This window comes from Oncorhynchus clarkii, chromosome 27 (assembly GCF_045791955.1).
Source record: "Oncorhynchus clarkii lewisi isolate Uvic-CL-2024 chromosome 27, UVic_Ocla_1.0, whole genome shotgun sequence".
In the NCBI taxonomy this organism is placed as follows: Eukaryota; Metazoa; Chordata; class Actinopteri; order Salmoniformes; family Salmonidae; genus Oncorhynchus; species Oncorhynchus clarkii.
Window position 1 is genome coordinate 29502231 of NC_092173.1, and position 72089 is coordinate 29574319.

Genomic DNA, 72089 nt, shown 5'->3' on the forward strand with positions numbered 1-72089 from the left:
TCCGGCGTCATGCCCCAAAACCCGTTCTCATCCTTTCCTTCAAATCCTCGCTTCTCAACCTGAATTTCAGCACAAAAGCCTTCAAGATCCATGTGGTAGAACACCAGTTATGTACCCTTCTGGTAATGGGCAGGTAACTATGGCCCCGCAAGACCATCCTTACCAAGCCTTCCTAGAGGGAGGATGATTGTAACCATTTAGGGACATTTTTCCTTCCCTACAACAACACTCACAACTTGCGGTAAATCATCTCATCATGACCACTTTGCTGTTGCTTGGCGCTCTCGTCCTGGTAAGCGCACGCACTCGTCCTGGTGTGATTTTTCTACAGTATGATCAAAGACAGATTTATGCTGTAAACCATGAAGGGTTTTTTGAACAGTAAAGCTGCTTTGTCTGAACTGTGAACGCAACAGGCTTTGTTCAGCCTACCTGCCCCATGGGACATCAGGTTCACAAAACATTACTGAGACTAAATATCAAATACATGCAGCCAACTACAGCATCAGATTTTAAATCACAGTTAGAGAAATTCAATACTATAGTTTTGGTTCAAAGGCTTAGTGTGTGATGGTGCTGGGCAGCATTGCGACTTCCCTTCATTTGGATGACACTGACACGCTGAGGTGACAGTAGGTCCAATTGGGGAAAAAACACCAGTATGTTGGGTTCAGTATTTTTTTATTCACATTTAAAAAGATGCTCATTGCAGCACATTCCTCGATCAGTCTCTCTCAGCGAGACTTCCTGTCTCAACCGGGTCACTTCCTGTTCGGCAAATAGATCTTAATACAATAGAAATAAACAAAAGCCTCATTCATAAAAAGAGAACTTATTTAAAAGAGGAATATCACCATCGGGATAAGAACAGGAGGAGTGAAAAAACAAAGCAGCATATACATTTTTTTAAAACAGTCTCCTGTGACAGAGGTGTCGTGTGCTTTCTCTGCGCAGGCACATAAACAGTAATAGCAGATTGGCCCTCTGATCAACTTCAATCAGCTTTAACACACACTGACTGACAACATCCCAGGGTATGTCCACAACGGCACCCTATCCCGACGTAGTGCACTACTCCTGATCAGGCTGATCAAACGTAGTGCACTACGCCTGATCAGGCTGATCAAACGTAGTGCACTACTCCTGATCAAACGTAGTGCACTATGTAGGGAATAGGGTGCCATTTGACACAGACCCAGTCACTCACCCAGACAGAGACCTAATGGAAGCCTGGATCCAATGAAATCCGCTGAAAAATAAAGAGACTGCCAGTTGAGAGGGAGGTGTAGTGCAGCAGGGCACTAAAAGATATCAGGGCTGCAGTGTCCCCAAACTCAGTGGAGTCCGAGTGGGTCTGACTGATGCCTCGGGTTGCCTGTTGCGGAGCAAGGCCGACACGCACCAACCCACACATGCATAAAACCTCACGCCACTCACACTGAAAACAGCCCCTCTGAGCATGAGCGAGTGTTTGCATATGCATGCATGCATTCAAGGATGTTTGCCTGCCTGTGTGTTTTCCATCCTCTAACTCCCTGTGGCTAGGGGCTGGTGAGTCTCAGTGGAGCCTGCTATAGGGTCTAAATATAAATATCTAACTCCCTGTGGCTAGGGGCTGGTGAGTCTCAGTGGAGCCTGCTATAGGGTCTAAATATAAATATCTAACTCCCTGTGGCTAGGGGCTGGTGAGTCTCAGTGGAGCCTGCTATAGGGTCTAAATTTAAATATCTAACTCCCTGTGGCTAGGGGCTGGTGAGTCTCAGTGGAGCCTGCTACAGGGTCTAAATATAAATATCTAACTCCCTGTGGCTAGGGGCTGGTGAGTCTCAGTGGAGCCTGCTATAGGGTCTAAATATAAATATCTAACTCCCTGTGGCTAGGGGCTGGTGAGTCTCAGTGGAGCCTGCTATAGGGTCTAAATATAAATCTCTAACTCCCTGTGGCTAGGGGCTGGTGAGTCTCAGTGGAGCCTGCTATAGGGTCTAAATATAAATCTAGATGTTCCGAGAGCCTTCCAGAGAATCTGTATAGATGTACAGTAACTATGTATGATGTCTATATGCATCATCCCCAAACGCCCTGTTCCTCCAGGCACATATTCTAGAAGCACTACAGACCCATATACCCAATGAGAAGTCAGCATCATAGCCCAACACTTCTGCTACAGTCCAGTCTCAAGCCCACCCCCCTCCTTTCCATCAACCATCACAGCAGTGAGCAAATAAAAAAAATAAAAAATAAAAAACAGACAAATCCTAAAAAGAAACTCGGAACTCCTTCATAGGCTTCCTCCAGACCATCATAATTATCCTGAGTAGATGTCCAATGGGTCAGGGTTTCATTTTTGGGGGTTGACTGTAGTGAAATGTAGCTGCCGTCAAGCAGTCAGTCGTTCGTTGTCCTGGTGAGTGTGTGGGGTCACTGGTACTGGAGGTAGTTCTTGAGGGTCTCTGGCAGAGGGAGGGTGTCTATCTGGTTGAGTCGGTCCCGCCCCAGAGCCAGCCTGGCCACTCGCCTGCACAGGTCCATCAGGGGGAGGGGCTCCGCTGTGACAGACAGGAGAGAAGAGGACATTAAAAAAGGAATGTTCACACAGATTTAATAGATGCTATTTCAGAAGGAATGGCAATGAGTGCATTTAATATTGGTGTAGACTAAGCAATATGATATCATTCTCAGAAGGGCTTTTAAGTGCATTTGTTTGTGTCAGAGATCTTCCCACACTGAGAAACTTTGATAATGAGAGTGCCCTTCACGGACGTCAACTTGACTGGTCCACCTGCCGTGACCATCTGTTTGTGCTGGACTTACAGAGCAGACACTCCTGAGCACTGTGTGAAGGTGATGCTCAGGAGCTCACCACACACAGTCTCCCTCACTAAAGTACACATACACAATCTGCTGAGTCACTGGCCACATGGCTTGGAATAGACAGAGTGGGTGGTGTCAAGGGGGACCCTAGGGAATCCTCTAAATGGACTGGTGCCCTTGTAGCTACGTGACCACTAGACAACACACAGCAAAATATATTAGACACAAACTGACATTGGACTCTCCTGTATTATACACTAAGATGTTTCTATAGGAAGGATGTGATACAAAAGCAGGCTTGTTTCCATAGGAAGGATGTGATACAAAAGCAGGCTTGTTTCCATAGGAAGGATGTGATACAAAAGCAGGCTTGCTTCCATAGGAAGGATGTGATACAAAAGCAGGCTTGCTTCCATAGGAAGGATGTGATACAAAAGCAGGCTTGCTTCCATAGGAAGGATGTGATACAAAAGCAGGCTTGCTTCCATAGGAAGGATGTGATACAAAAGCAGGCTTGTTTCCATAGGAAGGATGTGATACAAAAGCAGGCTTGCTTCCATAGGAAGGATGTGATACAAAAGCAGGCTTGCTTCCATAGGAAGGATGTGATACAAAAGCAGGCTTGCTTCCATAGGAAGGATGTGATACAAAAGCAGGCTTGTTTCCATAGAAAGGATGTGATACAAAAGCAGGCTTGTTTCCATAGGAAGGATGTGATACAAAAGCAGGCTTGTTTCCATAGGAAGGATGTGATACAAAAGCAGGCTTGTTTCCATAGGAAGGATGTGATACAAAAGCAGGCTTGTTTCCATAGGAAGGATGTGATACAAAAGCAGGCTTGTTGGCAGGCTGGCTTTTGACATGATCTATTTCACCATATAATGAATGTTCTTAAAACTAACAAAGATCCAAAAGAAACGTGCAAAGTGATGATTGACTCAACTTCCAAGAAACTACCGTAAAACATAGACACACACAGACAAATACACACGCACTTCCAGATGTCGACTTCCAGGATCCGGCCTGCCTATCTGACTCACTAATGGGCTAAACAGGTCACATGGTCACAGCCTACACCTCACTTGCTGCGCAGAGGGATTGTGGGAGATGGATGGATGGATGGAATCTCCTGTCTGCATGTTTCTTCTGTTTGTCTGACTCCATGGTTATATGGGCGTAAGACAGTCATAGGGCGTAAGACAGTTGGGCACCACCTGGAGGATGTAAAATCTACAATTCCTGTTAGAGAGCCTGGATATGTTAGGTGACCTCTGAACTCAGTAATGAAAGGTAGCTCTCACCACCTGCACACACATGGTTCACACACTGGTGTGTCATTACCTAGGCTTACTAAAGGAAGACGATCATCTCACTGTAGCCGTGTGTCAGGAACACACACACAAACAAGGCAAGCCTATTAACATGGAGAGCCATAGTTGAGTCAATTGAGAGGAACAGTAACATAGCATGTTATTCAGTGGAGCTATGGGAATTGCATAGGAGGGATCATAATTATGATGCTGCTGCTGCTGCTTCCTGGAAACTGTCCAATCGTCCAGCTGGTGCGCCCTCTCCCTGCGTTGCCACCAGCGACAAGTGGTCCCATCAAACAGCGGGAATCTGAGCAGGAGTCTGTTAATGTCTGCTGTCAATCAACAGTCTGGCTGAGCTATCAGACTCCACACTGCTCCGGTGAATGTAGGTGTGTTTGCAGGTTGAGGACTCGTATATGAGCATGGAGAAACCTGTATGGTGCGTATCTCTTGGGTATCATGATTACCTTGAAATAGTCTTCACAAAGAAAGAGACAGAAAAGGGAGAGGTAGGGGAGAATAACAGCTACATGTTGGTCAGTATTCTATGCAGAAGCATGTCTGCCTCGGCTTGCTGAACTGCATGCCATGTGGGTTCATAAAAACCCATATTACACTTCAAAACATGGGATGAAAGCAAACAGGACAGGGTGATATTAAGTATTAATGGAAGCAAATTAGCTGGAAGTGGTTCAGTTAAAGGGACTAGAAAGTAATATCAAGCAAGCCACTCATCTCCAGCCCTCTCCTCCTATCCCGTTTATGTCCATCCATCCATCTTTCTCTCCCCTGACTCAGTCCCCCTCTCCCCCACTGCTCGGTTAATAATGGTGAGATACAGGTTTGTGTCAGTAAAGCAGGTCTGGGTCTGTCTGATTCAGGCATAGTCCAGGGCTCTCGTTCTGGGACAATCGGGAGCATGCTCTAGGCCTGTATGTAGACATGCACTCAGGTGGAAACAGAGGTAGGGCACTGATGTTGGATGATTAGGCCTGGCTTTCAGTCGGCGTTCCAATTCAACGCACATGTGTTCGATGGGGTTGAGGTCAGGGCTCTGTGCAGGCCAGTCTTCCACACAGATCTCAACAAACCATTTCTATATGGACCTCACTTTGTGCACGGGGGCATTGTCATGCTAAAACAGGAAAGGGCCTTCCCCTAACTGTTACCAAAGTTGGAAGCACAGAATCATCTAGAATGTCATTGTATGCTGTAGCATTAAGATTTCCCTTCACTGGAACTAAGGGGCCTAGCCCAAACCATGAAAAACGGCCCCAGATGATTATTCCAAACTTTAAAGTTGGCACTACGCATTGGGGTACGTAGCGATCCCCTGGCATCCGCCAAACCCAGATTTACCCATCAAACTGCCAGATGGTGAAGCATGATTCATCACTCCAGAGAATGCGTTTCCACTGCTCCAGAGTCCAATGGCGGCAAGCTTTACACCACTCCAGCCGACACTTGGTGATCTTAGGCTTGTGTGCAGCTGCTCGGCCATAAAAACCCATTTCCCGAAGCTCCCGACGAACAGTTCTTGTTGTTGCTCAGACATTTCCGATTCAAAATAGCAGCACAGTTGATCAGGGAAGCTCTAACAGGCCAGAAATTTGACGGACTGACTTGTTGGAAAGGTGGCATCCTATGACGGTGCCACGTTGAAAGTCACTGAGCTCTTCAGTAAGGCCGTTCTACTGCCAATGTTTGACCTTGGTGATTGCATGCCTGTGTGCTCGATTTTATACACCCGTCAGCAACAGGTGTGGCTGAACTACCCGAATCTGCTAATTTGAAGGGGTGTCCACACACGTATCTTGATCCTGCTGTCTTCTCGCGCTCTCCCCATCTTTGTTTCGAATCCATCTCTCATTTCCTCTCAGACTCACAGTCTTTGCGTGCAACCAGGAGAGATGCCAATTGACCTGCTGTCAGGATATTCAGTATGGACTTGTTGATTCCAGACTCAGAGCTTATCTAATCAATATGGAGAACTGTGCCAGTGGAGATGGATAACATCTCAAACTGTGCACCAGTTCCAATGATTCCACCTCATGATTGGGAGTGGGAGCGTGTGTGTGTCAGATGTAAAATATATGAAAAGACTGACTTATTATGGCAAGTAGTGTGTGTGTGTCACACAAATGTATAAAATGACAATCTTGTGACAAGACGTGTGTGACGTCAATGCATAAAATGAGCAGCTCATCCTGCGTGATTGATTTTTCCAGTAAGTAAGCATGGCAAAGAACGTACAACAGTGACCAATCCCCAAGAGCACATCACAGGGAGAGTGAGTGAGCGCCCATCAGACAGACAGGACAGACAGAACATCACAGGGGGAGAGAGAACGAACACATCACAGGGAGAGAGAGAGAAAGGACATCACAAGGAGAGTGTGAGAAATAACGAATGGAAACAGCAGTGAGGAAGAGAGAGAGCAAGAGAAAGGGCAAGCCTCAGCCTCTCTCAAATTGGAAATGTCAGCGTCCAAATTGAATCGCTGACTTCAGCTGAATCCAATTGCTCACTGAACTAACGGACACCAGTCGTCCGTTAGCGCTTTATTATCAGACAGAACCAAATGTCCCAGCCACTGATCCCCAGACAGAAGCAAATGATCCAGTCCGTTTAGCCACTGATCCCCAGACAGAAGCAAATGATCCAGTCCATTTAGCCACTGATCCCCAGACAGAAGCAAATGATCCAGTCCATTTAGCCACTGATCCCCAGACAGAAGCAAATGATCCAGTCCATTTAGCCACTGATCCCCAGACAGAAGCAAATGATCCAGTCCATTTAGCCACTGATCCCCAGACAGAAGCAAATGATCCAGTCCATTTAGCCACTGATCCCCAGACAGAAGCAAATGATCCAGTCAATTTAGCCACTGATCCCCAGACAGAAGCAAATGATCCAGTCCATTTAGCCACTGATCCCCAGACAGAAGCAAATGATCCAGTCCATTTAGCCACTGATCCCCAGACAGAAGCAAATGATCCAGTCCGTTTAGCCACTGATCCCCAGACAGAAGCAAATGATCCAGTCCATTTAGCCACTGATCCCCAGACAGAAGCAAATGATCCAGTCCATTTAGCCACTGATCCCCAGACAGAAGCAAATGATCCAGTCCATTTAGCCACTGATCCCCAGACAGAAGCAAATGATCCAGTCCATTTAGCCACTGATCCCCAGACAGAAGCAAATGATCCAGTCCATTTAGCCACTGATCCCCAGACAGAAGCAAATGATCCAGTCCATTTAGCCACTGACCCCTGCAGTGCCCCTATACACTCGGGTCCTCAGCATAATAAAGCCTGCTATACCTCTGCAAGACATTGAGTACGGTTATATGCACACAACACCATTATTGTGGATAGTCAGATTAATATAATAGTTTGTTTAAAACGTGTACATACTTTGCAAGAATAACTATTTCCCTAATAATCCTGTTGACAGCAGTAAATCACCAATGAAAATAAACGTTCTACCACAGTGACAATGTTATTTTTGCGAAGCCTATTATAGTCAGAGTTGGGACATATAAAGTTTGTATCTGAAAACTATTTCTAAAGATGCACACTCTGTTATTCTAAACTCACTTCACTCGTGCATAATAAGAGGGAGGCTTGCAATACCCGGTGCTGGCACATGTGCAGATCAAACATCACTGGAACGCTGATTAAGCGGTTTACGTGTCCTAATCATTCTAAAGATCGCAAAATAAAATGTGTGTTTAAAATCGCTGTATGCTTACCTCGATTTTGACATTAAACCAATTCAGATAAGCAGAGTAAGGTGTTTGTGACTATTACCATACTCGGCCTGCTGACATAATCAGTTTAATATCTAATTATTAGTGTTCATGTAAACGTACTCACTGTCTGTGAATCTATTCTCCACACTATCAGGAGACTTACAGCAGAGTTTCATGGCTCCAAACAAGAGGAGCCTCCATTCACAACCAAGATGATCCAGTCCCAGACAACACACCATCCCCATCCTAAATCTCCCTCCCCAAGCCAGCACTTGCTGTAACATCTCCTCTCCCCATTCAGCTAAACGGTTTCTTCGGCAACTCCCCTACATGATCAGAAGTGTAAATATTGAAGCAGGGATTTGAGGGTAAACGAAAGAGTGGGAGTGAGTGAGAAAGAGATATCGGGGGAGAGAGCGAGTGAGAGAAAGAGCCAGCATGAAATGGTGTGCATTTGTAACAGAGGTTTTGCAAAGTGCTCACCTCTTGTTATTCTCTTGTTAAGCTCTGAATGAGTTTGGCTGCTGGTAGCCTCCCTATGGCTGTAGTGTTGTGCCATTTTGGTATGTGAAGAACAGTGCTATTAGAATATAGCTAGCAGGACAGCCTGATCCCCACCTCTCCTATTGTTTTCTATTTACAGGCTTTATGGAGCAACAGAAACACTAAAGAAATCAATAAAGCTTCTATCAGTGTGAAAGTCGTGTGGAGAAGAAACTATGTGTTCGCTGAGAAAGACAGGATCAGAGAATTGCATGAACTGTGTTAAGGGACAATTAGAGAAAGTGATGGAAAAGTGGAGGGAAATCTCTCTCTTCACATGATTTTATTGCAAGAGAAAGAGAAGACTCCTTTACCACAGTGCGTCTAAAACAGAAACATGGAGAAGCTACCTTGGGGAATACAAGCCAATGCCTGGCATCTCAGTGTATGCATACTCATATTACTGTCTGCATGTTCCTGTGCGTGTGCCCCATTTCCAAAGCATAATTAAGCAATAAGGCCAGAGGGGGTGTGGTAAGGGCTGTTCTCAGACACCCCTGATGTGCCTTATTACTATTATAAACTGATTACTAAGATAAATAGAATTCATGCATGAGACCAGTGGTTTATTGTCTGATATACCTCTGGCTGAAGTGCTGTTTCAGCCATAATAGCATCCAGTACCCAAACTACCCAATTTATAATATACCATGCGTTCCTCTGGAGCATTCCTACAGAACAAATAAATACTATTAACATCAGTGTAGAGAGAAGATGACACACACAGGATTCCTACATAATGAGGCTACAGAGTTGTGACAAAGCAAGGACATGGGGTGGACAGAGTTATGCTTCAGAAGCTGCTTCCATTAGCTTCTCTTACATTATAAAACTTCATTCCCTTAACTTTCCTCCATCTTCATTTAGTTTGGGAAAACACAGCAGAGGGGAGAGAGAGCTGGAGAAATAGAGGGATATTGTGAGGGAAATTGAGAAAAAGGGTAGAGAGAAATAGAAGGGGGAGAGTGAGACAACCCCATGCCCTATAATAAACCAACACTAAAACCCCTTCTTTGTCCTCTTGAAAGTAAACCAGTTGATGAAGAATAGGGCGTGTGTTCTAATGGGCTATAGAATAATGCATTAATGTCACAAGTTCCACACAAACATCCCAGTGTGTTGGTCTGTGAGATAGAGACAAGAAAACCATGCAACAGAGGGTGACTGTATGGGGCACAATACACACACACCTTCCTTCGCAAGGCGAGACATTGAGCTCTGCGCCACACTGGGACTGCCTCCAGAATTACTCCACTCCTGGCTCCCTTCCGTGAACTTACACAAACACCTGGCTTGCGGCCATGAAAATTAGTAGTTAATGTCTGACCGTCTAAGGGGGGGGGGGGGGGTTGACTGAGGATAGAGCTTATGGGTAAGCTTACTATGGGTAAAGACATCTTTTTATAGATCAGAGCCGAGAAACACACACCAGCAGGCCCTCCCCCACTTTCTCTCCACAGTAGCTGAGGCAGTCACTACACACAGAACTGTATACAGTCGACCCAGGCAGCCTGAAGTATAAAACACTATCAGCTAGTCTCGCTGTACTGACATGCCACTGATTAGTGTACTGGAGGCTATAGATTGACAGAGACCAGTGGCCAACTCTAGCTCCAACACAGCTGATGCAGCTAATCTAGGTCCTGATGAGCAGCTGATTGGTAGAATCTCAGTATCCAGTAGGTCTGCAGGAGGAAGGTAAGCCACCACTGGTATACAGCATCTCCATGCTCAGGCTGTCACTACTACAGTATTATTCAGACAGAGTCTCTGGGACTAACATAGTGAGGAAACGGTCACTTACTGTCTGTCAACACACAGCCTCATAGTCTCCAGTCCATTATGTCCAAAACCCATGACTGACTGACAGACACACAGATGATTAAATCCAAATGTCTTTCTCCTTCAACCTTTTTCAGTAGTTGTCTCCAGTGGTTAGCGTCAAGGAGGACTATTCTGGACTGATGTGCAGTGTGCTTCTCTGACACCTTCCTGAGTGTCATAGCTTTACCCAGGTGGGTACTACACATCGGTAGTGGAGGGGTTCTACCCATGGAGTCTGACTTCAGAGAGTACTACTGAGAAGCGCTGCATCAGCGACAGCAAGGGCGCCCTGATGAACGGCTCTGGACCAATCTGAAACCCCCTGGATGTGACCTCCCTCCATTTCATCTCTGAACTGCCTCTACTCTAGCCTTCCTCCTGGCACCGACTATGCAAGCCATTAACTAACTACCCTGCCTGCCATGACAGTCCATCTCCTGTTTTACAAAATTGCATTATTTTGTTTTGTTGTTGCTTAAAGTGCTATGAAATTGTAATAAAAATCACTATGAGTTTAATTTACAATTATTAACCTTAACCACTCCCTCCCTTTCCCCCATTCTCTTTTCTTCCTCCAGCTCTGTCCCTCCATCTTTCCACCCCTCCCACTGGTCATATTCATGTGCTCTGCGCATGTCGATTCATCAGAAATCTCCCCTGGGCGAGAGGCTGCCTCAGCACTTCTAAAATAAGCCCCAGCTCCAAACACAATATAATTGTGCTGTTCAACATTTCCTACAGACGCCTCCCTCGTCCCGCCTGCCTCCCCTCATCAACACAGTAAACAATGAAAAGCGAGCGCTCCAACTTGGTTTTATATTCAGAGATGGGGAGAGTATGGGTGTATGAGTCACTGGGTTTTGACATTGTGCTTTATTGTTTTCTAAACAAGAGAGAAAGGAAAGTGAGCGCCCTCAAGGTATAATGCAGCATTGACTTGCTGATATTATAGTTGCTTTGAGCTACAATATTAGAGAATACATAGCCTTGTCGGAGTATGCTATGCTGACTGAGGTATGCAAAACCACAGCACAGACTACAGCAAACCTCACAATATAAATGTAGACAGAACAAACAGAAGGCAAAACAGCCAGAGAGAGAGAGGTTTCCCACTGTCAAGGCATAAGGGCATTGACTTACGATCCAGTCCATTGACGTAGCGGATGGAGACCTCACAGTGTCCCCACACGGCGCTGACGATGGGGTACAGCCTCTTGCCCTTTAACCCTCTGAAGGCCACGCCCAGGTACTGGCCGTCCACCATGAAGCTGAGTGAGCCCTCGTCCATGTCCAGCACCACCAGCAGGGCATCTGGCAGAACAAACGACTCGTCTGCCTCCAGGAAACACGGGTATGTTGGTGCCGAGGTGGAGGCCGGACGGTTCTTACTGTCATGGTAGAGTCTGTTCCGGCCCAAGTCCCAACCCCACGACTCACAGTCCGAACCCACCAGGGCTGTGTAACCCACAGAGTGTAGAAGAGCGTCAGCCGTGCCCACCCCTACGACAGCGTGTGTTCCTCGTTGTCTCACCGGCCAGTGGATCCGCCAGACATGGAGCCCCCGTGTGTAGCCCACCTGGCCGCGGATGCAGTCGGTGCTCTGGGCCACCGGGTGGCGGTGGAAGGTCAGCTTGTCGTCCTCCTTGACAAAGACATTGAGCGAGCGGTCTTCGGGGTTCCAGGCGTGGTGGAGCTGCAGGTCAGAGGTCGCAGGGGGCATGTCCAGAAGCAGGTCCAAACGAGGAGGCCGGCAGAAGTCTGGACCCCGCAGTTCACGGCGGACCGGCCGGTATGAAGGCTCACCCCGTGCGTCCACTGACTTGATGCTGCCTGAGATCTTCTGACCCATCGCTGCAGAGGGGGATGGAGGGAGAGGGGGATGGAGCGAGGGTAGTATGGGGCTTCCCGCCGTTACCTCATGGACGCTGTAGCCAGAAGAGCAGTCGTCCCAGGTTGAGAGACGCTCACAGAGACACTCAGTCCACTGTCAGAGGAGTAGCCAGAAGAGCAGTCGTCCCAGGTTGAGAGACGCTCACAGAGACACTCAGTCCACTGTCAGAGGAGTAGCCAGAAGAGCAGTCGTCCCAGGTTGAGAGACGCTCACAGAGACACTCAGTCCACTGTCAGAGGAGTAGCCAGAAGAGCAGTCGTCCCAGGTTGAGAGACGCTCACAGAGACACTCAGTCCACTGTCAGAGGAAACTCGCAACTAGAGGAGAGACAGAGGAAAACATTACTTGACTTTATCATGACATATTCTCACTTTCCCAAACTCATGTTACACACAGCAGCTGTGCAAAGACAACAAAAACATTTTTTAAAGGCCTTTTCCTCACATATTGAAAATGTAGCTCTCAGACAGGCTGCTGCAAAAGGCTTCCTTTACCCAAATTAAAAACAATGCATCAGAAGAGTAGAGGGGGAGGGGAGGAAGACACGAAAGAAAGATGTACCAGTCTGAAACAGCCTCCGGTTGCCCTGTGGTTCCTACCAGCCCTCTGGAAGAAGAGGGAACATCTGAGCAGCCTCACACTCAAAGGGCACCAGACATGAACGTTCACAAACTACACACCAAACAAGAGGAGACTGCCCCACCACCCCAGAAACGTAGTCACTCAACCACACACTTACCAGATACTGAACAGAGAAGACCAAACATTGTATAACAAAACACACCATGACAAACGTGGGGTCACTCACATGCACACAATGAAAAGGCCTTTGTGTGTTCTTAAAAAGGAAGGATATTCTAGATGGAACACTAACATTCCTCTTGGTGGAGACTAAACAAGACCAAAAAGATGAGAAATCATTCCACAAAGATGTCAAAACAGTCAGTTACCGTGCCACAGATTTTACATAACTATCTCTGGAACATTCACCCTGCCACTACATTTCCCATAAACCCACCGACTTCATCTGTTTCCACCTGTTCCAAAATGTAGTTTCAAATACTCCCTCCCTGTTTGAGGAAAGAGACCCACTCCACTTATAGAGAACAGAGAGAGAGAACACTTAACTGGCAACCTGCAACTCCCTGAGAGAGCTGAGCTGCTGCTGGGACACAATGGCGGGAAGTGGTCACATTCAACCCAAACACCAGGGCGAGGCAGAGGAGGCGAGGCAGAGGAGGCGAGGCAGAGGAGGCAAGATTTAATAACCACATAACAAACACTGAAACTACTGTCTGTGCGAAGCAATACACATGTGCCAGTGTGTTTCAAACCTCATTTCTCTCGCTATACAAATTAAAGCTACGTCTTCCATTTACATTAGATTTGTGTACATTGTGAAATTGTTAGACAATACTTGTTAGATATTACTGCACTGTTGGCACCAGAAACACAAGCATTTCGCCACATCCGCAATAACATCTGCTAAACACGTGTATGTGACCAATAAAATGTGATTTGATTACATATTAATTCATTTATAAGTTTATAAATGACTCATGGTGCCATTTGTGCTGGAATGAAGAGTCCTATTTACCACAAAGCATAACGCAATGAGGCCCACTGAGACTCACTGATCGCACTGTGTTGTATGACATGCAGACACTTGCTGACGGAGATAGTGCTAAAGATGGGTTAAGTGGCTTGTCTCGTCTGAGGGAAGCTACTCGTCATCTTATGACCCCTGGGGGGAGAAACATCAAGGCAGACAATTAGATGACAAACATTGAATGGAAAAGGAGTGACATTCTCTCCTGCTGATCTCAACTTCATTACCAAGATGTCTGCAGTCACATGTCAATAGCATTAGCAACGCGCATGCACACACTTCTGAGCCTATGTGCTGCTGGTGTGTGTCAGTCTCTCCATCCTGTGAGTGAAGTAATGTCTCTCTGTATGGATGTTGTGAGTCTTCTCTTGACCCCTGTGGCCAGTGTGTGAGGGCACACATACCAAAAAATCTGGTGTTTGATACTAATCTGGGCCTCTGTCCTCTTCAATATAGTTTGAGCTGTGGCGGATAGGAGATGGGTGTGAGAGTGTAAGAGCGCACCCACTACAACAAATGTCAATATGCCGCTCATTTGACGTTCGTTCAACATTAGTTTTAGGGACCACCCACCCACCGTCTGACTGCCAATATTTTCGTGTGATTCTACATGTAGAAATCGGTTTATAAATTACGGCTGGCACTCTGAACAGAGGTGCTAAGTCTGCAAGATGGCGGCGGAGAACAAGGCTGATGTTTTACGTATTCCTAATGAATTGTGTTTTTTTGCGTTGCTTCTTACATATTTTGTAACTTATTTTGTACATAATGTTGCTGCTACCGTCTCTTATGACCGAAAATAACTTCTGGACATCCAAACTGCAATTATTCACCACGGACTGGCAGAGTCCGACGAGCACCACAACGTCAATGATATACTGCTTTCCTGGGAACAGGCCCAGATCCCGTCATTTGCATGAGGAGGAGGAGGAGAAAAGGGGGCCAGAGGTTGGGCTGCCTTCTGAGAATTCGTAGGCGATTGAATAAACCCCCACTTCCTTCCATTGTGCTAGCAAACGTGCAATCTTTGGAAAATAAAATCGATGACCTACGCGGAAGATTAAACTACCAACGGGACATTCCAAACAAATAACTTATGCTTCACGGGGTCCTGGCTGAACGACGACAATATCAACATACAGATGGCTGGTTATACGCTGTATCGGCAGGACAGAATAGAGGCGTCTGGTAAGACAAAGGGCAGCAGACTATGTATTTTTGTAAATAACAACTGGTGCACGATATCTAAGAAAGTCTCAAGGTTTTAATGATAAGCTGTAGACCACACTATCTACCTAGAGAGTTTTCATCTGCATTTTTTGTAACTGTCTACATACCACCACAGACTGATGCTGGCACTAAGACCGCACTGAATGAGCTGTATTCCACTATAAGCCAACAAGACAACGCTCACCCAGAGGCGGCGCTCTTAGTAGCCGAGGACTTTAATACAGGGAAACATAAAACCATCTTACCATGGAAAAAAAAATTCGCTGGACCACCGTTACTCCACACATAGACGCATACAACGCATACAGCTCCCTCATCCCCCATTGGGCAAATCTGACCATAAATCTATCCTCCTGATTCCGACATACAAGCAAAAAATTAAAAGCAGGAAGCACCAGTGACTTGATCAATAAGAAAAGTGGTCAGATGAAAAGCTACAGGTCTGTTTTGCTAGCACAGACTGGAATATGTCCCAGGATTTATTTGATGGCATTGAAGAGTAAACCACATCAGTCATTGGCTTCATCAATAAGTGCATCGATGACGTCATCCCCACAGTGACCGTACGTACATACCCCAACCAGAAGCCATGGATTACAGGCAACACCTGCACTGAGCTAAAGGCTAGAGCTGCCGCTTTCAAGGAGTGGGACTCTAACCCGGAAGCTAATGAGAAATCTTGCTATGCCCTCTGACGAACCATCAAACATGCAAAGCATCAATACAGGACTAAGATCGAATCGTACTACACCGGCTCTGGCGCTCGTCGGACGTGGAAGGGCTTGCAAACCATTACAGACTACAAAAGGGAAGCACAGCCGAGAACTGCCCAGTGACACGAGCCTATCAGACGAGCTAAACTACTTCTATGTTCGCTTCGAGGCAAATAACACTGAAACGTGCATGAGAGCACCAGCTGTTCCAGAAGACTGTGTGATCACGTTCTCTGCAGCCGATATGAGTAAGACCTGTAAACAGGTCAACATTTACAAGGCCAGACTGATTACCAGGATGTGTACTGTGAGCATGCTCTGACCAACTGGCAAGCATCTTCACTGACATTTTAAACCTCTCCCTGTCCCAAGTCTATAACACCAACATGTTTTAAGGAGACCGCCATAGCCCCCAGGTGATAAGGGTAGGTAACAACACATCTGCCACGCTGATCCTCCCAGGGATCCTCACAGGGGCCCCTCAGGGGCGCGTGCTCAGCCCAACCTGTACTCCCTGTTCACTCACCGACAACGACGAGACTGACCTCCTCCCTATAGGCTGAGACCTGGCTGCATGGTGCCAGGATAACAAACTCTCCCTCAACATGATCAAGACAAAGGAGATGATTGTGGACTACAGGAAAAAGAGGACCAAGCACGCCACCATTCTCATCGACGTGGCTGTAGTGGAGCTGGTTGAGAGCTTCAAGTTCCTTGGTGTCCACATCACCAACAAACTAACTAACATGGTCCAGGCACACCAAGACAGTTGTGAAGCAAGCACAACAAAACCTATTCCCCCTCAGGAGACTGAAAGGATTTGGCATAGGTCCTCAGATCCTCAAAAAGGTTCTACAGCTGCACCATCGATGCCTGGTATGGCAACTGCTCGGCCTCCGACCGCAAGGCACTACAGAGGGTAGTGCGTACGGCCCAGTACATCACCAGGCAGGGCCAAGCTTCCTGCCATCCAAGACCTCTCTCTATACCAGGCAGTGTCAGAGGAAGGACCTAAAAATTGTCAACGACTCCAGCCACCCTAGTCATAGACAGTTACCGTATGGCAAGCGGGTACTGGAGCACCAAGTCTAGGTCCAAGAGGCTTCTAAACAGCTTCCACCCCCAAGCCGTAAGACTACTGAACATCTAATCAAATGGCTACCCAGACTATTTGCATTGTACCCCCCCCCCCTCCTTTAACACAGCTGCTACTTGTATCATCTATGCATAGTCACTTTAATAACACTAGTTACATGTACATATTACCTCAACAGGTGCCCCCGCACATTGACTCTGTACCGGTTCCCCCCGTCTATAGTCTCTCTATTGTTATTTTACTGCTGCTCTTTAATTACTCGTTACTTTTATTTCAAACTTTTTTTTTTAACTGCATTGTTGGTAAGTAAGCATTTCACTGTAAAGTTTACACCTGTTGTATTTGTCGCATATGACTAATAACATTTGATTTAATTTGAAGTGTCCATACCTTAATGGAGGAAATCTGGAGTGATGAACAGAGGCGAGAGGAGGGAGATTACAGGAAGGGGGGAAGAGATGGGTACAGGAGGCAGGGATGATGAGCAAAGTAGAGAAATCAGAGGAATATGAACATCACTAGTTATTCTGGTACACCTCTCCTCTGTTAGTATAGGTGAGAAGAGCTGGCTGGCGTTGGCAGTGTCGTTGTTAGCATAGCAAATACAGAGACTGGCAGGACAATACAAGGCCACACAGAGACTCATACATGCCTTGCAGGCGCATTATAGCAGACAAGATCAAACGAGTGACAGCAGCTTTGAACCGACACATGCACAGACATGCAGTTTTCCACATGCACACCATCTGAGTTATACAGCTAATAAATAGCAGATTATCTGATTCTAAGTGGATTTTAAAACCGTGCATGTCTTTGCTAGCAACCCTTTGTTCCCATACATCCTATCATATCTGTCCCCTTAGCACGCCTTTCTCTCAGCCACGTGCTATCCCTTGGCGCCAAGATTGTTGTGCCTCCCTCCCTCCCCTGTTCCTCCCCTCCATCTCATGTGCTTTGTGGAGCAGCAGATGCCCGTCACACAGTCCTAACTCAAGAGTAAATCGTTTCCCATTGCATTGTGTTGTCTGTGTCGTGGGCCATTGGCTGGCCGGGGATCAATACAACTCCACGGGAGAAAAACCTCTCTAGAAATTACTATTGAGCAGAGGGGAAAACACCAGTGATATGTGGGCGTATTGGAAGATGAGGGGTTACACTTATTAATGTGAGATTCTGAGGATAACTCCAATGTCACACAAAAGGTGGGCAGAGTTTGAGCTATTTTAGTGATCCAGTCCATCTGAGCCAGGACTAGCGGACACACACGAGGTGTGAACGAACTGCGTTAGTGATAGGGTGAGCACATCACTAGTCGTACACACTCGACCTAACACAAATATTACTTGCTCTAACAGGAACTTAAAAATACAACACTGAGGGATTTACTGAGAGACTGAATAATACTCCACTACCATAGTGCAAGTACGACAACAAACCATAAGATACTGTTACAGTGAGAGCCAAGATGAAATCCAATACTTCCAAGACAGAGCATAACATCCTGATAATGAGTGTGCTTTACTGCTTACTGTTAAAAAAGCAGCGCACGTCATCTCACAGGACAGAAAAGACAGTGACTCTCCTACTCTCCAGACTTGTATAACCCCAAACCTACAGGAAATGGCTTCTTGCTCTCTGTGTGCCAAACAGCTGTGGAATGCTAGAGTACCACACAGATCCCTTCATTTTATATTTCCTATACTGAGTCCCTATAACATGCTAGCACAACCTTGCTTGAACACAACTGTGCCACACACAGAGAACTAGAGACAAAGCGAGACAGAGAAAGACAAGGAGAGCGAGCGAGGGAGAGCAAGCGCCAACATGGAGAAAGAAACAGAATGAGAGGAACTTCTTACCATGCGATATCCAAGGTCAAGCTGGTGTCAGCAATTAGATTTCTCACGACTCAAGGCAATGTGTACGCAAACACTAGAGGAGAGAGGAAATCCTAAAAGCCTTGTCCAACTGTGGCCAGAATAGTGGATCGAGAGAGAAATACAGAAAGCGAGAAATAGAATAGAAATGTCAGTAAGTGACGCCACAACAGGAAAACAGTCTTGCCTCAGTCAGTTCCCAGCTACGACAGGAAAACAGCCACTGCAAGGAGAAAGGGGGGGATGAGCGAGGGAGGTGGCTAAGCATAAGGCCACAGAAAGTCTTTCCCAACTATTAGAAAACACCCCAGTCTCTCTTTCGCTCTGTGCTTCAAGTGGAGCGATGGAACAAAGCAAAAGAGCAGGAAAGAGAACAAAGAGACTGGTAAACAGTCCCTCACTGACTAAGTGACTGATGCAATAGGCCAGTCCTGAGGACGACGAAAAATGAGAAGTGAATAGAGAGTAGAGAATCAGAGCAGTTGTTTTGGGGTAAAGGTTTTGTGGACATGCCACTGACCAAACCTTCCAGAACTCAGAGCGGAAAGCAATCTTGGCTGGACTGTACTTTGCTGGTTGCTGCGGAGGCAGCCTCATTAGGAGTGAGGGAAAGAGAGAATGCTCTGTCTGTAGTGTTCCTTCAGTAGGAGAGACTGAATAGAGGGAAACTAAGGGAGAAAGAGGGAGGGCTCAATGATGGTGGGAGAGCTGTATCATGTTACTCCTCCTCTCACAGACACATAACCTTACAAGTATGGAGAGAACATGACATACTTGTTCATATCAACAACATGTCAGCCCTCTCCCACCTAACCTTCTCACTGTTCAGCTTTGCAACCATGCCCGCCTCTTCTCTAGCCTTCTCAGTGCCTATCCATCCCCCTTTCCCTCTCATGTTTCTCCCCTGAGAGACAAGAAAGCCTTCCCACCATATCTGCTCCTACCCACACTTCAGAGCGGCATTCCTCTCACCATGCCCTTTCCTCAATCTGGAGTGGCTTAAATCACAAGCTGTAGAGTCCAGTCAAGTCTCTATACCACACACACAGAGAGATTCTACGACCACCTGCTAATACATTGGAATGCATTCTGTATAAAAAAAAGTTTGCGTAAGAGAGCGCACAGTAGGACACTATAACCTGTTGTTTCTGCTTTGTTTTGACGTAGGCTCCTGTTGAGTGACAGCAGCTGTGTGTGTGTGTGTATGACCTCTGTGTTAGACAGAAGACCTCCCCTCGTCTGAGCAGAGCAGGACAGCACCGAGCACAGGCTGGAAACCCTTTCAACGCCACTGTTTTTACATTCCGGTCAATTTCAACCCTCACCACACACACACACGTCAGTCAACTAGCTAGCTACAACCTTTGCTTCACAACTGTCAAAAGCACAGTCCCTTACAGAGAAGGCAGCATGATTCACTGAAATTAAGAGAAAGAGGGAGAGAAATTTGGAGGTGGAGTGAGACAAAAGAGATAAGTTTTACTACTGGAGGTTCCATTCACTCCATCACCAGGAAGTGAGTAGAAAAGGCAATCATGCGACAGATCAGAGAGTAAGGAGAGGAAAAAAGGATGGCTAAAGACAAGGAAGGCAGAGTGGGGGAGGGGGGAAAGGTTGGGAGATGAAAGAGAAAGCAGTCAAAGAGCAACAGAGAAAGAGGAATGGTAGAAATAGATTACAGATCAGACTGTGTGCGTGCACATACTACATAAAAAAACTTGCAGGATGCTAGCTATAAAAGAGTATCTCCTTCACAACACCGCATCACAAACAGCCATCTTGAAAGAGTAGTGCTACTTTTATCTCCTCTTAAAAACAGACCGACAGACAGTGAAGATGAATCACTTTACAACAAAGATCAAAGGGGGTTGGCCAGCCAGGGTTGGTAAATGAGCAGCCATTTGTCCAAATCAATTCCCGTCTCATACACAAAGGAGACTGAAGAGCACAATCACACCCTAACCCACTGCTTCAGTAATCCAGCTCCTCCAGATATGCACCCAGCCAAGAGCAGAATGGCCAGTATAGAGCTGGATAACAGAATAGCTGGCATCATACCTTAGCACTGCTCTGGGGGCCAGTAGGTGCATTGCCACTAGTTGGATCCAGATAGTGAAGTTGAGATCTGGCCCCAATACAGACAAAGCCGCTCGTTCAAAGTCCAGTCAGACTTGGCAGGAGTCGTTTTACTGTAAGCACAAGGTGTATTCTGGAGGCATAATCCACTGGGTTGAGTACACACACACACTCACAACCAATCACAAGACACATTCTGACAGGAGCTATTTATGAAGGTTAGTCAAGGTGAGCAGGGCAGGACATATAGTACCAGTCAAAAGTTCAGACACACCTACTCATTCAAGGGTTTTTATTTATTTTTACTATTTTCTACATTGTAGAATAATTGTGAAGACATTCAATCTATGAAACATATGGAATCATGTAGTAACCAAACAAATTGTTAATCAAAATACATTTTGGATTTTAGATTCTTCAAAGTAGCCACCCTTTGCTTGACAGCTGTCAGTTGAGGTCGGGTGATTGTGGAGGCCAGGCATCTGATGTAGCACTCCATCACTCTCCTTCTTGGTGAAATAACCCTTACACAGCCTGGAGGTGTGTTAGATCATTGTCCTGTTGAAAACAAATGATACCTCATCTGGTTTTCACCTATTTGGACTGGCCTATCGCTGCAGAATGCTGTGGCAGCCATGCCGATTAAATAAATCACAGACAGTGTCACCAGCAAAGCACCCCCAAACATCCTCCTCCATGCTTCGCGGTGAGAACCACACATGTGAAGATCATCTGTTCACCTACTCTGCGTCTCAAAGACACCGTGGTTGGAACCAAAAATATCAGACCAAAGGACAGACTTCCACCGGTCTAATGTTCATTGCTCGAGTTTCATCGCCCAAGCAAGTCTCCTCTTATTGGTGTCCTTTAGTAGTAGTTTCTTTGCAGCCTTTCGACCATGAAGGCCTGATTCACGCAGTCTCCTCTGAACAGTTGATGTTGAGATGTGTCTGTTACTTCAACTATGTGAAGCATTTAATTGGGCTGCAATTTCTGGGGCTGGTAACTCTAATGAACTTGTCCTCTGCAGCAGAGGTAACTCTGGGTCATCAAGGCAAAGGGAGGCTACTTTGAAGAATCTCAAATATATTTGGATTTGTTTAACACTTTTTTGGTTACTACATGAAACGTGTTATTTCATAGTTTTGATGCCTTCACTACTACTCTACAACGTATATAATAGTAAAAACAAAAGAAAACCCTGGAATGAGTAGGTGTGTCAACTTTTGACTGGTACTTTACATGGCCGCGTTAGTTATTTTACTTTTAAAATGTTGTTTATTTAGTACATGTTTTTTAACTCCATTTCTAGAACTGCATTGTTGGTTAAGAGCTTGTAAGTAAGCATTTCACGGTACCAGTTGTATTCGGCGCATGTGACAAATAAAATATTTGTTGATGACTCTTTCACAACTCCTCTCATAAAATCCCTCCCATCAGCCAACAGTTAGGCAAATCAATGGATAAATTACAGACAATGATACTTGTCATCACATCACCATACAGGCAACAAAAAAAAACTGAAAAACAGGTTTGGGTAGCGCTTGGGAACCGACCGTGGCATGTTGATGCTCCACGTGGGTCGAACTAGTGTATGAAGCCAGAACCTCCTATACACTTTATAAAAGGGCTTGGGGTACATTGATAAATCATGCTCTAGAATGTAATTCATAATGGGGTGACGACGGATAGCGACTTAGCCTAGCGCTCACTGTATTGTCACTGTGGCACTAGTAGGTTAAAACCCAAATCAGTCTCTCCATGTTTACAGAGCATTTCAGCTGATTGGGCTGGACCCTGTTCAAATATTAATAAGTACCCAGGCTGAAGGCTCTGGTTACCTGGGCCAGCAGTTAAGTAAGCCCAAACAGTTCTGATCAGGTTCCTCACCCTGGCCCCTGGGTCATAGAAATGGGAACAATCTATTAAATAGCACATGGGTGAATCCATCAATAGGAATGAACAATCAAAAGCACTCAGCAATATTTGGCATCATGACATGTACAGGATCGTTTATTAGTATCTCTGAATAAAACGACAGCACCTCATCTCTGCTGCTTTTGTTGGAAGGTGTAGTGTTTTTATAGCATGCGTAATCAAAGTCCACTCTTGTTTTGTGCCCGTTTTACACTTTGAATGGTTCTGGAATGCAGTCAATGTCCAATGAAGGAGTTGAATTGGGTCCATCAACTGTAAGGAGCAAATTATTAGTAGACTAGTGTCTGCTGGTTGTATGTGAGTTCACCTGTTAATTAATCTGAGACCTGGAGTCTGCAGCGAACAACCAAATCACCAAGTCCAAAGGTCACAGGTCAATCACCTTACTGTGGCCTGCCTACTTCCTAAGGAGAAACAGAAGGGGGGGGGGGGGGGGGGGGGGCAACGAGACAGCAGGTAGAATCAGCACAGTACATATTAGACCGTGTCTGGAAACATCATTAGCAGTCGAATCCTTGCTTCTTTAGTCGGTGTTTCCTCGCCTCTCTCTTTAAATTGGATTGGAGGAGAGGATCAGATGTTTTACTTTATTTAACATTTATATAACTAGGCAAGTCACTTGAGAACAAATTCTTATTTACAATGACGGCCTACCCTGGCCAAACTCAGACGACGCTGATCCAATTGTGCGCCGCCTTATGGGACTCCCAATCACGGCCAGATGTGATAGAGCCTGGATTCGAACCAGGGATTGTAGTGACGACTCTACACTGAGATGCTGCGCCACTCGTGAGCCCCATGAGACAACCAGTAGAATAAGACAGGACACCGGCCTAGACAGTGACGTGGAATAAGGCAGGCGCCTTGGGAGGTGAAAGGACACTCAAATGTAAGTGTACTAAAGTTGAGTGTAGGGGAATTCAGAGTCAAACAGTGACCTAGTAAAGTTGAGGGTAAGGAACTTTAGTAACCTGGATGTGCAGTACAGCTACTTTAATAGGCTTCAGCACGGGACATTCCCTCAAACCTTAGCCAAGATCACAGGACTGAAGGCTCTAATCATTACATAACCAATGTGGACCTGCCTACAGCAGACACGAGGCAAGCAGGTGACATTACACAGGGAGACATTCTGTACCAAGTGGGAATAGCTCAATACCAATCAACCAGAGGGAAGGTAAGTCAGAGAGAAAGGACAGCGAAGGAGGAGGGAGGTATAGAGAGAGAAACCATATGGGGCATTGCAATCTTAATGTTCATCAAATTTTCAGGCGCCTCCTCTTCAAACATTAACCAGGCGTGTAGTGCTGCACCGCCTGTCGTTTGATGGCTAAATTGGCCATTAGGCCGGGGCGGAATTGATGAAACGACTCTGTGGGCTGCGTCGCTGTAGTACATTTCTCAGCCTAAGGAAAACAGCCTCTAATCACAATGTGACTACAAGGTCTCTCGTGCACGGAATAATTCCCAGCCTCCACACACACACACACACACACACTATCCAGACAACGAACCTATTCTCACGGTGCCCCTGCTGCTTCCGCCAAACTAGACCCAAAACACACACTTAACTCCAAAATAACACCAAACCAGCAGTAACTTCAATCCTCAACCACCTGGTGAACCACTGGAGACGAGACTACCCAGCCAAGACCACATCCATCTGCTGTGTAAAGTGCTGCTGCCTCCGGTGTCACGAGGTGAAAACCTGGTTAACAGGTGGATAAACTCCCCATTTTGAGTCCACAGATGTTGCCGGGCGGAACTGGGAGCGCTCTACCACTTGATGAGATTAGAGGGGATGAGAGACGTCAGGCCTGATTAATACATCACGCCTTTCTCATTACAGCTACCTTCACCTCTCCCTCACAATCTCCCTGTCTATCTCGCTAGGCCGGGGCTCAGCAGCAATTAAGCTAAATGAGGATTGGAGAGAAGACCGTTTGGTAGCTAAGGCGCTAAATAAAAACTTCAGTGAAAGCAGTGGGAGAAGGGGCAGGGTGTGATGTCTATTAGCTGCTGCTGAAAAGCTGCAGTTCCATAGACTGTAAAAGGAAGATTGTATAAGCAGAGGCTTGTTAACAGTCAGACAGCACAGCTGAATAGCAGCAGCATCCTTTTCACTACACAAAAAGGTACAGTGGGGCAAAAAAGTATTTAGTCAGCCACCAATTGTGCAAGTTCTCTCACTTAAAAAGATGAGAGAGGCCTGTAATTTTCATCAGATCAGATGAAACCAAAATAGAACTTTTTGGTAAAAACTCGTCGTGTTTGGAGGACAAAGAATGCTGAGTTGCATCCAAAGAACACCATACCTACTGTGAAGCATGGGGGTGGAAACATCATGCTTTGGGGCTGTTTTTCTGCAAAGGGACCAGGACGACTGATCCGTGTAAAGGAAAGAATGAATGGGGCCATGTATCGTGAGATTTGGAGTGAAAACCTCCATCAGCAAGGGCATTGAAGATGAAACGTGGCTGGGTCTTTCAGCATGACAATGATCCCAAACACACTGCCCGGGCAACGAAGGAGTGGCTTTGTAAGAAGCATTTCAAGGTCCTGGAGTAGCCTAGCCAGTCTCCAGATCTCGACCCCATAGCAAATCTTTGGAGGAAGTTGAAAGTCTGTGTTGCCCAGCAACAGCCCCAAAACATCACTGCTCTAGAGGAGATCTGCACGGAGGAATGGGCCAAAATACCAGCAACAGTATGTGAAAACCTTGGAAGACTTACAGAAAACATTTGACCTCTGTCATTGCCAACAAAGGGTATATTACAAAGTATTGAGATAAACTTTTGTTATTGACCAAATACTTATTTTCCACCATAATTTGCAAATAAATTCATTAAAAATCCTACAATGTGATTTTCTGGATTTTTTCCCCTCATTTTGTCTGTCATAGTTGAAGTGTACCTATGATGAAAATTACAGATCTCTCATCTTTTTAAGTGGGAGAACTTGCACAATTGGTGGCTGACTAAATACTTTTTGGGCCCACTGTATCTTGAAAAGAGTTCCAGGAGTGCCAATGTACTCCAAGAGATAGTGTTGTTCTCAGTTTCCCGTGGAGAATAATCCAATGGATGCTCAACATCAATGAGCAGAAAATGGATTTAAGAAGAAAAAAAAGCAACAACCTTTTAGGAATCTTAATCTTCCTCCGAGATCAATACATGCAAATGTTTCCATAGCAGGGCAGACTATAGTGCATACGATAAGGGATTTTAACCTATAGAGGGCACTTTGCATCATATGGGAAAACGGCAAAGTGGAAGTGCTGGGCAGATTACAGTGCCCTTCCCTCAGGCCTCCAGTCCAGCATCATCATGAATAATCTACTGATTAGAGGAGTCATCTCTCCCAGCTCATCAGGCCCACAGGCAAAAACACACGAACACACACAGTGATGTGATAGATAGGCAGCAGGTTGGAACGGCTAGAGTTGAGACTGATGTCTCTTATTGCTCTTCCTTCACAATTCACCACCTGTTCCCTCCACTTCTCCCTCATTCACTAACTGAATCTTCTTCAGAATGGGTCTTTGTTGTTCCATTCTTCCCCACAGCAACACACACACACACACACACACACACACACACACACACATCGAGGTTACCCTGACTCCAGCAATCAAAACACTCGTTTTGTGTGGACAGACCGGTATGAGAGTTGAATGGGCATCAAAACGAGAATGACACTAAGGTCATAGCGAAACAAAGTGGAAAAAAGGTCAGATTCCTCCTTGTTAGTTTGGGTACTGGTTTCTCTCTACACTAAAACAAGGAAGTCATTATCTTTAGGTAAGTCCCTGAGTGACAGGTACAACAAATCACAGCAGGTTTGCACTACAACAAGCCAATGATGCTTTGGCTTGGGGTGCATCAAGCTCACATGTGCCAACTGGGCAAAACAGAGAGAACTATAGGAAGCTGCTTTTTTTTGATTCCACAATTATGGGCAAAACTGTGAACTAAAAGAAATATCATAACACTCTTCATACATTTTATTTTGACATTTATTTTCAAGTAGCTATAGTTTACCAAATAGCAGTTTCTTATTTTTACATGAAGTGTATAAGGTTGGTAATCATTTTACGAGCACACGGGGTTAGTGTTGGGCCAGTAATAAAAAGATTGTAGACCTCCACAAGTCTGGAAATTGCTCCCAAGGATGAACCAAATGCCTGAAGGTACCATGTTCATCTGTGCAAACAATAGTACGCAAGACTAAACACCATGGGACCACACAGCCGTCATACCGCTCAGGAAGGAGACGCATTGTCTTCTAGAGATGAACGTACTTTGGTGCGAAAAGTGCAAATCAATCCCAGAACAATTGCAAAGGACCTTGAAAAGATTCTGGAGGAAACAGGTACAAAGGTATCTATATCCACAGTAAAACGAATCCGATAGACATAACCTGAAAGGCCACTCAGCAAGGAAGATGTCACTGCTCCAAAACCGCCATTAAAAAAAGCCAGACTACGGTTTGCAACTGCACATGGGGACAAAGACCGTACCTTTTGGAGAGATGTCCTCTGGTCTGATGAAAGAAAAATATATTTTGGGCCATAATGACCATCGTTATGTTTGGAGGAAAAAGGGGGAGGCTTGCAAACCAAAGAACACCCATCCCAACTGAAGCACGGGGGTGGCAGAATCATGTTGTGGGGATGCTTTGCTGCAGGAGGGACTGGTGCACTTCACAAAATAGATGGCATCATGAGGAAGGAAAATTGTCAGATGTTTCTTCAATATATCCACAAGTTAAAGCTTGGTCGCAAATGGGTCTTCCAAATGGACAATGACCCCGAGCATACTTCCAAACTTGTGGCTATTACAAAGCCCTGACATCCGTCCTATAGAAAATTTGTGGGCAGAACTGAAAAAGTGTGCGCGAGTAAGGAGGCATTACAAACCTGACTCAGTCACACAGGCTGTGTCAGGAGGAATGGGCCAAAATTCACCCAACTCATTGTGGGAAGCTTGTGGAAGGCTACCCGAAACGTTTGACAATTTAAAAAGACAATGCTACCAAATACACTCAATTAGTATGTACATTTCTGACCCACTGGGAATGTGATGAAAGAAATAAAACTGAATAAATCCTTCTCTCTACTATTATTCTAACATTTCACATTCTTAAAATAAAGTGATGATCCTAATTGACCTAAGGCAGGGAATTTTTACTAGGATTAAATGTCAGGAATTGTGAAAAACTGAGTTTACATGTATTTGGCTATGGTGTATGTAAACTTCATCTTCAACTGTATGTCGTAGCTAAACCATTAGATATGTCGTAGCTAAACCATTAGATATGTCGTAGCTAAACCATTACATATGTCGTAGCTAAACCATTACATATGTCGTAGCTAAACCATTACATATGTCGTAGCTAAACCATTACATATGTCGTAGCTAAACCATTACATATGTCGTAGCTAAACCATTACATATGTCGTAGCTAAACCATTACATATGTCGTAGCTAAACCATTACATATGTCGTAGCTAAACCATTACATATGTCGTAGCTAAACCATTAGATATGTCGTAGCTAAACCATTAGATATGTCGTAGCTAAACCATTAGATATGTCGTAGCTAAACCATTACGTATGTCGTAGCTAAACCATTAGATATGTCGTAGCTAAACCATTAGATATGTCGTGGCAAACCATTAGATATGTCGTAGCTAAACCATTAGATATGTCGTAGCTAAACCATTACGTATGTCGTAGCTAAACCATTACGTATGTCGTAGCTAAACCATTAGATATGTCGTAGCTAAACCATTACGTGTCGTAGCTAAACCATTACGTATGTCGTAGCTAAACCATTAGATATGTCGTAGCTAAACCATTAGATATGTCGTAGCTAAACCATTAGATATGTCGTAGCTAAACCATTACGTATGTCGTAGCTAAACCATTACGTATGTCGTAGCTAAACCATTAGATATGTCGTAGCTAAACCATTACATACATGTCGTAGCTAAACCATTACATATGTCGTAGTATTATAATGCAGTACAATACAAATAAAAACAATTAAACCAAAATGACAATTATGACAATCGTGGCCGTTTTGCATGACAATTAGTTATCCAAAACACCACTCGCCACATCCCTAACCAACAGCATGTAATGGTAAGGTAATGACAGACCTCACCTTGCAGTTTTATCGCGTCTCGAATTAAAGAAAATAAATCATAGCAGCTCTGTGATTGAGGCCGCTTCAATTTAGCTCAAATGCACTTAGGAACACAATTTAGCCGCTTGATAGGATGAGGTGGTGGTGGAGGAAAACCCCATGGTATAATTGAGTGCTTTGCAAGGCAGGGGAGAGAGAGACACTGGAAGAGTGCGTACTGTTTTTTTATGATGTGACATTTGTGCGTCAGTGGGAAGACTGGGGCCAGCCATTTATCAGTATGAGCCACTGGGGATAAAAAACAGACCTCTCTTCATCTCCCTCCAACCCGGTGCTCTTTTCTCTCTCTCCACAAAACACTCAGGGTGAGTTTCTCCCCCATAGACTTTACTTGTATACAAGTGCCGGCTGAATAGCGTCATCTTCACACACATTAAATTGTGAAATAAAAAAACGGCACGTCATGCCGATGTAGCATGGAGATGAATCACCAGTCGGGAAGGAGCCCTGGGTGCATATCTTAAACACCCCCACCCCCCCCCCCCCCCCTCCTCCCCCCACCACCCCCTTGAGAGAGATGCAATAAATTAGCTCCCAAAATACCCAGCCAGCCCGCCAGCCATTACAGCGTGAGCCTGCAGCAGGGGCTCTAAAATAAGAACGCAAATCATCCCTATGAGGTTCTGCTCCAACCACTATTTGTCCACCTTGGCAGACAGCACGTTAATAGGCCAATGACTGATTACAGGAATAATTAAGTAATGAAATATTAAGAGATTGTTGTTAACATGAGAAACCACAGATATTTGAACCCCCGAACCTCTGGGATAGCAGTGTGCTTGGATTTTTTAAAAATCCTCAGACAGAACTACAGTAAGGATGCAAGTGCAGTATACCTTTACCTTTTGTCAAGAATCTCAACTTATTTGGAGCAGTCAGTTGATTCTCAACTGACTCCACAAAGCCTTGGAGACTGGTGATGATGCGTGGGTTCAAAGCTTAGCCGAATGGGCAAGTCTACCCAATGGAGGCCAATGACTGATTGAAGAAATTATGGACTTAAGATCTATGCAGTCTAAAGTTCAATCCCAAGCCTGGTAGACCCTAATCCTTTTTGTGTAAGTAGATTGCAATAGACTTAAGTTTTCAAATGTCTAGGCCTTAGCTCAGTGGGCTAAAATAGCCTTGTGACTCAAACCCCGCTCTGTCACATTAACAACCAATTAGTAGCTTGTTAGTGTGGATCATAACATCCTGCCCCCTGTCCCTGGCTCATCCTGCGTCACTGTGCTCGTCAAAACCCCACCAGGGAGAGATGAACCTCCCAAGAGCAATGACCCCGTTAGGGATGGACAGACCGCTGTCACTCATCTAATCTCAAGCCAGTCTGGAGAGCTGGGTGATGTAGACAGGGATGTGAGCTCTATTCATAACAGGGCCCTGCCATGATTGACATACATCTATGACACACACACGCTTATATCACAGATAAAACAGGAATCAACAGGCAAAAAACATGTGCAAACACCGACCTCCAAGGATAAAACATATGGTCTGTCACTGCAAGTAGCACAACTCTAGGCCAGAGCAAGCATGGTTACTTTAAAATATATATGTAAATACATGTCAGTTCCCAACTAAACAATAGGGATAGTTATACAGAAAAAAATATTCCACAGATAGGACCAACTGCTGAGAACAAAAGATACATTAGATTGTGCAGCGTGGCAGGAACCAGGAACACAGCAGGCGTCCAGAGCTGGTGTTAGAGGAACGCTTGGCCCTGTGTTGTCTGATGCTTCAAGAACTGCAATTAAAACTGAAGACAGATTACTAAAGATGGAGCCAGAGATCAATATAGCCTAACCAGAATAAAACAAACCTGTTCCTGACCCTCCTGCTGGCATTGGCAGATTCTGATATTATGCTCCCGAAGTTAGGCAAGGTCGGCAACCTTTCCTATTTGGAGTGCCGAGTTATCCTACCATTTCTTCTGATCTGCATGCCATTTTCATATGTACATTTTCATGGAACAGTTTAATTTATTATAAAGTCAAAATCAATGTAATGTGGTTAATCAAAATTCTACTTTTAGATTTGTAACTTTTATTGCCAATATGTAAAAATAGCCTACATAAATAAAAACATTGCAGTAAAAACAACAAAAAAACATTGCAGCCCATAGGTAGAAAATATCCTGATGAAAACAAATATCCTATAAATCACTGGCTGCAAGGAACTTTAATCATTGTATCAATTTTGCACAAGGGATAAGTAGTAAATCAGGTAGGCCAATTTTATGACATTTCCACCAGATCAGAGCATTACATGTTTTCCCCCTTTCATTCCGGTAATCCAAAAGGCTATGTTGAGGAACAATTGTCCTTCTCAAATGGATGCAAAAACAGACTTTGTTAACTTGCTGTATGAGATGAAGAAAAAAATGACTGAGAAGCTCCACAGTGATGGCCAGTTAAGACACTCAGAACTAGTATCACATCTCCAACTGGTCATATTATAGACCTACATATGCACACAGGCCAGATGGACTAGTCCTACTTCTATATGCATAATCAGGTGCATGTCCTTACTCAAGATAGACAGGAGCGCTCCAAACAAATGGATCGAAATAAACCAAAACTTTCTCACAAGTGAAGCCTAGGTTGTGCGTTCTGCAAACAACGTGTCCACTCCAACAATGACAATGGTAAGACTGCAACAATAATACAATTCAATGCAAACAAATTACTGTAACCAAACAATTTTAATCGATTATTTACATTAAAAAAATACCTAAAGTTGTATTACAAAAGTAGTTTGAAATGTTTTGGCAAAGTTTGAGATATTTTGTAGTCACGTCGCGCAAGTCGGAACCGGTATTTTTCTGGATCAAACACGCCAAATAAATGAACATTTTGGATATATATATAGACGGAATTAATCGAACAAAAGGACCATTTGTGATGTTTATGGGACATATTGGAGTGCCAACAAAAGAAGCTCGTCAAAGTCATGAATTATATTTTTATTCCTGCGTTTTGTGTTGCGCCTGCAGGGTTGAAATATGCTTTTCTCTCTTTGTTTACGGAGGCGCCATCCTCAGATAATCGCAGAAAAACCTTTTTGAAATCTGACATGTTGGCTGGATTCATAACAAGTGTAGCTTTAATTTGCTATCTTGCATGTGTGATTTAATGAAAGTTAGATTTTTATAGTAATTTATTTGAATTTGGCACTCTGCATTTTCCCTGGCTTTTGGCCAGGTGGAACGCTAGCGTCCCACATATGCCAGAGAGCTGTTTGAATAAGGGGTCTGGCAGCAGCCTCGTTCTCAGTCATGCGCATTTCACATGAGAGGTAGCTCTCGTTCCATTGCTTTTCTACAGACAATGGAATTCTCCGGTTGGAACATTATTGAACATTTATGATAAAAACATCCTAAAGATTGATTCTATACTTAGTTTGACAAGTTTCTACGACCTGTAATATAACTTTTTGAACTTTTCGTCCGACGTTCGGCTGGACCTGAACGCACATTTGGATTTGTTTACCAAATGCCCTAACAAAATAAGCTATTTGGACATAACTGATGGAACAAATCAAACATTTGTCGAACTGGGATTCCTAGGAGTGCATTCTGATGAAGATCAAAGGTAAGTGAATATTTATAATGCTATTTCTAATGTTGACTGCGCAACATGGCAGATATTTATTTTGGCTGTTTTGGACTCTGAGCGCTGTACTCAGATTATGCTTTTTCCGTAAAGTTCTCTTTTCTGACACAGCGGTTGCATTAAGGAGAAGTTTATCTATATTTCCATGTATAACACATGTATTTATCAACATTTATAATGAGTATTTTTGTAAATTCATGTGGCTCTCTGTAAAATCACTGCATGTTTCGGAACTACTGAACGTAACACGCCAATGTAAAATTAGATTTTTTTATATAAATATGAACTTTACCGAATAAAACATACACAATACATGTAACATGAAGTCCTATGAGTGTCATCTGATGAAGATCATCAAAGGTTAGTGATTAATTTTATCTCAATTTGTGCTTTTTGTGACTCCTCTCTTTGGCTGGAAAAAATGGCTGGGTTTTTCTGTGACTTGGTGGTGACCTAACAATCGTTTGTGGAGCTTTCGCTGTAAAGCATTTTTGAAATCAGACACTGTTCTTGGATTAATGAGAATTGTATCTTTAAAATGGTGCCTAATAGTTGTATGTTTGAGAAATGTGATTTATGAGATTTCTGTTGATTTGTATTTGGCGCCCTGCAATTTCATTGGCTGTTGGCGAGGGGTTCCAACAACAACCAAATATTGTTGTCTTTTTCAAATAATTCCTTCATTAAATGAACCAAGTATCAAATGGCTAAGGTAGCTAAGTAAGATGTTTATTTATTTGTAAGGTTAAAATATTCTGTGTTCATGGGCAAGCTTGAAAGCATGAGTTTCTTGTCAATTAGGCTACTCTAAGAATATATTTTTTAACTTGGCCAGGATTGAATAGAGGAGAATCCTAACCAATTTTGAGCATCTGAGAAACAGTTTTACAACCGGGAATATGCAGCATTAGTTTCATCAACAGTGCACCAGTATCAACTGCGTGTCAGCCATTTCCAGTTCTACACAAGTGTCGGTGGAAAGTTATTTTAGGACATGGGACACGACAATGCCATTAAGACATAGCTAAATAATTAACTAGCAAGATAGCAAATTCATAATATAGTGTAGTTTGGCTGGTTATTATTTTACTTGCTGTGCAAATCTCCCCCATGGTGCACACCATGATTTTCTCATTGCTGACCAAAAATGACCTACAACTGGCTAAATAACTCACTAACTTGCAATGAATATCAACAAATGTGCACACAAGGCTAGGGTCGCTTTGATCTCAAAAACACATTTCACGACTGTGTGATTGAAAGACCACTCGTGCCCGTCTACATAGGCCTACAATAATTATACTCTGATGCGCTCTGCGGAGACTGGGAGGACAGTGTGCAACACATTGGATCCGGAGAACACTGATCCAATTCGGATCGGAGTAGCCTCATTGTTTGATCTTGTAATTTTTGTGAGGCAGGTCGGCCAGGGTGAGAATTCTCTGTCCATCTGTGAATAGGAGCCTCGAGACACTGTCCTGTGTCTGACCCAGGCAACGGGTACAACGCTTTGCATGCCATATAGAACAGACCGTAAAACAGATGATTAAAAAGGAGTGGGAGAAGTGGCAGCTGGGGTGAGGGGCGAGGTCTCATTGACATACTGGGGGGAAGACTTCCTGGGGCATGATTTAGTGACATGACACAGCAACCTCTTGACCTACAAGACTACGGTGAGCCTGACCATCCGCTGAACATCTAATCAAATGGCCACCCAGATTATTTGCATTGCCCCTTTTACACTGCTGCCACTCTGTTGTTATCATCTTTGCAGTCACTTTAATAACTCTACCTACATGTACAGTGGGGCAGAAAAGTATTTAGTCAGCCACCAATTGTGCAAGTTCTCACACTTAAAAGGTAGGTACACTTCAACTATGACAGACAAAATTATTTTTAAAAAATCCAGAAAATCACATTGTAGGATTTTTAATTAATTTATTTGCAAATTATGGTGAAAAATAAGCATTTGGTCAATAACAAAAGTTTCTCAATACTTTGTTATATACCCTTTGTTGGCAATGACAGAGGTCAAATGTTTTCTGTAAGTCTTCACAAGGTTGTCACACACTGTTGCTGGTATTTTGGCCCATTCCTCCATGCAGATCTCCTCTAGAGCAGTGATGTTTTGGGGCTGTTGCTGGGCAACACGGACTTTCAACTCCCTCCAAAGATTTTCTATGGGGTTGAGATCTGGAGACTGGCTAGGCCACTCCAGGACCTTGAAATGCTTCTTACGAAGCCACTCCTTCGTTGCCCGGGCGGTGTGTTTGGGATCATTGTCATGCTGAAAGACCCAGCCACGTTTCATCCACGTTTCACTCAAAATCTCACGATACATGGCTCGATTTATTCTTTCCTTTACACGGATCAGTCATCCTGGTCCCTTTGCAGAAAAACAGCCCCAAAGCATGTTTCCACCCCCATGCTTCACAGTAGGTATGGTGTTCTTTGGATGCAACTCAGCGTTCTTTGTCCTCCAAACACGACGAGTTGAGTTTGTACCAAAAAGTTATATTTTGGTTTCATCTGACCATATGACATTCTCCCAATTCACATTCACCCTCCATCCCCTTCACCCTCCATCCCCTTCTCCCCGTCACCCTCCATCCCCTTCACCTGCCCTCTCCTCCTTTAGATCAGACTCATGCTGATTTGGGGGGGGGGGGGGGGGGTGAACATGCTGTACATCAAGATTAACATCAAAGAGCCTGCCGACTGACTTATACACAATTATCGGAATACAAATGTGAATAGATATGTAATTGGTCTCATTTTAGAATATCTAGGACCAGAAAGATGAACAATGCACTTGGATTGCCATCCTACTCTTCACAAATATCGATGGTTACCAGAACCAACGTACCAATATAGACATGAATACGTGCTCACAGCAGTCAATATGCTGTTGTGTGCATGTGTAGGGTACCATAGCTTCAGCATGCATGTTCAGTACTGCAGAACTCCAGAAATGTGTGGGTGCAAGTCTCTGAGGAGCCTCTCTCACCCTCAGATCTGGAAAAGAGATGAATGACTGTTCTGCTACATCTCTCCTCCACTATGGAGAGAGGTATCCATCGCCTGTAAGTGTGGTGTGTGGGGGTTTGGCGTGTGTGTGGTGGTGTGGTCTGCGTGTGTACGGGGGGCACAAGTTCAGGCATAGGAACTCAGATCACCACATCAAGTTAAGTACATTGAAATGCCATTCTTGCAATATCAATGTAGTACTAAAAATAACAAGGTAGAATAAAAACACAAAAATAACACTAGAAAGAAGCCCCACTCAGGTGCCAGTTAATTAGGTACAGCACCTGTCCAGGAAAATGGTTAGCTCCTACAGACAGTGAGTCACGTTGCCGTAGCTTACTATATAAAACAGGAAAATAACGGCGCAGTACAACAGTGGTGTGCAGAACGGCATCTCGGAACGCACAACTCGTTGTCTGCTGCAATAGCCCATCCATGACAAAGACCGATCCCACACCGGGTTCCACTCCTATCAGATAAAATCAAGAAGCAGCTCCAGTGGGCACGCAATCACCAACACCGGACAAATTAAGGAGTGGAAAAACATTGCCTTGGCCGACAAATCCCGGTTCCTGATGTGTCATGCTGGCGGCAGTCAGGATTTGGTGTAAGCGGTCCATGGCCACATCCTGCCTGGTGTCAACAATATAGGCTGGTGGCGGTGGTGTAGTGTGGGGAAGTAGCAGCAGCGTAAATGATGATTGTATGCGAGTGCGTGAGGCCAGTATAAATGTGCGTGCATGTTGTGTGTGTGTGTGCGTTGGAGTGTCAGTGTGTGAGAGTGTAGAGTCCTGTGAGTGTGCATAGAGAAATACCACATTACTCAAAAACAACCAGAGGCCCCAAGTAAGTTGACAACATATGCAGCAAACCATCTATCTGTAATCACACACAACCTTCCAGTTTGACAGCTTACCCTGGAAACTAAGTTCAACAACTGGTTGTTTAGACCGTTGCTTCTTTACATAATGGCCATGCTGTCTGATTATAACCTTCATTTACATGAAATTGGACATAGCAGATTACAGAAAACAAAATGCACGCAAACCTGTTGTCATCGTTATTATCACAGGACACAAGTGACATCAGTAAGAGTAGCCTACAACTATAGTACAAAAGTGGCTTTGAAAAATCTATTATCTTTGTGACCGAGTCTCTCTCTCGCTCACACACACACTAATGGTGGACAGTAAATGAACATGAACATGGGAGTCATGCCACAACTTGAGCAATTAAATTAAGGCTACTACAGTGATTATATGATATTACACTGTGGGAACAAGGCCTTTAAAAATTGTCCCGCTGTCCCCCTTACAGCCCAGTGTGTCATTCAGTGACCTATCACTTTGAATGGGATTTCTAAACATTACCATTTGACTGACTCAGCAGTGTGTGTGAGGGGAGGGAGGGACAGGGGGATAGGACACACAGGCACGGCCGATGGGACTAGTGTCACGACTCTGGACAGCTGCTGGCTGACGCAGCACTGTTGGTTTGTGTGGAGATTAAAATGCATTCATCACCATCATGATCCCACAGGCTCTGAGCAAGGTGGAGCGGAGGAACTACTGCATGCCGTTCCTCCTGGACCGTGGGTATCCCTTCTGAGCTCCGAATGAACAGACGGACGGAAGAGGATGTGAAATGATTTGTGCTGTTCTGATAACGTTAATGTTCCTGGAAGCTATGTTCCCAAGATGGTGATCAACAGGAGTAGCATGCACCTGTCAGAGGGAGAATTGAATGTTCATTTCTCTACCATAAGCTGCTTCCAAAATCATTTTAGAGGATTTGGCAGTACGTCCAACTGGCTTCACAACCACAGACCACGTGTATGGAGTCATGTGGGCAAGCCGTTTGTTGATGTCAACGTTGTTAACAGCAGCCCATGGTGGCAGTGGGGTTATGGTATGAGCAGGCATAAACTATGGACAACGAATACAATTGCATTTTATCGATGGCAATTTGAATGCACAAAAAGGTATCTGTATTCCCAGTCGTGAATTCCATAGATTAAGGACTAATGAACCCATTTAAATTGTTCTGCCTGCGGATAAGAAACCCTGACCTGTTCACTAGACGTGCTGCTTGTCCCGGACCTGCAGTTTGTCTCTCTCACACACACTGGCCATGTACTGTAATAGTTGCCTCCCGGCACAGCCAGAAGAGGACTGGCCACCCATCAGAGCCTGGTTCCTCTCTAGGTTCCTGCCTTTCTAGGGAGTTTTTCCCTAGCCACCGTGCTTCTACATCTGCATTGCTTGCTGTTTGGGGTTTTAGGCTGGGTTTCTGTACAGCACTGTGTGACATTGGCTTTAGTATTTATAAAGCCCCTTTTAAAATGTAATTGATTGATCTATTTCAATTGACATTTCCTCATACTCATACTCCGTAAAATCAATGAAATTGTTGCGTTTATATTTTTGTTCAGTGTATATTCTGTATGTCACCACAGTGGTTTGTTGGGACGACTGATTTCTGCTCAACGAGAGGCCTGTGACACGCCAGTCATTTGCAACCTCATTTGTCACAATAAATTACATAAATATCACAGCAGCAATAGAGTTGTCATAGCGATAACCGCATGCATCAAAGTAGCTCAGAAACGTTGCTTCTTCTGCGTCATAAACTCCTAGAGTTTGCAGTTTTAGCGTTTTCCCCCCTCTGTGACAAACATGGAAGAAGCTGAAACAAGCTGCCAACGCCTCTCTCAGGATGGCCCTGAGCCACACCAGCCCCCCTACTGAGACTCAGAGGGGGGCAGCATAACCTGATTCATGGTCACATAACCTGCTCACAACAACGTTAGGGTGTCCTGTCAGTGTCAGCACAGCTAGCTTACTTTGTGGTAGGGTATAGTGAAAACAATATAGCTATCAACATTAGCACCAATTGACAGAGTGTGAAGCAGGATTGTGACAGGGTAGGCAATTCTGTTTCCGTCAACACACCACCACTCCATTGAACACACACTTAGGAAGCACGGACCCCGTGTGTGATGTTTATTGCAATACAGTAGTCACATGCACACCCTGTTTGTACTGCATGTTACAGTAGGCTATGCAACAAACACCACAATATAAACTGGTTACATTATAGTGTATTCGGGGGTGGTGTGCTGAGAGGTGTTCCATCACAATCTTTCTTCCAGGATCTAGCACACGCTCTCAAATTAAGTCTACCACTCACTGGCTGTCCTTAGATGCAGTCTAAAAGACAAGACAGATGTGTTCCGCAAACTGTGCTTTTACTTAACGCACTCCATACACATATGACATCCTTTAAGGGGGTCAAAGGGTTTACAGACAGCTCATTATTAGTTCATATGTAGTTTAAGGTGAATCCGCACAGATGGACAAAGAAACTCAAAGCCCAATGTGTAGGTCTAGAAATCATCCTTCTTTGCTCTGATCCAAGCTATCCTGATTTCTGAGGTCAATCCTCAGACCAGGAGTAGACATTCTGCCCATTTGTTTTTATTAGGATCCCCATTAGCTGGCAACAGCTAGTCTTAAAGGGGTCCGACACAATGAAAAATGCATACATTTACATATATTTTAAAACATTAACATGTATTGAGCATCTATCAGTAACACATAGGTGTCAGTACATACACACAACAAGTAGGTCACTTGGGGGAGAAGCGTGCCATGAGGTGAAGCATTGTTCGTTTTTTTAAACCAGGTTTGCTGTTCACTTGCAGTAGTTAAGATGGAAGGGAATTAAATGCAATAATGGCTCTGTATAATACTGTATGTTCCCTTGAATTTGTTCTGGACCTGGGGACTGTGAAAAGTGTGTGTATCAGTGCTGTGTGCAAGTTTACTATTCAAACAATTTGGAATTTCCTACACATGAATGTTTCTTATAAAATCAAGAAGTGATGCAGTCAGTCTTTCCTCAACTCTTAGCCAATAGAGACTGGCATGCATAGTTTTGATATTAGCCCTCTGATTACAATGAAAAGCTAAATGTGAAACTCTGTTTTGGGCCAGCAGCAGCCTTAACTAGGTACTTCTTTGCAGCACTAGACCATTTGACTGGACAATAATCAAGATAAAACTAGTCAAGTTTTAGGACTTGCTTTGTGTGACGTCAAATAAGCAGAGAATCTATATCACGGACAGACCTCTACACAGATTTACAACCATTGAAGGACTGACCCCAATTAGTCGACTGGTCGATTGTTTGGTTTATCGAGAGAGAGACACAGCACCCGTCAAATGTTTGAACACCTACTCATTCAAGGGTTTCTTTATTTTGACTGTTTTCTACATTGTAGAATAATATTGAAGACATCAAAACTATAAAATAGCACATATGGAATCATGTCGTAACAAAAAAAAAAATTAAATCAAAATATATTTTAGATTCTTCAAAATAGTCACCCTTTGCCTTGATGACAGCTTTGCACACTCTTGGCAATCTCTCAACCAGCATCATGAGGAAGTCACTTGGAATGCATTTTAATTAACAGGTGTGCCTTGTCAAAAGTTAATTTGTGGAATTTCTTTCCTTATTAATCCTTTTGAGCCAATCAGTTGTGATGTGCCAATGTAGAGATGGTATACAGAAGATAGCCCTATTTGGTAAAAGACCAAGTCTATATTATGTCACGAACAGCTTAAATAAGCAAAGTGAAACAGTCCATCATTACTTTAAGACATGGTCAGTGAATCTAGAAAATTTCAAGAACTTTCTTCAAGTGCAGTCGCAAAAACCATCAAGCACTATGATGAAACAGGCTCTCATGAGGACTGCCACAGGAAAGTAAGACCCAGAGTTACCTCTGCTGCAGAGGATAAGTTCATTAGAGTTACCAGCCTCACAAATTTCAGCCCAAATAAATTATTTGCGGAGTTCAAGTAACAGACATCTCAACATCAACTGCATGAGACTGCATGAAATCAGGCCTTCATGGTCAAATTGCTGCAAAGAAACAACTACTAAAAGAACACCAAGAAGAAGAAGAGACTTGCTTGGTCCAAGAAACATGAGCAATGGACGTTAGACCGGTGGAAATCTGTCCTTTGATGTCCTCCAATGAGACCAAATTTGAGATATTTGGTTCCAACCGCTGTGTCTTTGTGAGACGCAGAGTTGGTGAACGGATGATCTATGCATGTGTGGTTCCCACTGTGAAGCATGGAGGAGAAGGTGTGATGGGTCTTTGCTGGTGACACGGTCTGTGATTTATTTAGAATTCAAGGCACACTTAACCAGCATGGCTACCACAGTATTCTGCAGCGATACACCATCCCATCTGGTTTGCGCTTAGTAGGACCATCATTTGATTTTCAACAGGACAATGACCCAACACACCTCCAGGCTGTGTAGGCTATTTGACCAAGAAAGAGAGTGATGAGTGCTGCATCAGACGACCTGACCTCCACAATCATCCGACCTCAACCCAATTGAGATGGTTTGGGATGAGTTGGACTGCAGAGTGGAGGAAAAGCAGCCAACAAGTGCTTAGCATATGTGGGAACTCCTTCAAGACTGTTGGAAAACATTCCAGGTGAAGCTGGTTGAGGTAATGCCAAGAGTGTGCATCAAGGCAACAGGAGGCTACTTTGAAGAATTTTTTATATATTTAACACTTTTTTGGTTACTACATGATTCCATTTGTTATTTCATAGTTGATGTCTTTACTATTATTCTACAATGTAAAAAAAAATGTACAAAATAAAGAAAAACCCTTGAATGAGTAGGTGTGTCCAAACTTTTAACTGGTACTAATATATAATTGTTTAAATGGCACACGAGACACCTGTCTGATTCATTCCCATCTCAGTGAACTAATTAATTGCAGAGGCCTAGATCAATCCATTGCGGAGGCAGTGGGGGTGGCACAGTCCAAGAAGAAGGGGAGTGTGGCTAAGATGCACGTCTCTCCAGAATGCACTCTTCCGTTAATTTGTGAAAATTAATTGCTTCACAACTTCATTGTGTGAATTGTTTGCATTTGATTGTTAAGGTCTATCAATTCCCCATTACATATCTCACCAGTAGTACATTTACCATTAATTCCTAACCTACAATGTTTGTTTGGTTACAGTACTTTCTGTTAATGCATTCAATATATTATTATTCCAGTCTTTTACCATTCTCATTGCCGGAGTGGGCATGTTGTTTGCAGAGAACACAACCTATGCTTGTGAGAAACAAGTTTTGGTTTATTTAATTACATTCACAAGTTGTCAATTTAGTCACTGTCTTTTGCTTGGACACGCACCCGATTACACAGAGGTAGGCCTATAGGTTTCCTGGCCTGCATGCAAATGTAGGCATATAAATGTTTAAAATGCACTACCACTAATGAGTTATGGAGCTTCTCAAAGTAATGTTTTCTTCACCTCAAACAAAGTCTGTTTTTACATCCATTGAGAATGACAATAATTCCTAAATGTATTTTTTTGGGGGGGGGGGGGGGGGGGGGGGGGAATCGAGCTCTTTCCCTTTTGATAACCACTCAGCATGAATAGGGAAAAATGTAATGCTCTGATCCAGTGGAAATGTCATAAAATAGGCCTGATGGGCCTGATGACCCCTTACCCTGTGTGTGTCCCGAGCTCACTGGCACAGGAAACTGAGGGTCCAGAATGTTAACCAATGTTGCAAGTTTACTAGCACAAGCTTAATCAAACAGTGTGCTTAAAGCATCAAACAAGCTCAATACATATAGTTGATTTTTTAAAAACACATAGACACACCCTATGTGGAAAAATACCCATTTAAACATTTCAACCAAACGATTGGTCAAAAGAACAGATTACTTTCAGTTGACCGAGATTGTCAACATATTGATTCAATGATTTAGGACTGTCCCTGAACAAAAACAATCTAAAGTAAAAGCAAGTAATTTAGTCTAAAAAGCCTCACCATTCATTACCAGATTCAAAGGAGGTCTAGAACTTAGGGAATGATTTGAACCAAATACATTGCTCTTAGTTTTAGAGATGTTCAGGACTAGTTTATTACTGGCCACCCATCCTAAAACGGACAACTTTCAGTGATTCACTAGCTGTGGTTGCTGGTTTGAAATTAAATATATAATTTGTTTTTTATTTTGAGTGTTGGACTACACACTGTACTAAAATTATTCATTCAAAATGTATTATATGTGCAAATCAGATCTAGTTGTTTAAAACATATATGATATAATGACTATTTATAGCATTGAATCATTACCGTACATGGACAAAGGCTTTCTTTAATGTCAGTAGCTTTCTTTAATGCCAGTGGCAGGTCATTGGTAAAAATAGAAAAGAGTAGAGGGCCTAGAGAGATGCCCTGCACACCACACTTCCCATGTTTAACATTAGAGAAGCTTCCATTAAAGAAAACCCAATGTTCTATTAGATAGATTCCTATATCCTGTATTCAGAGCTGAGGTTGAAAAACCATAACAGGTTATGGTCAATAATATCAACGGCGGCACTGAAATCTAACAGTACAGATCCTACAATCCAAACACACCAAAAAAGTTGTGAAGATGGCACGACAACCCATTTTCCCCTTCAGGAGACTGAAAAGATTTGGCATGGGTCCTCAGATCCTCAAAAGGTTATACAGCTGCATTATCGAGAGTATCCTGACCAGTTGCATCACTGCCTGGTATGGCAATCACTCGGCATCTGACCGTAAGGCATTAGAGGGTAGTGCACACAGCCTAGTACATCACCGAGCCAAGCGTCCTGCCATCAAGGACCTGTATAGTAGGCAGTGTCAGAGGAAGGCCCAAAAATTGTGACTACAGTCACCCAAGTCATAGACTGTCCTCTGCTACCGCACGGCAAGTGGTACCAGAGCACCAAGTCTAGGTCCAAATGGCTCCTTAACAGCTTCTACCCCCAAGCCATCAGACTGCTGAACAATTAATGAAACGGCCAACCGGACTATTTACATTGACCCCCCTCCTTTGTTTTTACACTGCTCCTACTCTCTGTTTATTATCTATGTATATAGTCACTTTACCCCTACCTACATGTACAAATTACCTCGACTAACCTGTACACCCGCACATTGACTCTGTACCGGCACAAAGCCTCGTTGTTGTTATTTTGTGTTACTTTTTATTTTGTAAATATGTTCTTAACTCTATTTCTTGAACTGCATTGTTGGTTAAGGGCTTGCAAGTAAGCATTTCACGGTAAGGTGAACAACACCTGTTGTTTTCGGCACATGTGACAAATAAAATGTGATATTATAAATGTATTTCAACCAATCATTAGTCATTTGTGTCAGTGTTGAGTGCTCTTCTCTATAAACATGCTGAAAGTCTTAATTTGTTCACATAGAAATAGCTTGTGTTTGGTCAACAACAACAAAAACTTCCAACAGTGTGCCTATTCCAGCTCTGCATCGGTGTGGTCATGATGCACTATGGATGTCGCCCATCTAGGTGGCTATAGGGTTCATAGGTCACCTGACATGACTGAGGTCATGGGTTCAAACCCCAGATGTTAATAATTGAGTGTGGGGGCTGTGAATGGTTCTATACTAGGAACTATCTGAATACTTCCCATGGGATCATTCATTGATTGGGCCTATACAACAGCCAAAAACTGGTAATGGTTTTCCATATAAATGGGTTAGTTGTAGGCCTAGCCAGAAGAGTAAGCAAGGCCTATTCTGGTGACAGAGGTTTAATGTACCATCCACTAAGACGCATCAAGGAAAGAAAAGCACATCAATATGATAACTGGCTCTTTAGGTCCATCCCACGGTAATCCCGTCACACTTCATCTGGACAGTGTTCCTGCCCCGGAAGGGCCAGGTCAGGCAGATGGTGTGGTTACTGTCCCTCCAGGAGATAAGGCATTTACCATTTAAAAATGACCAATAAACTGCAACAGATCCACTTGAATAGGCGTCGTTTTGGTAAACCTACCCCCGCTGTAAAATATCTCTCCTGTTTGCCCACCTGTGTCTGTAGATTCAAAGACTACACTGACTTAAATTCAGCTGTGACAATAGGAAACTGCCCAAAGCAGGGTATCAAATAGCAAGCCGACATGCAAATTCTGCAAAGGAGTAGACTACAATACAGTGGGCTAATACTTAAAGCAAAAAAGTGCTTTCCTGGTGTAAGTAATAACCATTACGGTGGCCTACTCTGTGTCCCAGTTTTCGACAGAATTAAATCCCGTCAACAACATATTTTGGGGAAAATTGTTTATTTGCTTGTAGCCACTCAGAACCTTTTCAGAATATCGTTTCGAAAACATTCTAATCATAATAAGTTTATTAATATTTTGTCATTACTTCCCAAGCGCTTGTAAACGGTGGGATTAATTAATTGTACAAAAAAAAAAATGGAATTACAAGTAAATGCCAAAGACAAGTTATGCTTCTCAAGTTACCAAGCTTCGCTTCCCAGTCGACGTAATTTTATTTCAATAAAGTCCTAAATTAGCCTTCTCATACGAAAGGCTTATTGAGTTGCTGCAGCTTCATAAAAACAACATGTACAACAACACAACATACCCAACCCAGTGCGACAAAGTTGTAAACACTGCCAAGTTTTCTAAACGTCAACAATAGAGAGCATATTGAACAACACTATCGAATGTGTTCAAACATTATTATATTCGACGGGGAAAAAAATGAAAAAAGACAAGACATATTTTACTTACGTTCCAATGTAGCCAAAAGCCTCGCCTCGCGACCGACAAAGCCCTCACGACGCCAAGTTCTCTCCTTGAGCATTAAAAAACGTTGGACTTTTTTTTCTATTATGCGTCGAAGATAATCATTTTATTTCACCCAAGCCGTACTAACTTTACTCTTCTGTGCTGTTTTATCGGCGAATTCTCTCTATCTACCGATACGGGAATTCGCGACGGGCGGCTTCTTTGTTCCGCGAGCCATTCCGTGGAAATCACCGTTCATGTGTCGCTGATACGCGCTGATTGGCCAAGTCGCTCGAGGGATAGGATCCGCAATAGGTGATGGCTAGGGCAACAGCAGAGCCATTTCTTTCCGCAGTCCTAAAGTCAGCCCATTTTTCGTGGCGAGGATATAATAATTCGACTAGCTAGTTTTGCTCACAACACTGACCTCGGGGAGTGAAGAAGTATCCTAGTCTAAATTTGAAATGACTTTTTCTATGCAACTAGCCTAAATGTTACTAGTAGCATAGGCCTACATTGCCCAATATTGGACTAAAGGAGCCTAACGTTACTCCTTAGTCCAAGTACCTTACATGTTCTGTTTAAGGGAACTAACTATACAGTCACCTCTCATGGCAGACCTCGTGGATCTGTTGCCGTGGGTTTGGGTTTAATGTTTGACAAAAGGACAAAGTGGAGGGGGAGCCAGGCCATTCAGGATCTTAAATACAAGACGTGTTGCTATATTGCGCAATATTTCCCCAACTCGGGAGCTTATGTTTTCTGAGGATGTAACAGTGATTATGGCTATTGGCTTTCTATCAAGCACCTTGAGAGCCTGATTGTAGACAGACTGACCGGGCTTTAATGTTGTACAGCAAGCTTGGGCCCAACTAGGTCAACCAGTATGGGGGCGGCAGGGTAGCCTAGTGGTTAGAGCGTTGGACTAGTAACCGGAAGGTTGCGAGTTCAAACCCCCGAGCTGACAAGGTACAAATCTGTCGTTCTGCCCCTGAACAGGCAGTTAACCCACTGTTCCCAGGCCGTCATTGAAAATAAGAATTTGTTCTTAACTGACTTGCCTGGTTAAATAAAGGTAAAAAAAAAAAAAAAAAAAAAAAAAAAAAAAAAAAAAAATGTTAAGTGGGGAAGTATAATTGCATTGAAGTTCAGATTGGCTACCTCTGTAGTCAGACACTTGGACATCTGGCTCAGTAGCATCAGATACCACCTGGAGCCTCTCCCCAGACACATAGACATCTGGCTCAGTAGCATCAGATACCACCTGGAGCCTCTCCCCAGACACATAGACATCTGGCTCAGTAGCATCAGATACCACCTGGAGCCTCTCCCCAGACACATAGATATCTGGCTCAGTAGCATCAGATACCACCTGGAGCCTCTCCCCAGACACATAGACATCTGGCTCAGTAGCATCAGATACCACCTGGAGCCTCTCCCCAGACACATAGACATCTGGCTCAGTAGCATCAGATACCACCTGGAACCTCTCCCCAGACACATAGACATCTGGCTCAGTAGCATCAGATACCACCTGGAGCCTCTCCCCAGACACATAGATATCTGGCTCAGTAGTATCAGATACCACCTGGAGCCTCTCCCCAGACACATAGACATCTGGCTCAGTAGCATCAGATACCACCTGGAGCCTCTCCCCAGACACATAGACATCTGGCTCAGTAGCATCAGATACCACCTGGAGCCTCTCCCCAGACACATAGACATCTGGCTCAGTAGCATCAGATACCACCTGGAGCCTCTCCCCAGACACATAGATATCTGGCTCAGTAGCATCAGATACCACCTGGAGCCTCTCCCCAGACACATAGACATCTGGCTCAGTAGCATCAGATACCACCTGGAGCCTCTCCCCAGACACATAGACATCTGGCTCAGTAGCATCAGATACCACCTGGAACCTCTCCCCAGACACATAGACATCTGGCTCAGTAGCATCAGATACCACCTGGAGCCTCTCCCCAGACACATAGATATCTGGCTCAGTAGTATCAGATACCACCTGGAGCCTCTCCCCAGACACATAGACATCTGGCTCAGTAGCATCAGATACCACCTGGAGCCTCTCCCCAGACACATAGACATCTGGCTCAGTAGCATCAGATACCACCTGGAGCCTCTCCCCAGACACATAGACATCTGGCTCAGTAGCATCAGATACCACCTGGAGCCTCTCCCCAGACACATAGACATCTGGCTCAGTAGCATCAGATACCACCTGGAGCCTCTCCCCAGACACATAGATATCTGGCTCAGTAGCATCAGATACCACCTGGAGCCTCTCCCCAGACACATAGACATCTGGCTCAGTAGCATCAGATACCACCTGGAGCCTCTCCCCAGACACATAGACATCTGGCTCAGTAGCATCAGATACCACCTGGAACCTCTCCCCAGACACATAGACATCTGGCTCAGTAGCATCAGATACCACCTGGAGCCTCTCCCCAGACACATAGATATCTGGCTCAGTAGTATCAGATACCACCTGGAGCCTCTCCCCAGACACATAGATATCTGGCTCAGTAGCATCAGATACCACCTGGAGCCTCTCCCCAGACACATAGACATCTGGCTCAGTAGCATCAGATACCACCTGGAGCCTCTCCCCAGACACATAGACATCTGGCTCAGTAGCATCAGATACCACCTGGAGCTTCTCCCCAGACACATAGACATCTGGCTCAGTAGCATCAGATACCACCTGGAGCCTCTCCCCAGACACATAGACATCTGGCTCAGTAGCATCAGATACCACCTGGAGCTTCTCCCCAGACACATAGACATCTGGCTCAGTAACATCAGATACCACCTGGAGCCTCTCCCCAGACACATAGACATCTGGCTCAGTAGCATCAGATACCACCTGGAGCCTCTCCCCAGACACATAGATATCTGGGTCAGTAGCATCAGATACCACCTGGAGCCTCTCCCCAGACACATAGATATCTGGGTCAGTAGCATCAGATACCACCTGGAGCCTCTCCCCAGACACATAGACATCTGGCTCAGTAGCATTAGATACCACCTGGAGCCTCTCCCCAGACACATAGACATCTGGCTCAGTAGCATCAGATACCACCTGGAGCCTCTCCCCAGACACATAGACATCTGGCTCAGTAGCATCAGATACCACCTGGAGCATCTCCCCAGACACATAGACATCTGGCTCAGTAGCATCAGATACCACCTGGAGCCTCTCCCCAGACACATAGACATCTGGCTCAGTAGCATCAGATACCACCTGGAGCGTCTCCCCAGACACATAGACATCTGGCTCAGTAGCATCAGATACCACCTGGAGCCTCTCCCCAGACACATAGATATCTGGCTCAGTAGCATCAGATACCACCTGGAGCCTCTCCCCAGACACATAGACATCTGGCTCAGTAGCATCAGATACCACCTGGAGCCTCTCCCCAGACACATAGATATCTGGCTCAGTAACATCAGTTGCCCTCTTTGGGAAGAACATGCAGACAGCTTTGTTCACATTGAGTCCACTCTGTCTTCCGTCTGTTTTCTGTAAACAAGCACTGTAACATTGAAATATGGCCTCATAACCCTATAAAGGTGTGTATCAATTTAACCTTTTGTTTTTGGAAAATTATGTTAATGTTCGCACCAAGCGTTGCGGCTCTTAACATAGCTCCCCTACAGAAGACCCTGTCGACCAATGACTCTTATGTGTAAAGTAAGGAAACTTAGACTCATGATCAAGGGCTAAGGCCTACACAGCTATAGCCTTGAATACAGGCATGTAGGCTCTTCTCCTAATAGGCCTACAGAGAGTAAGATAGGCCTACATGAGGAAGACCAGATAGTAGACATAGATGTTGTGATTTAGGGACTATAGATTCTGACCTAAGGGGCAGGATATCGAAATAGCGTGAAATCAATTTCAATGAGGCTTAGAGTTGAAATCAATACTAAACATCACCATTGATCACAAGTCATTGTACAACAATATTGATTATATTTTGACATTATACACATTACCATTGATCGCCCAACGGTATACGTCTCGCTTGACTGCATACAGCTCAGAATTGTTAAAATGGTGCCAGGGGTAGGCTTATGCTGTGCTGTGCTCAGCCTGCATATCCGTGTGTGTGTGTGTGTGTGGTCAGACTGCCAGATGAATCTGTTCTCATTGCTGTTGACACCTGACATTAACAGAGCTGTCTGCTCAGCACTTTTATTTTCCCTTGTGATTTGATCCATAGAACTGTCAATTCTCTCTTTCTCTCGCTCTTTCTTTCTTTCTCTCTCTCTCTCCCTCTCGCTCTTTCTTTCTTTCTCTCTCTCTCGCTCTTTCTTTCTTTCTTTCTTTCTTTCTTTCTCCCTCTCGCTCTTTCATTCTTTCTCTATCTCTATCTCTATCTCTCTCTCTTGCTCTCTCTCTCTCTCTCTCTCACACACACACACACACACACACACACACACACACACACACACACACACACACACACACACACACACACACACACACACACACACACACACACACACACACACACACACATACACACATACACACACAGAGAGTGTGGGGCTATGAATCATCATCATCAGTTGGATGTTTATGTCTTAGAGCGACCATCACGCTGGGGCTGTAAACTACAGACTGTGTGTGAGTTCTGTGAGCTCCAGACAGACTGTGTGTGTGTGTGTGTGTGTGTTCTGTGAGCTCCAGACAGACTGTGTGTGTGTTCTGTGAGCTCCAGACAGACTGTGTGTGTGTGTGTTCTGTGAGCTCCAGATAGACTGTGTGTGTGTTCTGCGAGCTCCAGACAGACTGTGTGTGTGTGTGTTCTGTGAGCTCCAGACAGACTGTGTGTGTGTGTGTTCTGTGAGCTCCAGACAGACTGTGTGTGTGTTCTGTGAGCTCCAGACAGACTGTGTGTGTGTGTGTTCTGTGAGCTCCAGATAGACTATGTGTGTGTTTCTCATAATCTTTTCATACTTTACCCCAGCCTCCCATAAATGTTCCCACCACCAGTTGCTGAAACTTCTTCAAGTCTATAGACACCCACGTCTCTCACTGTCTCTGCTCTCTCTCTGCCTGCATCTGCCTTTCATTAGCTCTTCCTTTTCTTTTCTCCTCCTAATCCTCTCTTATCACTGTGATATTTCCTCCCTGGGGTGTCACTAAACCGGATTGATTTGATCATCATGTATTGACAGTCAAACGCCACCATGAAGTTTTCTGCTCATTAAAAATCATGAAAATGAGTAACAGCCTGTATTGCTTCCGTTGTGCTGAACTTTCTTTCACTTTCCCTTATATGTGGGCCAGTGTTGTGTGTGTGTGTGTGTGTGTGTGTGTGTGTGTGTGTGTGTGTGTGTGTGTGTGTGTGAGAGAGAGAGAGAGAGAGAGAGAGAGAGAGAGAGAGAGAGAGAGAGGGAGAGAGAGAGAGAGAGAGAGAAAGAATAGGAAAGGATTTTTATTCGGGGTCTCTGATTTCACCCTCCCTTTGTAGACCTACACAGTGCTGAGGCGGGGGTCTTCACCTAGATAGTGGGCAACAGAAGCAGTGGATGTCTGAAGGAACACCCACAGAAGAGTACTTTTCTGTACGAATCTTAACTTTGCCATCGTTTCTCTATTTTGCTGGGATTTTGCCAGTGCCAAAGTAGACTACCAGACAATTCTTACTGTTCTGCCCCAGTAGCTGACTCACATGACCAGTGGAGGCTGCTGAGGGGAGGATGGCTCATAATAATGTCCGGAATGGTTTATGTTTGATACCATTCCATACACTCCATTCCAGCCATTACACTCAATTCCAGCCATTATTATGAGCCTCCACTGCACCTGATGTAAGATAAAGTTGTCTCCAGATACTTATCTGAAATCAGGTTTAGTAGTTTTCCAACTAATGATTAGGATCAGGATTAGGGGAAGGGGAAGCTGGTCGTTAATGGTTAGGATTAGGGGAAGGGGAAGCTGGTCGTTAATGGTTAGGATTAGGGGAAGGAGAAACTGGTCGTTAATGGTTAGGATTAGGGGATGGGGAAGCTGGTCGTTAATGGTTAGGATTAGGGGAAGGGGAAACTGGTCGTTAATGGTTAGGATTAGGGGACGGGGAAGCTGGTCGTTAATGGTTAGGATTAGGGGACGGGGAAGCTGGTCGTTAATGGTTAGGATTAGGGGACGGGGAAGCTGGTCGTTAATGGTTAGGATTAGGGGACGGGGAAGCTGGTCGTTAATGGTTAGGATTAGGGGACGGGGAAGCTGGTCGTTAATGGTTAGGATTAGGGGACGGGGTAACTGGTCGTTAATGGTTAGGATTAGGGGACGGGGAAACTGGTCGTTAATGGTTAGGATTAGGGGAAGGGGAAGCTGGTCGTTAATGGTTAGGATTAGGGGACGGGGTAACTGGTCGTTAATGGTTAGGATTAGGGGACGGGGAAACTGGTCGTTAATGGTTAGGATTAGGGGACGGGGAAACTGGTCGTTAATGGTTAGGATTAGGGGACGGGGAAACTGGTCGTTAATGGTTAGGATTAGGGGAAGGGGAAGCTGGTCGTTAATGGTTAGGATTAGGGGACGGGGAAGCTGGTCGTTAATGGTTAGGATTAGGGGACGGGGAAGCTGGTCGTTAATGGTTAGGATTAGGGGACGGGGAAACTGGTCGTTAATGGTTAGGATTAGGGGACGGGGAAACTGGTCGTTAATGGTTAGGATTAGGGGAAGGGGAAGCTGGTCGTTAATGGTTAGGATTAGGGGACGGGGAAACTGGTCGTTAATGGTTAGGATTAGGGGACGGGGAAACTGGTCGTTAATGGTTAGGATTAGGGGACGGGGAAACTGGTCGTTAATGGTTAGGATTAGGGGACGGGGAAACTGGTCGTTAATGGTTAGGATTAGGGGAAGGGGAAGCTGGTCGTTAATGGTTAGGATTAGGGGACGGGGAAGCTGGTCATTAATGGTTAGGATTAGGGGAAGGGGAAGCTGGTTGTTAATGGTTAGGATTAGGGGACGGGGAAGCTGGTCGTTAATGATTAGGATTAGGGGACGGGGAAGCTGGTCGTTAATGATTAGGATTAGGGGGAGAGGAAGCTGGTCTTTAACCTGTGCTTATGAGTAACGTCTACTTCAAGTGGCTCACCTTCCCAGAGCAGTCATCTGCGTGTTGCTAAAGTAGAGGATGATGGGAGATTCCCCTGGGTTTATCTAAGACTGTTGTTTCCCCTTGTCCTCTTACACTCAGCCTCCCTCTCCCACAAGTTATTTCTCTGCAAGATGGGAGGGGCCTCTGCAATGCTGGAAAAGTGATATAGGGGGAGTAGAGCAGGGATTCAGAGAGACAGGCAGGCAATGAGAAGTGACAGTAAAGGATAGAGGGAGATGGGGAGAGATTGACATAAATTATACATTTGAGAGTAGGAAGGGTGAGTTAGTCCTCTGAGTAAGCACAGCACCAGAGATGTGCCGAATAATAGTTTATTTATTTAGCCAAGAGAACAAAAACACAAGCCCCTAAGAGTCATCTACTAAGCCTGTTTGATATAATCCCCACGACTACGATGGGAAAACAACAAACAACAGTCTCTCTCTCATTCTTCCTCCTCACTCTCTCTCTCTCTCTCTCTCTCTGCCCCCTCCCTTATTTTCCGAAATGAGGATACAGGCTTAGCAGCTTGCTGCATCTCTTTTTGCAGGGGTGTTGTGGTGTTACTGTGTATGTATGATGCCAAATTCGAAACAAAGTCCTAGCCACTACCTCAAAGTACTATAGTAATTTTGAGAGGATTGGATAGTTCTCGGAACATCCTTCCTGGCCTGAAGACGGGTTAAGTGGATCTACTACTATGCTAATAACACATATCCATTTCTTTTAGGACTAAATATCAAGGGGTAGGGGCTCAGACATTGAGTATACAATATGTGTTAAAGTTGTGGTATTGAGACTGGTTCGTCATACTATTGGTACTGTTTGAGTGTATTGGGGGTGTTGTTCATTCTAGTCATATTGAGCTAGCAGCGGAATGATAAAAACAGATGTTTTTGTAGATGTCTGCTCCAGTTAGCCAGACAGTAGATGCTATACCCAACATGCAAATAAATATAAAACACACTTCTCAGTATGGTGCTCTCCCTTATCTAGCTTTAACTCTCTCTCTCTCAATTCAAATACTTTTATTGGCATGAGAAACATATGTTTACATTGCCAAAGCAAGTGAAATAGATAATAGACTTTTATTTTATTTATTTATTTCACCTTTATTTAACCAGGTAGGCTAGTTGAGAACAAGTTCTCATTTGCAACTGCGACCTGGCCAAGATAAAGTGTAGGAATTCGACACATACAACAACACAGAGTTACACATGGAATAAACAAAACATATAGTCAATAATACAGTAGAACAAAAGAAAACAAAAAGTCTATATACAGTGAGTGCAAATGAGGTAAGTTAAGGAAATAAATAGGCCATGGTGGCGAAGTAATTACAATATAGCAATTAAACACTGGAATGATAGATCGGCAGAAGATGAATGTGCAAGTAGAGATACTGGGGTGCAAAGGAGCAAAATAAATAAATAAATAAATACCAGTATTGGGATGAGGTGGGTAGATAGATGGGCTGTTTACAGATAGGCTAAGTACAGGTGCAGTGATCTGTGAGCTGCTCTGACAGCTGGTGCTTAAAGCTAGTGAGGGAGATGTGAGTCTCCAGCTTCAGAGATTTTTGCAATTCGTTCCAGTCATGGGCAGCAGTGAACTGGAAGGAAAGACAACCAAAGGAGGAATTGGCTTTGGGGGTGACCAGTGAGATATACCTGCTGGAGCGCGTGCTACGGGTGGGTGCTGCTATGGTGACCAGTGAGCTGAGATAAGGCGGGGCTTTACCTAGCAGAGACTTGTAGATAACCTGTAGCCAGTGGGTTTGGCGACGAGTATGAAGCGAGGGCCAACCAACGAGAGCGTACAGGTCGCAATGGTGGGTGGTATATGGGGCTTTGGTGACAAAACGGATGGCACTGTGATAGACGGCATCCAGTTTGTTGAGTAAAGTGTTGGAGGCTATTTTATAGATGACATCACCGAAGTCGAGGATCGGTAGGACAGTCAATTTTACGAGGGTATGTTTGGCAGCATGAGTGAAGGATGCTTTGTTGCGATAAAGGAAGACAAAAGTGACAAACAATAAAAAATGAACAGTAAATATTACATTCACAACCGTTCCAAAGGAATAGAGACATTTCAAATGCCATATTATGGCTATATACAGTGTTGTAACAATGTGCAAATGTTTAAAGTGAAAAATGGAAAATAAATTAACATAAATATAGGATGTATTTTCAATGGTGTTTGTTCTCCACTGGTTGCCCTTTTCTTGTGGAAACAGGTCACACATCTTGCTGTTGTGATGGCACACTGTGGTATTTCACCCAGTAGATATGGGAGTTTATCAAATCAATTGGATTTGTTTTCGAAATCTTTGTGTGTCTGTGTAATCTGAGGGAAATATGTGTCTCTAATATGGTCATACATTTGGCAGGAGGTTAGGAAGTGCAGCTCAGTTTCCATCTCATTTTGTGGGCAGTGTGCACATAGCCTGTCTTCTCTTGAGAGCCATGTCTGCCTTTGGCTGCCTTTCTCAATAGCAAGGCTATGCTCACTGAGTCTGTACATAGTCAAAGCGTTCCTTAAGTTTGGGTCAGTCACAGTGGTCAGGTATTCTGCCACTGTGTACTTTCTGTTTAGGGCCAAATAGCATTCTAGTTTGCTCTGTTTTTTTGTTAATTATTCCTAATGTGTCAAGAAATTATCTTTTTCTTTTCTCATGATTTGGTTGGGTCTAATTGTGTTGCTGTCTGGGGGCTCTGTGGGCTCTCTTTGTGTTTGTGAACAGAGCCCCATGACCAGCTTGCTTAGGTTACTCTTCTCCAGGTTCATCTCTCTGTAGGCGATGGCTTTGTTATGGAAGGTTTGGGAATCACTTCCTTTTCAGTGGTTGTAGAATTCAAAGGCTCTTTTCTGGATTTGGATAATTAGCGGATATCAGCCTAATTCTGCTCTGCATGCATTATTTGGTGTATTACATTATACACAGAGGATATTTTTGCAGAGTCTCAATTTGGTGTTTGTCCCATTTTGTGAATTCTTGGTTGGTGAGCGGACCCCAGACCTCACAACCATAAAGGGCAATGGGTTCTATAACTGATTAAACCATTTTTAGCCAGATCCTGGTATGTCTGGTATGACTGGTATGCCAAATGTTATGTACCTTTGATGACAGAAGGCCCTTCTTGCCTTGTTTCTCAGCTCGTTCACAGCTTTGTGGAAGTTACCTGTGGTGCTGATGTTTAGGCGGAGGTATGTATTGTTTTTTGTGCGCTCTATGGCAGCGGTGTCTAGATGGAGTTTGTATTTGTGGTCCTGGCAATTGGACCTTTTTTGGAACACCATTATTTTTGTCTTACTGAGATTTACTGTCAGGGCCCAGGTCTAGTTGCTGCTGTAGTCCCTCCAACACTCTCTCTCTCTCTCTCTGTCTCTAATTTCATCTCTCCATAGCTCTGTCTTCCACTGATACCTTTCCTACTGCCTACTTATCTCTTCTCCTACATCCCTTATTATTTTTGAATAAACATTGGTTTTGCATGACTGCATACTATGAGAACAGATGTTGAGAGAGAGATGGAGAAGATTGAGTGACATAACATTTTATTTAGCCTACCACCTACCTGTATATTGTAGCATAGGAATGAATTAGATTTTTACAATAATTGGTCTAAGGATTAGCTAGGACAAAAGCTTGAGTCTCAATGTTTTATCCTCTGGCCATTCCGCACAAGGGGACCGACTCTTTAGTCAGAATGCGAGTGAGACCCCCCACCCTCCATCTCAACCTTTTCAAATGTCAGCCACTGCCTATTAGTGCAGCCAAACACTGTTACTGTGAGGGTTCATCTCAAATTAGCAACTGTAATGCGCACACACACACATACACACACAATTAGCGGCCACAGCCTTATGGTGATACCAGTGACATTGCCTAAACCCCTAACCATGTGTATGTGACCAATAACATGTGTGTTGTGTATGTTCTACAGATGATGTCAAGGCTTTTGGATGACTGTATGACCTCGTGACCTTACAAACACATTTGTATAACTCATGCACGCATGGATTCACAAGTAGTCACTATGCCACAGGATCGTAGGCTGGTTTCTATTGTATGGGAGAATCGTAATTGCATACTCATCGCAACCTTTCTCCTCTCTACCTTCTCAAAACCGATTGGAGGAGGTCAGAGGGTAGGGACCTCTGGCTTTCTTATCCAATGGGTTTTGAGAAGGAGGCGAGGAGAGAAGACGCGAGGAGTATGCAATTAAGATTCTCCCTCTGTGTACACAAACAGGACTCCTGCTGTGTTTGTACTGATGTCAGCCATACAAATGTAGGCAAGTCACTTGAGCTCAGCATGAGTCCCATTTCCTCTGACTTTGCATGCTACGCTCTGTTATTATACAATCATGATCATCAGCACAACTCTGATGAAGCTGGAAACCTTGTCATAATAAACTCACCTGGGAGTTTAGATTAGTTTTATTATTTTGCTGATGCTGAATATTTGTTGCTCCACTTAATCCTGTGCTGGTGGGATCTATGCTCCCATCTTTTGGTCAATTCTGGAAATAGCAACCATGTACTTGTCTATGAGGATCAGGCCTACTGCACTGTAACATTGTACTTGTCCATGAGGATCAGGCTTACTGCACTGTAACATTGTACATGTCCATGAGGATCAGGCCTACTGCACTGTAACATTGTACTTGTCAATGAGGATCAGGCCTACTGCACTGTAACATTGTACTTGTCCATGAGGATCAGGCCTACTGCACTGTAACATTGTACTTGTCCATGAGGATCAGGCCTACTGCACTGTAACATTGTACTTGTCCATGAGGATCAGGCTTACTGCACTATAACATTGTACTTGTCCATGAGGATCAGGCCTACTGCACTGTAACATTGTACTTGTCTATGAGGATCAGGCCTACTGCACTGTAACATTGTACTTGTCCATGAGGATCAGGCCTACAGAACTGTAACACTGTACTTGTCCACGAGGATCAGGCCTACTGCACTGTAACATTGTACTTGTCCATGAGCATTATGCCGACTGCACTGTAACATTGTACTTTTCTATGAGGATCAGGCCTACTGCACTGTAACATTGTACTTGTCTATGAGGATCAGGCCTACTGCACTGTAACATTGTACTTGTCCATGAGGATCAGGCCTACTGCACTGTAACATTGTACTTGTCCATGAGGATCAGGCCTACTGCACTGTAACATTGTACTTGTCCATGAGGATCAGGCCTACTGCACTGTAACATTGTACTTGTCCATGAGCATTATGCCTACTGCACTGTAACATTGTACTTGTCTATGAGGATCAGGCCTACTGCACTGTAACATTGTACTTGTCCATGAGCATTAGGCCTACTGCACTGTAACATTGTACTTGTCCATGAGGATCAGGCCTACTGCACTGTAACATTGTACTTGTCCATGAGGATCAGGCCCACTGCACTGTAACATTGTACTTGTCCATGAGGATCAGGCCTACTGCACTGTAACATTGTACTTGTCCATGAGCATTAGGCCTACTGCACTGTAACATTGTACTTGTCCATGAGGATCAGGCCTACTGCACTGTAACATTGTACTTGTCTATGAGGATCAGGCCTACTCCACTGTAACATTGTACTTGTCCATGAGCATTAGGCCTACTGCACTGTAACATTGTACTTGTCTATGAGGATCAGGCCTACTCCACTGTAACATTGTACTTGTCCATGAGCATTAGGCCTACTGCACTGTAACATTGTACTTGTCTATGAGGATCAGGCCTACTGCACTGTAACATTGTACTTGTCCGTGAGGATCAGGCTTACTGCACTGTAACATTGTACTTGTCTAAGAGGATCAGGCCTACTGCACTGTAACATTGTACTTGTCCATGAGGATCAGGCCTACTGCACTGTAACATTGTACTTGTCCATGAGGATCAGGCCTACTGCACTGTAACATTGTACTTGTCCATGAGGATTAGGCCTACTCCACTGTAACATTGTACTTGTCTAAGAGGATCAGGCCTACTGCACTGTAACATTGTACTTGTCCATGAGGATCAGGCCTATAGAACTGTAACATTGTACTTGTCCATGAGGATCAGGCCTACTGCACTGTAACATTGTACTTGTCTATGAGGATCAGGCCTACTCCACTGTAACATTGTACTTGTCTAAGAGGATCAGGCCTACTGCACTGTAACATTGTACTTGTCCAGGGGGATCAGGCCTACTGCACTGTAACATTGTACTTGTCCATGAGCATTAGGCCTACTGCACTGTAACATTGTACTTGTCCATGAGGATCAGGCCTACTCCACTGTAACATTGCACTTGTCCATGAGGATCAGGCCTACTGCACTGTAACATTGTACTTGTTGATGAGGATCAGGCCTACAGAACTGTAACATTGTACTTGTCCATGAGGATCAGGCCTACTGCACTGTAACATTGTACTTGTCCAGGGGGAGCAGGCCTACTGCACTGTAACATTGTACTTGTCCATGAGGATCAGGCCTACTGCACTGTAACATTGTACTTGTCCATGAGCATTAGGCCTACTGCACTGTAACATTGTACTTGTCCATGAGGATCAGGCCTACTGCACTGTAAGATTGTACTTGTCCATGAGGATCAGGCCTACTGCACTGTAACATTGTACTTGTCCATGAGGATTAGGCCTACTGCACTGTAACATTGTACACAAGCAGGTAAGATTACAGCATTATCACTGATGAATCCTCAAATAACACTGTGGCAATCAGTCCTCTCTTTCCTCACAGACTGTGGGGATGGCAATGATGATGATAAGGTAGTTGTTGTGGAATTGTTAGATTACTTGTTCGATATTGCTGCACTGTCAGAACCAGAAGCACAAGCATTTTGCTACACCCACAATAACATCTGCTAACCATGGGTATGTGACCAATAACATCTGCTAACCATGGGTATGTGACCAATAACATCTGCTAACCATGGGTATGTGACCAATAAAATCTGCTAACCATGGGTATGTGACCAATAACATCTGCTAACCATGGGCATGTGACCAATAACATCTGCTAACCATGTGTATGTGACCAATAACATCTGCTAACCATGGGTATGTGACCAATAACATCTGCTAACCATGGGTATGTGACCAATAACATCTGCTAACCATGTGTATGTGACCAATAAAATCTGCTAACCATGGGTATGTGACCAATAACATCTGCTAACCATGTGTACGTGACCAATAGCATCTGCTAACCATGGGTATGTGACCAATAACATCTGCTAACCATGGGTATGTGACCAATAACATCTGCTAACCATGTGTATTTGACCAATAGCATCTGCTAACCATGTGTATGTGACCAATAACATCTGCTAACCATGTGTATGTGACCAATAGCATCTGCTACCCATGGGTATGTGACCAATAACATCTGCTAACCATGGGTATGTGACCAATAACATCTGCTAACCATGTGTATGTGACCAATAACATCTGCTAACCATGGGTATGTGACCAATAACATCTGCTAACCATGTGTATGTGACAAACAGCATCTGCCAACCATGTGTATGTGACCAATAACATCTGCTAACCATGTGTATGTGACCAATAACATCTGCTAACCATGTGTATGTGACCAATAGCATCTGCTAACCATGTGTATGTGACCAATAACATCTGCTAACCATGTGTTTGTGACCAATAGCATTTGCTAACCATGGGTATGTGACCAATAACATCTGCTAACCATGGGTATGTGACCAATAACATCTGCTAACCATGGGTATGTGACCAACAGCATCTGCTAACCATGGGTATGTGACCAATAACATCTGCTAACCATGGGTATGTGACCAATAACATCTGCTAACCATGTGTATGTGACCAATAACATCTGCTATCCATGGGTATGTGACCAATAACATCTGCTAACCATGTGTATGTGACCAATAACATCTGCTAACCATGGGTATGTTACCAATAACATATGCTAACCATGTGTATGTGACCAATAACATCTGCTAACCATGTGTATGTGACCAATAACATCTGCTAACCATGTGTATGTGACCAATAACATCTGCTAACCATGGGTATGTGACCAATAACATCTGCTAACCATGTGTATGTGACCAATAACATCTGCTAACCATGTGTATGTGACCAATAACATCTGCTAACCATGGGTATGTGACCAATAACATCTGCTAACCATGGGTATGTGACCAATAACATCTGATAACCATGTGTATGTGACCAATAACATCTGCTAACCATGTGTTTGAAGAAGAGAAAAGATTAGATGACATTATGATCCATGTGTAAAGCTCAGCAAAGGAAACAGAAAAGCTGATGAGAAAGGCAGTACTATAAGTCTGCGTTTACACAGGCAGCCAAAATCTAAGATTTTGCACAATTATTGGCAAAACAGCTGATCTGATTGGTCAAAATACCAAAGTGGTAAAATATCAGAATTGGGCTGCCTGTGTAGACGCAGCCTAAGTGTGTGTATGAGAGAGCGAGTAAGAGACAGAGAGAGAAAGAAAGCGAGAGAAAGAGCGATGCCTGTAGTGATTTTAAAGGACACAATGACTTGTTTTATAAATGTAGTGTGATATTGCAGGTTAACAGCCTCTCATAGTGGAGCAGATGACTAATATTATAGCACAGACACCATGTTCACACAACAGACTCTATCACCCAGACCAACCCTCATATAACCAACCATGCACCAGGTGGACCGGTGGGGCTGTTGGGGTTAACAACTCACACCCTGTTGTAAATCAAGGACAGAACATTCAGCTCTCCCTCGCCAATGTTCACCAGAGGAAGGTCTTTTGTTTCTACAGACTTTTCCCGCTGAAACTGTAACACGTTCTAAAGCGAATACTGGAACAATATTTCAAACATAAAACGTGGGGAATGGTCAGAGGTGATCTAAAGAACACTAATGTCATTTCGTTTGTAATTTTGTGATATCATATAAAAAAATGTTATAAAGGAAATACTGTAGCTTGGAAAGTACACACACTACATGAGTGAAGTGTCCATCCAATGTGTTGTGCATGAAATATGAAAAATTATGAAAGTGTTTTTGTTAAGAGAGGGAAATGATTTTAAGAGACAAAATATACAATTGTTTTACATAAACTTTGCACAAGTTACAAGTCACGCCCCTGAGTGAGGTCAGAGAGCGTGTCAGCCTGACGGAACCGCCTTTTTGAACAAACTGTATAAAATGATGGGTTAAGAATTTACATATCAGACCAGAGAGACATAGAGCTAAAGCTGCACTGTTAGAGCGGTTTGAACCCTGAATCTCAACACGAGGTAGAGACAATAAAACCACCTCCCGGACAATCACTGGTATGGTTTTGAGAGAGACACGGCGAACCAAGGCATTTCACGTAAATATATTTATGATTTCTCACTCCAAGCGGGCGGCGGTTCGTGTGCAAGGTATAGGAATACTATAAGTGAGAGTATTTTCTAAATGTACCAATGTTAAGGGTCTCTCGCCCTCTCTATGTCTTTTGTAACAGGCAGCCATATTGTTGTCAGTCCGCTATGGACCTGTTTTTAACGTATTAAGTGTGTATGTTATCCTGTGTTACCCTGTAATTAGTTTGTAAATAAATAATTACACCAATTTGTGTAGTACTGAATCCTAAGTAAGTCTCAGGTTTTTGCAGATGCAAGGAGGTTACGACTGTTCAGAATGATGATATGATATGAGGTTATGATTAATACATTGACTGTTTATAGATGTGATAGGTAAAGACCTTTAGAGTTTAATTCGGGAGATGGCAACTCTTTAAAGAACCCCTCTCGTGGTGCCCCAGATCCTAATGAGTTAATTGTTACATGATTAATTTAATCGGGTAACAATTAAACATATTTAGGTAATTAGATAAATAACAATCCTCAGATTGATTTTAAAGTCAAGCCACGACACTTACCAAATTTTTCCGGACAGTGCACTTTCAGCAGTGTTTTAATTAGAATGAGTGGATTACCATGTCCTTGAGAGATGTGTGGGCTGTAATAGCAGAGGGCTGCTGCTGCTGGGGGTAATAGGATGTAATTATTTAATGTTGTATAACGAGAGGGTCACCTAGGACTCGTTAGCCTGATGCTAATTAGTGTTTTTTTTCATAGGTGATTAAAGAAAGATTTCCACTGTTTGCTCTGGGCACTGAGACGTGACTAAGACTATAATTTTAAAGTGGTCAATACAATTTTATTCTGATTAACCTTTATTTAACCAGGTGAATTAGTTAGAAACAAATTCCACATAGCAACAAGATGTGTGCATTGTGTTTATTGAAAAAATTGAATAACTCACTTTTCAAAGCTGCTTGCATAATTTTTTTATGCAATGTATGTTTCTGTTTGATAATGTAAAGTAATATGTGTAAATGGCAGATTGTAAGTAGACATATGGAGTATGAGATTTGATGTGTGGGATCTTTATTTCCTGTTGTAAGAGTTAGATTTCCTGTGTCACGGCTGCCTTGGCCTCATCTCCCTGGCACTCGGTGTTCACCTGGGAACAATGACAACATGAACAAGTTAGTTGTTAGTAATACTCATGTATATCAAAATAGGATTGGGCTCACAGTCAGTCAGTGAATGTCATTGGTCATGTAATACCACACTCACTCTGTAGGAGGAGCTCCACTCCCCGGCCCCGTTGCTGTTGACAGAGCGTGCCCGGAACAGGTAGTGTGTGTTTAGGCAGAGCCTGGCCGTCTGCAGGTTGCATGTCTTCAGCCCCACCAGGACCACTCCCTTCCCCTCCTCCATGGCCATCCCCAAGGTAACCGCATCCTGGAAGTGGATGTCAAAGGTCTCCACCTCCTCACCCATGGGCAGCATCCAGAAGATCTACACAGACAGATAGATAGCTATCATCATATTGGATAACTTCTACATAGATATAAAACAATACATTTGAAGTTTAATTCCTGAATAAGTCCATAGTTGCTGTTTAACTGTACCTCCACAGTGGCTCCACTGACGATGTGCTGGTAGATGATGGGGGGCCTGGGCAGCAGATAGCGTTCCTTATCGCTGCAGTCCCCAGCTGACAGGCCCAGCTGTTCCTCCATCACCAGCTTCCTGTGGCTCCTGGGGGTCCGGGGGCTTCGGGGTGAGTCCGCCAGGGAGCGGTGCGGGGTCCCTGGGCATGACGGCAGCTGCACCACCTCGCAGCACCCCTCCAAAACGTCTGCCTCCATGCCGGTCGCCACAGAAACCACTGCAGCCACTTCGGGGCTCTTCCAGTGGAGGTGGGTCCCCAGCAGGGCCTGCAGGTCCCTAAAGAGGGCATCAAAGTCCATCTTCACCCCCTTGAAGGGCTCCCCCTCCTGGAGAGTCAGGGCAGGGCGTTGAATGTCCCCGTTGACCCTCTGCAGCCGCTGGGTCAGAGCCATGGCCCCGGTCAGGAAGGCCACGGTGTTGGGCTCCAGGAGGGCCTGTTCAGAGATCATCTCCAGCCCAGTCAGGGAGCCCAGGAGTGGGGCAGAGGTCTGGAGGAAGTCAATGGCTCCGCTGCAGGTGCTGGAGGTCAGGTTGTCCAGGTGTGAGAGCAGCAATGCCTCCTGGTCTAGCAGGACATTACGGAGAGACAGGAAGCCCTCGCATACATGGCTTCTTAGCTCGGTGCCGTCGGAGCCCGTCCGGGCCCTCAACTGGTCCATGGACACCATGTCAGCTTCACACTGGGACTTCACTACAGCCACATGATGGGTGCAGCAATAAACATCTGATACAATCTTACATTTCTGTATGAACTTTTAATGAATTAACTTTGAGTTTACTCTGCTGCAAGTAATCTGTTTGACATAATATTCCCTCTAAGCTGTGCACGTGCGTCGGCACGCAGCTCCCCTCGGATGGCCGGGCAGAAGAAATATCAGCCCATGCAGAGAAGCATGAGTTTGACCTTCACTCAACTTCCTAGTTTTTCCCTTTAGTTAACACTATCAACGTTTCACTATACTGTGGAAAATTGTGCTCAAATCAATACAATATTAGACACTTTCAATGTAACATACTGAAACAAAACAAACTATGCAAGACTTATTAGTATGCAACAAATGTAACTGTGTAAGAGATTTTCTTGTATGCAGAGAGCATTGGCATATTATTCTATTGCATTGACAGGCATGACTCAGGCCCCTACTCTACAGCGCCATAACCAATCAGAGCTGCACTAGGCCTATATGCAAATAGTCATATATGGATCTGTGCCATTCACTTTGAACTTGACTGTGTTTACAGCATGAGTGGTCACAAGTAGGTGCGCTTGTTTTGAGATCAAACCTGTGCACATTTGTTCATATTCTTTGCTAGTTAGTGAGTCATTAGCCCGGTTATCTCTAATTTCTAGTCAACAATGGGGGAGTGGTTGCTTCCGACAAGAGCACAAGATGTGTGCATTTCTAGTCATCTTTGAAAAGCTAGTCAGGTAAAGTGCGTTTTTTAATTGTTAAAGGGGCAGTGTTGTATTTCGAGACAGGCTTGATAAGGTAAGTAGCCAATAGGCAGAGGGTAGCATAATTTGTCTGGTTTTCTATAATAATGGTATGGGAATAATAATGCATTTTATTTTGTAAAGTGGTGTCTTGCATCAAACAACAAAACATTTTAAGCCATCTCCTTGTCTGAAGGACTAGTGGATAACAGGGTAATGTTAAGCCCTTGTGGATGCCCACCTCCATGTGGGCGCGGGCCTCGTGGACTAGAGACACATTGTGTCCCTGGTGCCCCTGTTCCATGCACCCCTGGCACCCTAGAGCTCCGTCGTCAAGGCAACAGTGGGACAGGGAGCGGTCGTGGTGGGTGGGGCACGGATCGCGGCACCCGCTCTCCACGGGCTCCGTCAGCACGTGGACCTGGAATGCCCGTTTGCCATGGAGTTTTCTCAGGCACTTGGCACAGTAGTTAAGGCCGCAGGTGTGGCAGTAGCGCTGGGCCTCGCGCTGCTTACAGCAGATCTCGCAGGCGGTCACCCTCAGGGGTATCTTCTTGGCACGGGTGTTTTTGGGTTGCTTCACCCACCTCAGGCCCTCAAGCCTTTCCAGGAGCTGCTCAGCCACGTTAGCCAGGAGAAGGTTCTCTGGGAAGTGCCAGGACTCGCCGGGCTGGAGGGAGTAGTGGACCAGGCAGCGGGGGCACTGGGAGCAGGGCTGAGGTTGCTCGGCATCAGAGGCCTTGGTGCTGGGCGGCTTCTTGCGGACGCCTTCCAGGCAGGGCCGACAGAGGCAGTGGCCACAGGGCAGAGACACAGGCTGGAGGAGGAGAGTGTCACAGGCTGGGCAGCACAGGTGGAGAGCCAGGGAGCGGGTCACTGGGTCAAGCTCAGCTTTTGTCTGGGCATCCTGAGAGCTAGAAGGGGTAACAGGCAGGCTTAGAGGTCAGAGAGGGGAGAGCTGGAAAAAAATACTAATGTAGTCACAGTTACACTACAATATCATCCCCCCACTATGCCAGACATTTTCAGATGACTATTTCTGTTATTCCAGTCCATATAAAAATAAAAATCATATATGGCACTACTTCAGTACTTGTTATGCTTTTTATCTGTTTCATACCATATCTCCTTTCCTGTGTGTTTGGCTTTGGGGTTGTTGCGCATCTTCGAAGACCTCAAGCGCGGCCAACAGCCGGATTCAGAATCAGCACCAAGCATTCTTGTATTAGATAACAGATTCCCAATTCTATTTTATGCGTGAGATATCCTAAAGAAAACAAAGTCATGATTAGATTTCGCTCGTTAGGCTAGCCTACTTTCTATTTCACTCATTGGCTTACATTTTGGTTGCAAATTCTAATAGAGATCGTTATATTTAATTAGCCTAATCTAGTTAATTAATCTGCATTTTTCATTCATTATTGAGGCACTTACGTTCTTCAGCACGTCTGAGTGTGATCAAAAAGTGAAACTCGCTGGAATATCTCAGCTGTTTTACTGTGACGTACACTTTCGGCCGTCTATGACGTTATTATGGCAGCGTACGTGGCGGCCGAATTATGTGGTAACGTGGTCAAATTCCAAGCCCAGCGCTTTAATATGATTCTCTACAGCCTATTGCCTCGAAGTGGGGAAAAAGTTGATAAAACACTAACAATAAACACATCACTAGAAATGGCCACTAGATGGAGACATTGTATTACATTTGACATTGGATTAAACACACACACACACACACACACACACACACACACACACACACACACACACACACACACACACACACACACACACACACACACACACACACACACACACACACACACACACACACACACACACACACACACACACACACACACACACACACACACACACACACACATCTCACTCCCCTTCTTGGCAACCTTGGTAACCTTTCCCCAATAGAATCTTTCCCCCACGGGAACCACACCTGTTGGCATTCTCACAAACAATTGCAAAATTGTTTCAATAATATATAGAACTTTTCTTGCAGCTCTGGAATATAAAGCTTTTTTGAGGTCTTGCTCACAATTCATTCTGTGGCACCACAATGACCAAACAATATACTGTATGTGAGGCTCTTGATCATATCTTAGATCATGACACTGGTGAGGAGGAGAGAGTCCTTGTTAAACTTTGACACAAAGTAGTCTGTGATAAATAGCACAATAGGTTTCATCTGAGTATTTGTTATAGTCAAAATAATACAATAATCCATCTTTTTTTTTACTCAAAAAAGAGTTGTATGACCTCAGGTCAATGAGGCCTACAGGCCATAAATAGCAAATAGAAGTTAAAAACGTGTAATGTTCACAATAATTTAAGTTGATAAAAAGATCTAACACAGCATTAGGTGATATACAGTGGGGCAAAAAAATATTTAGTCAGCCACCAATTGTGCAAGTTCTCCCACTTAAAAGGTAGGTAGGTACACTTCAACTATGACAGACAAAATGATACAAAAAAATCCAGAAAATCACATTGTAGGATTTTTTATGAATTTATTTGCAAATTATGGTGGAAAATAAGTATTTGGTCAATAACAAAAGTTTCTCAATACTTTGTTATATATCCTTTGTTGGCAATGACAGAGGTCAAACGTTTTCTGTAACTCTTCACAAGGTTTTCACATACTGTTGCTGGTATTTTGGCCCATTCCTCCATGCAGATCTCCTCTAGAGCAGTGATGTTTTGGGGCTGTTGCTTGGCAACACGGACTTTCAACTCCCTACAAAGATTTTCTATGGGGTTGAGATCTGGAGACTGGCTAGGCCACTCCAGAACCTTGAAATGCTTCTCACGAAGCCACTCTTTCGTTGCCCGGGCGGATCATTGTCATGCTGAAAGACCCAACCACGTTTCATCTTCAATGCCCTTGCTGATGGAAGGAGGTTTTCACTCCAAATCTCACGATACATGGCCCCATTCATTCTTTCCTTTACACGGATCAGTTGTCCTGGTTCCTTTGCAGAAAAACAGCCCCAAAGCATGATGTTTCCACCCCCATGCTTCACAGTAGGTATGGTGTTCTTTGGATGCAACTCAGCATTCTTTGTCCTCCAAACACGACGAGTTGAGTTTTTACCAAAAAGTTATATTTTGGTTTCATCTGACCATATGACATTCTCCCAATCTTCTTCTGGATCATCCAAATGCTCTCTAGCAAACTTCAGGCGGGCCTGGACATGTACTGGCTTAAGCAGGGGGACACGTCTGGCACTGCAGGATTTGAGTCCCTGGCAGCGTAGTGTGTTACTGATGGGAGGCTTTGGTACGTTGGTCCCAGCTCTCTGCAGGTCATTCACTAGGTCCCCCGTGTGGTTCTGGGATTTTTGCTCACCGTTCTTGTGATCATTTTGACCCCACGGGGTGAGATCTTGCGTGGAGCCCCAGATCGAGGGAGATTATCAGTGGTCTTGTATGTCTTCCATTTCCTAATAATTGCTCCCACAGTTGATTTCTTCAAACCAAGCTGCTTACCTATTGCAGATTCAGTCTTCCCAGCCTGGTGCAGGTCTACAATTTTGTTTCTGGTGTCCTTTGACAGCTCTTTGGTCTTGGCCATAGTGGAGATTGGAGTGTGACTGTTTGAGGTTGTGGACAGTTGTCTTTTATACTGATAACAAGTTCAAACAGGTTCCATTAATACAGGTAACGAGTGAAGGACAGAGGAGCCTCTTAAAGAAGAAGTTACAGGTCTGTGAGAGCCAGAAATCTTGCTAGTTTGTAGGTGACCAATTACTTATTTTCCACCATATTTTGCAAATAAATTCATTAAAAATCCTACAATGTGATTTTCTTGATTTTTTTCCTCATTTTGTCTGTCATAGTTGAAGTGTACCTATGATGAAAATGACAGGCCTCTCTCATCTTTTTAAGTGGGAGAACTTGCACAATGGGTGGCTAACTACTTACTTTTTTGCCCCACTGTATGTATTATTATGGATTTATAATCAGCTATAATGGGATGGTCATTTTGGACCGGGAACACATAATTAATTAACATGAAACTAACACAACAGGAGGGTTAAACTGTTAAATTGGTCTAATACCTTTCATAGCTTTGAAATGCCATAGGCTGAAATGTCCATAGACTTTACTATATGACGAATTAGTGACCTGCGGCTGAGTATTTCCCACCCCATTTTAATTCACATTCTCTAGGCCTAGTTGTTTTCTGTATTGAACAAATTGATAAGTGACTGCAGAATGAATGAGACACAGCTAGATTCTAAAACAAGTCTTTATTGGTCAATTGACAGAAAGTGTTTTAGTGACCATTTAAAGTAAACTAAGAAAAACAGTCCAAAGAAAAAATCAAGAAAAACCGAAAAAAGGTTTTACACATTTTACGAGGATGATATTTATTTTCACCATCTTCTTCTTCTTCTTCTCTAACAGTGGTCACCAACCGGTGGATCGCGATTTTAATTTATTCCATTTTTTTTAAAAACCTTTATTTAATGTTGATTGACAGGTTGATCTTCAAGGCATTCCTAGTCGATCACCAAACATTTCTGTAGAAAAGCCAACGGTAACAGCATACGCTTGCGCCCCTTTTTTTCCGTGTTGCGCTCAACTTTCCGTGTACGTTCAACTTGATTCGGAAGTCCTGGGCACCGGGTATACAACGTTTTACCATTTTTTACCATTGCATTTGTCTGAAAAGACAAACTCCGGCTACCCAGCGGACCGGGTGATATGTGGCTAAATCGAGTGCGCTTTTGGTGCTGGCCAATCGGATAGCTCAATTCACTGTGCCTACCTACTTCCACGACCCCGGAAAATGAATGAGTAGCCAAGTGTATGGCTAGCCCTGCGTTTTTATTATTATTATTAGCAGCTCGTCGTGTGTATTTTAATATCGAGGAGTATTTCACTTTCGCTGGTCATAGGAACAACATGAATTTGTGCCGAGGCACATGTGGTGCGACTCGAGTTTTGCCATCAGGTGGAAGACTGTGTCCCCTCTCTCTGGTCAGTCTCACTGGAGGAAAGGAAGGAGAGAGCAAGGACCGTCTGCTGCTCACTTCTTCCGCCCACTGAGACTGTTTTTTTTTTAATAACTGGGAACTCGGGATTCGTTGACTTTTAATCGTTCAAGACAACTGGGAACTCGGAAAAAGCAATATCCGATTATGGAAAATAGTTTTGAATGGTCATCCAACTCGTAAACGCTGGCATCTTTCTAGAACTCCGACTTCCCGATCTGAAGTTCACTGACTTCTTGGTTTGACCTCGTTTCTTCAGAGTTCCCAGTTGTCTTAAAATCACCATGACCATCAGATGCAGGTACTGTACCATCAGTCCAGTTAAATAAAAAAGTGAATTATGTGTGCTCAGCTGTGCCTCACAAGTGCTACAGCAACTGATCTATTAGCTCGAGTTTTGAAATATAATATGGTCGAGAATAACAATATTGTCAGGGCAGGCATATAGCCAATATGCTAAGATAATGTATTTAAGTGTACTGCACAAATCTCCTACAGAGATGTTTTTATTAGGTTAATGTCAAAATAATTATCTGAGCGGTAGATCTTGGCTTGCCTTTTGACTGCGAAAGTGATCTTGACTCAAATGTTGGTGACCACTGTTCTAAATCAAACGTTGGGAGAACATTGGGGAGGATTGATGCAAAGTCCAGCAAGGGTTCAAAGGGGATACATACGGGTACAGCTAGAACCAAAGGACTATCCCCGGGAAGGAATACATCAAGCAGGGTCACACAGTCAAATACCCAAATGAAGAAAATAGAAACTTTCAATTTCTCCTCATGGCAGGTTAAATCACGTTTTGTAATAGGTGTACTGTGTATGATAGGGGTAAGGGAGACAGAAGACAACACCCTATACATGCCCTGCCCATTAACCAGTTTAAGTTGGGTTTAAATTGGTTTAACCTCCATGATAATTTCCCACTGTGGTCTCCCATCCTAAAATGTAGGAACAGCGGTGTCTGTTTGTCTTGCCTGTCTTAACAGAGACAGAGAGCACAGCCATTTGGAATGAACTGAACATTGAGATGCAAACATAGAGAGAGGGGTGGGTTTGGTGTGATATGAACAGAATGAAATGACATGGGTGGGTTAGTACATAGAGATGGGGGGTGTGCATACATACATACAGATGAACAGAGGGAGGGGCTTTGCTAGGTTCAGGGCAGGGTCACCTACTCTAGTCAGTATGTACAGGTAAGAGGAACATATCAAAATGTACAAGGTTCCTTCTCTCTTATAGTGTGTCCAAAAAAATCAGAACAGGCAAGGTCAACTTTCACCTGGGTGCTTATTCAGTTGGGTACAGAATATTGAAGATAGAAATTAAAAGCATACAGAATATTGAAGATAGAAATTAAAAGCATATAGCTGACATGGTTATCGTTTTGCATGACAGAGAAACGTGTCTGTTCTATGCAACATATTTCTATCTGCACATTCTGTAATGTTGCAACTGCATGATTATGCCTCAAGTAACTACAACATCTCCAACAGGACACCAATCAAAAAACAAATAGATTGTTTAGTGCCATTGGTTACACCAAATGTAAAATCACCTAGACACATCATCCAGGCTTAAATACGCAGTGATAAATCAAATATGTTCCATTGCAATAAACCCAACATATTTTTCAGGTTTTAAAATATTGCAAATCAATGCAATATTTTTTTCTTATTTTGTCTTAAATTTTAATTTGATGCAATAGACAAAAGGTATGATATACTGAACACAGATACACTACATGACCAAAAGTATGTGGACATCTGCTCGTCAAACATCTCATTCAAAAATCATGGGCATTAATATGGAGTTGGTCACCCCTTTGCTGCTATAACAACCTCCACTCTTCTGGGAAGGCTCTCCACTAGATGTTGGAACATTGCTGCAGTGTCTTGCTTCCATTCAGCCACGAGCATTAGTGAGGTCGGGCACTGATGTTGGCCGATTATGCCTGGCTTGCAGTCGGCATTCCAATTCATTCCAATGGTGTTAGATGGTGTTGAGGTCAGGGCTCTGTGCAGGCCAGTCAAGTTCTTCCACACCGATCTCAACAAACCATTTCTGTATGTAGGGGTGTTGCGGTGACCTTATTACCGCCACACCAGCGGTCACGAGTCATGAAGGCAGTCAAATTCCAAATGACCGCTTAGTCATGGTAATTAGGCTTCTCCAAGCTCTTATGCTGCTGATGGGAATTAGTAGCCTACCAAACTTGCTAACTGCCTGGTCCTCAGCACTCTGTTGTCCCTCTAATCACTCTGACATCAATGCAAATGCAATCGAAAATCTAATCAAACACTTCATGAGAGCCC

The 72089-nt window shown here is 44.1% G+C and overlaps 2 protein-coding genes and 1 long non-coding RNA gene across 7 annotated transcripts in view; 1 reads left to right on the plus strand and 2 right to left on the minus strand.

Moving 5' to 3' along the window:
- Nucleotides 1-664: 664 nt before the first annotated feature.
- LOC139386006 (SPRY domain-containing SOCS box protein 4-like) lies at nucleotides 665-45430 on the minus strand. 5 transcript variants are annotated; one of them, XM_071131330.1, is made up of 6 exons: nucleotides 18644-18848; nucleotides 17175-17189; nucleotides 13771-13880; nucleotides 12698-13298; nucleotides 11386-12453; nucleotides 672-2546 (listed from the first exon to the last, which is right to left on the minus strand). In XM_071131330.1, the coding sequence occupies exons 5-6, from the start codon at nucleotides 12092-12094 to the stop codon at nucleotides 2419-2421; spliced, it is 837 nt and encodes a 278-aa protein (XP_070987431.1). In that variant the 5' UTR covers nucleotides 12095-12453; nucleotides 12698-13298; nucleotides 13771-13880; nucleotides 17175-17189; nucleotides 18644-18848; the 3' UTR covers nucleotides 672-2418. The 5 variants fall into 5 exon arrangements, with proteins under 5 accessions (XP_070987429.1, XP_070987431.1, XP_070987432.1 ...); XM_071131331.1 differs by lacking the exons at nucleotides 17175-17189; nucleotides 18644-18848 and having other exon boundaries at nucleotides 12698-12830; nucleotides 12945-14284; XM_071131328.1 differs by lacking the exons at nucleotides 12698-13298; nucleotides 13771-13880; nucleotides 17175-17189; nucleotides 18644-18848 and adding an exon at nucleotides 45165-45430 and having other exon boundaries at nucleotides 665-2546.
- A 17337-nt stretch (nucleotides 45431-62767) lies between these two features.
- Nucleotides 62768-65920, minus strand: LOC139385759 (tripartite motif-containing protein 42-like). Its single transcript, XM_071131020.1, has 5 exons — nucleotides 65877-65920; nucleotides 64998-65670; nucleotides 63279-63971; nucleotides 62941-63165; nucleotides 62768-62824 (listed from the first exon to the last, which is right to left on the minus strand). The coding sequence occupies exons 1-5, from the start codon at nucleotides 65918-65920 to the stop codon at nucleotides 62768-62770; spliced, it is 1692 nt and encodes a 563-aa protein (XP_070987121.1).
- Nucleotides 65921-69837: 3917 nt separating this feature from the next.
- The window catches only part of LOC139385643 (uncharacterized), a 3933-nt gene continuing 1681 nt past the window's right edge, over nucleotides 69838-72089 (plus strand). The window contains exon 1 of the long non-coding RNA XR_011628977.1: nucleotides 69838-70072. This is a non-coding gene — a long non-coding RNA (uncharacterized lncRNA). The remainder of the gene's footprint in view (nucleotides 70073-72089) is intronic.

Coding starts and splice junctions, on each gene's coding strand:
- LOC139386006 (XM_071131328.1), bottom strand. CDS start 12,094: ATGGGTCAGAAGATCTCAGGCAGCATCAAGTCAGTGGACGCACGGGGT. Junction 2,547..11,385: donor CTACGTCAATGGACTGGATC/GTAAGTCAATGC, acceptor TGTCTGTCACAG/CGGAGCCCCTCCCCCTGATG.
- LOC139385759 (XM_071131020.1), bottom strand. CDS start 65,920: ATGCGCAACAACCCCAAAGCCAAACACACAGGAAAGGAGATATG. Junction 65,671..65,876: donor CACACAGGAAAGGAGATATG/GTATGAAACAGA, acceptor TACCCCTTCTAG/CTCTCAGGATGCCCAGACAA. Junction 62,825..62,940: donor AGTGGAGCTCCTCCTACAGA/GTGAGTGTGGTA, acceptor CATTGTTCCCAG/GTGAACACCGAGTGCCAGGG.